The sequence below is a fragment of the Mchenga conophoros genome, linkage group LG8 (assembly GCF_057382185.1).
Source record: "Mchenga conophoros isolate Kocher_MC1m ecotype Shallow Benthic linkage group LG8, M_conophoros_male_GT1.1, whole genome shotgun sequence".
Lineage (NCBI taxonomy): Eukaryota > Metazoa > Chordata > Actinopteri > Cichliformes > Cichlidae > Mchenga > Mchenga conophoros.
The window spans coordinates 8,778,760-8,849,907 of record NC_140533.1 but is presented as its reverse complement, the minus strand read 5'-3'; the positions used below and the strand labels follow the sequence as shown (position 1 = coordinate 8,849,907).

Genomic DNA, 71,148 nt, shown 5'->3' with positions numbered 1-71,148 from the left:
TTGGTGGCCGGGACTCTCCACCGAGATAAAGGATGTAGTGCTGCAGTGCCATGCCTGTCTGGTAAGAGGCCAACACAGACAAGGGAGCTGCTTATCTCCACACCTTTGCCGGATCTTCCATTGAAAAGAATAGCTCTTGACCTCTGTGAACATAACTGGCATAACTACCTTGTTATATGGGATTACTACTCATGTTTCTTGGAAATGACCAGTGCTTAGCTTATTCAGAAACTGAAGTGATCCTTTGTCACTCACCACCTCATCAGAGATCCCAAACCTAGCAAAGTCCCTCAGTTCTCGTGGGCTGAGTTTCAGAACTTTGCGAGAGAGACAGATTTCGCACTTATAACAGGGATGCTTTTCAGAAGGCCAAACACGCATTCTACGACAATGGCTGCCATGGAACCAAGCCCCTTCCTCCACTCCGACCAGGGGATGCAGTCCAAGCTGGACCGGGAGAAGGTTTGGGCGACACCTGCCATTGTCGCATTGTCGACACCTGCCCTGGGTCTCCTGTCAGGAGACCCAGGGCTCATGTGTTGTTTTTCGGGTAACGAATATTATAAATTTTTTGGTCTTTCTGGATTGCTTTGTAGGGCTGTTCATTGGTGTGATCTGCTCTTTGTCCCCCGTGTGTGTGTGCGTGTTTGTGTGAGATGTGGTGTGAGAGTTTTTATGCCACATCAGGCCTGGAGAGTCTCCCGCCTTTGAGCCAGACTTAGCTGAGGATCGTCACTCACCTGTTGCTGATCTGCATAGTCACGAAGTCCTACTTAAGAGAGTAGTGGAGCGGCAGTTGGCGTGCGTTCTTTAGACCAGGACTTCAGTTAGTTCTCTGGCTCAAAAGAGAACTAACACGGCACCGGGATTGGGAACACACACGCTGTGGATTGTTGGCACTGTTTGATACTTTTTAAGTGCAAATAAACGCACTTTCTCCAACCAGAAATTTTATGGGTTCAATCAGTGTAAAAGTGTCCTTTCTTTTGAGTGGGCCAAAAGAAAGGACCCTGGAGAATCTCACAGGGTGTGATTCAGTGGTTCACATCCAAGTGTGTCATGTTTGTCACTGTGGTGTCCTGTTCTTACTTTCATTAATTTTTCAAGATCATCAAGATTTTTAAGCTGTGAGTATCAGGCTTGTTGTGGCTGGCCTCATGTTGAAACTGTTCTGGTGTTTGAAATCTCCAGTGCTGTTTGCCGCAGTATTCTTTTATAAATAGTACTTGGTAGCCATGCCACAATCTGAGACATAATCTGGTGTTTCGCCCTGAGTGTATAGCAAGAAAAAAGCTTTTAAACGTTTTAGACTCAGGATTTTGCTTTTTAAAATTTCAATAGAGACATTTTTACTTTAGTTAAAGTCTTTAAATTTAAAGGTTATTAAATCAGACTTTTTAATGCTAACTCTATTTAGATCAAAGGGCCAACATTACCCTGATTAAAAATTATACAAAAACTGCTAACTAAACAGTTAACTAAAGAAACAACTAAACAGTCTAGAGTGAAGATACTATTACGAAGATCTCTAGTAATCACAATTCAGTATGTAACATATTTCAGCTCGTGGCTTTTCTTTGTGTTTCTGATACCTGTGATCATGATCCTGCATAAAGTACCACCCAGAACGATGTTCATGTTCAAATATCATTACATAGAATGACATAAATCAGTTAATTATATAGACATGATTGGACCTCTGGTAAGAACTACAGACGTGTCTATGCACCACGTATATTAAACATAAAATAACAGGACCACAACAATTCCTCATTTGATGCCATAGTATACACTGCAGATCCAGTAGATGAAAAAGTGCAAGTTTAAACAACTGAATATCTCTTGTGAGGGGGATGATTAAATGTAAGACGTCCATTTCTATCCATTACTTTGACTATTGAAAGTCTTCTGGTTGTAGTGTAAGCATCAGCTTGTTTCTCAAACTCCTCCTCAGATATAAACTTATTCTGACCCAGCGGGGTGCCAAACCACTCAAATGACTCTAAATCTAAATGACTGGTTAAAGGACATTTAGTATTACAGAACTCTGTACTCATCTAAAGTAATCTTTAGATTACTTTAAATTTAATCTTAATGCAGGATCATAACTTAAAGCCTGTATGACTCAACTGATTCCCTACCTCAGCACAGTATAATCTTTAGTTGCTAAAAATTAAATTTTCTGATTACCCGAGTAGTCAGGAGCTTTAAAGGCAGACCGTATGGTTACATTTAACCTTAGTTCTGTGAGTGAAGCCACTGTGTTACATATTCCGTATGTACGGGCTATCATATCGAGGCTATCTCTCCACTCCATTACGTATTACATATGTAAGGGTTAAGTCTTTAAGACACACCGTGAGACAGTGCAACCAAAACCTTGGATGAGTCCCGGAAGACGCAAGGACTGCAACTAAGCAGCCGCTCACGGTTAACCTGCTAGCCCGATGCCAGGAAGCGTAGCTCAATGAGGTACCAACTGGGGCCCCACTGGCCAAGTAAACCCAGGACATGCGGGCAATACACCCCGGAAACACAGCCTGCAGCAGCAGCTTGGCGGCTGAAAGTGGAGGGCCGAGCTAGGGATGCCAACCGAAGGTCTGTCCACAGAGCCTAGCAGCCACTCCACGCTGTTTGCAGACAGGGCAGCAACAAGAGTGAACTCGAATGAGACACTGGTGCAGCTAGGAAGCTCAGCTCACTAAGCAGACCCCTGCTGGCTGCGTAAACACGCGACACACTGGCAATATGCTAGACAGGGCTCTGTTGCTGGTTGGAGAACTTTCACTTGACGTATCAGACACAGCAAGGTTTGATTGGCGTGTAAACCAGTGAGCCGCGTCCCACACACCAGGGGAACACAGCCTGCAGCAGCTTGGCCACTGAACCTGACTCAAAAGGAAGTCAGGAGGGAGGAGGGAGATGTGCGGCTGGACGATGGCTGAGTCTTGGCTCCACACACAGAAGTTCTGGGTCTCCCCACTCAGTTGTTCAGTTGCCGAAAGCCTGAGCAGGCCCAGTGACATCTCCTGAGCAATACATCGATTGTCTCCAGCTCACTGCAGGAGCCAGGCTGCCTTCAGGCCGACAGGGCTGCAGGGTCCACCGGCAGCCTCATCAGGTACGCCTGGTCATCTTGCCGGAGCTGGGACTAGGACAGCCAGAGGTGGTGGTGCGACATCCAGATTGAGGCTTAGCTATGGCATGCTCCTCCATGCTGGCGGAGGCAGCCAGCACCCCTTCAGCACCGTCCGGTTCCATGGAACATGCCTGCAACTGGCGGGCCAGGTACCGCAAATGAAGCAACAAATGGCTGTCGAGTTAGACAGACAGGCCTGGGAAGCCATGGACCTGTGCAGCCCAACAGGTGGTCCAACACCCTAGCGTCCCTGCCAGGGCCCATGGCTCTCCTCAGAAGGGAACCCAAGGAGCGTACAGCTGGGCCAGGTTTGGCTCCATCGCGAGGAAGTGGGCCATAGGCAATTTGCTCCCAGCCATGCATGGCAGCAAACCATCTCCAGGCGGGGAACCATCAATGCAGGTGTAACACTTCTGGAGTCGTTACAGTATACTAGGACCAGTTAGGTTCGACTACTAGAGCAGTAATGAGCGTAGCATGTAATAAAGACCACAGACCAGTAAATATGTTTAAATTGCCGGCTTATTATTTTGTGAAGACAGAGAATAGACAGTTATAGACACATTACATAAAACATTCAACATCACACATTTAAGGAAAACAAGATGTTTTCTTTCCCCTTCTTAGTTCAGTATGTTCTGTTAGTTCATCCTATTTATCTCAAAACCTTTTATTTGGCTTTAGAAGGATGTTATTCTCAACCTAGGTTATTGTTTTATTTATTTCAAGTTCTAAGTTCAAGTTTATCCTTTGATCTATTTGCATTAACACTGTGTTATTTTAAATCAAGTTCAGTTCTTTAGGCCCAAGATTTAATTTAATCTTGGTCTAGGTTCACCTTTAAATTCTCAACCAGTTCTTATTTTGTTTTAACCCAACAAAATTATTTACACTTCCATTAACACCATTACAGCATTAAAATGTAAGGTTGACCAAAATAAATTACGAAAATAAATAAATAAATGTAAAACTGAAAACAATTCAGCAAAAGGCTGAATAAATCCCTTAAACAAACAAATAAACAAAAGAAAGTTGTCTTTGTGTCCTTTAACTATTAGTCCTGGAATTACTCCGAATGATTATCCAGTGCTTTGAAAAGTCCGCTGTTCTTTTGCAGAGGTGTATGGATTAATCCTACCAGTTTTATCAGCGAAAGAGCTCAACGTCCAGCAGGGGGCGTTTTCCTTTTTCCTGCTCGGTACAGTTCAATGGGTCCGTGGGTGGCTCGCCATCTTGTTTCTCGCTCAGCGGATCAAACTCCGATTCTAGCTCAGCATTTCCCGATCCAAACCTTAATGGCCTACCATAACAACAAAATAAAGTGCATAAACATTCGAAAATAACACACGGGTAGCCCTTAAATAACAGTAAAAGTCCGTTTTTTCCAGCTTATTTAGCCGTAAATGAGGTGACGCCAATATGGCGCGCTGAAACACCTTCAAAGGCCTTTGAACTGCAGCCTGTGTGTCGTTTAAGCACGAATCCACCGTTTTTAACATAAAACAACATAAATCTGCTACCTTGGCTCTCCATTTGCATGAAATGAGCAATATAATACAACAAAAATTTCTTGCATGAAATAAAAGACAATTTCTGAACTCACCAAGTCCCGTTCGGTTATGTTCACAACGTCACCAAGGCAAGGACAGGTCGGAAAAAACAAAAATACATTCTCCAGAGTACAAAAATGGCTTTAAGTAGATTTTTGGCTTATTTTTACTATTTTTTCACTCATTTAAGCAGCAGCTCTGCAAGGACTGTCTGCATTTCTCCCTCTCGAGCATCAAAAAGAAGGAACAACCCGATTGGGTGTGGCTAATCACAGGAGTCACGCTGCAGCGTGCCCTTTCACAATAAGAGTCTCAACACATATTTTAGCCATTTTACCTGAATTAACATAAAACACCATGAATTAGCAAGTTCTGTACCCTTTTAACATGTTTTTAAACACAAATGAAATCCTATACCATGAATTATATCATTGCTGATGTTTTTAATGAATTTTCTAACCATTATGATCTATTTATTGACTATTTATCACCTGTAATATATTTCTTATGACTGTTTTTACTAACAGGCTTTTATTTGTTGTTAGCTATGTTAACCAGGGTTACACAGGGAAAACCCTCTACTGTCAGATAAGCAGGCTACCAGCTGCCACCTTTTCCCCTTGTCACTGTTTATTTACACATTTGGGGGTTTTTTTCTCTTTCTCTCTGGTGTGTGGAGCGCTTAGAACAGTAGGCAAAAAGAGCAATACAGGAGTGAGGCGCTTAACTCCCAAGTGATCGAGTGGGGGGTTGCTGGCCGCATAAATCAGCGAAAGGTGGACAATACACCAGACAGGAACCTGGTTATGTAGGCTGGAGAACTCTCACTCGCCGCAGCGAGGTCCAACTGACACGTAAGCCGGGGAAACGTGGGCAATACGCCAGGGGAACACAGCCCACAACAGCCACTCGAGCACAGCAGCTTCTTATTGCCTTTTGCTTTTTAAGTGACATAGGGGCTAGGGGATAGGCAGTGTGCAGGGAGGCTGCCGAGACAGTGGAGAGCAAACAATTACCAGTTTCATGTCTGCACAGCTGTTTTATACGTAAGCTGTGGGGTGTGGCCGGGCTAGCCGGAGTGTCTTAAACTGATATCAGCTGGTTAAAACTGCGCAGTAATAACAATTTGTGCCAAAGAACATTTGGCACTTTTGTTTAACAGGGCAAGTCATTAAGCATACTTGTACGTGTGTCCCCCCTGTGTCCATCCCCCTTTAATGATACTCTCCGTAAACCAGTGAAGGTTTAGGAAGCGTGATGATGCCCAGTTGGAGATGGGAAATTAGAAGTTCCCATAATCCTCTCCTGTTTGATGAATGCCTGTGATGTTTATATAACCATGGCAAAGATTGCTAAGGCTTTACAGTGACATAGGCTGTATCCCAATTCAGGGTCTGCAGCCTTAAAGTACGCAGCCTCAACGATCCTCAAGGGCCGCGTACTCAAAGACCACTAAGGCCGGAAGTGCGAGGCTTGTGAAATGGGACGGTCTAGTCTCCGTTGCGCTGCCCAGGTTGCCTAGCAACCATGATACTAGCTGGAAACGTGTCATACAGCTTTGTTTGACAGAAATGAAGGAGAACATCTTTTGTTCATTTGTTTCTTTCTTTCTACATGAGCTTTGATCATTCTCTGTAGGATTAAGCTCAGCTATTGAACGGAGTATATTTTAAAGTAAAGGCTTTAAAACCAAGTTAGTACAAACGTCACTAATGTCACATAACTTTGCCGACATGTGGCCAACAGTAATGTTTTAATGGTCTTCGTTATTAAATATTTGCACATAAATAGGTGACATTATATTCAGTACTTACTTAAAGTTTACCAGAGGTGTGGACTCGAGTCACATGACTTGGACTCGAGTCAGACTCGAGTCATTAATTTTATGACTTTAGACTTGACTTGAAAAAATGTTCTAAGACTTGTGACTTGACTTGGACTTTTACACCAATGACTTGGGACTTGAATTGGACTTGAACCGGTTTACTTGAAAAGACTTGATATTTTACCCCAAATATAAAATTTAACATGCATATTATATAGAGATTGAAAATGTGACGTCATTCAGGGGTAAAACCGCAAAGGATTCTGGGAACTCGTGGCAAGCGGTACTAGCGCACACAGCCTTTCAATTGAAATCAGTCACACAGCGATAAAAAGAAACACAAAAATGTCAAGAAGCTGTTGTATTATTAACTGCAATAGCCGGTCGCATGACAGCCACGGGAAGCCGACGGGTAAAGAGATCGGTTGTTATCGGATTACGTCGTTGAAGAGAAATTGTTCGAGCCATGTTTCCGAAGTAACAAAGATGCGACGGATGGCCTGGATTGCAGCCATTCAAAGACCAAATATAACGTCCCAGAACCCTCCAGCTCACAGGTTAGTCTGCTCCAAGCATTTACACGAAGGCAAGTCTTCTGTTGTAGTTAATGCGTCATTTTCATAACATAATTGGTGATATAGGTTACAAGCAAGTCTGGTGCTGAACAGAAATTGTCGCGCTATGCTCCTTTGTTTATTGTGCATAAATAGTGAATTGTCCTGACACAATATTGCGTTTCACTTCTGTTATTATGGTACACTGACAAAAACATATACTTTTATTCACAGGGTAAAACAGTTGTTTTGTATCACTAATTGCCCAGTGCGATTACAGCATACAATATTGTTGTCACTGCTGCATTTCTGTGATGCTACCAGAAATTATTTCCACTGCTAATTAATTACCGTTGAGCTCAAAGGTTATATTAATAAACGGTTAACGAATGTGTATTTATGACGACGATTTGTGAGACTGGTAAACTTATGATACGTACGATGGTCTTTCGTTCTACACGGTGCATTTCAAGGTCCTGCACCCATCCGTCGGTAAACTGTACCTGGGCTTGTTGCAGTGACCTGAAGTTACTAAACTTCACGAGTGTATGCACTCACTCCAAGAAGCGTATAATTATAAATATGCATATAAATATGCTACGATGAGATAGCTGACTTCATCTAACTAGCAAATGTTGTCCAGGCTACGTTGGTGATGCAGTTTTTTAAAATATGTATGATATTTTTGTCATGCGATTTTAAAGCCGGTCCTACAACCGCATCCAAGAATAACATGCAGCTTATCTCAGAACTGTCGGTGAAAATTATTCTTGGAGCTAGGTTTAATTGAGCTGCATTTTAAAGAGGTGCAATTTCACAATTTGTGTATATTTTCTAAGTTCACTATTTTGTCATGTGTTGAGAAAAACACAGATTTAAAAATTACATGGTCTAATATTTACATTTAGCATAACTGCAACATGCTTTTTTCGTTTGTTTTTTTTTAAAGACTCGAAAGGACTTGAAATTCAAAGTTTCAGACTTGTGACTTGACTCGGACTTTTACACCAGTGACTTGAGACTCGACTCTGACTTGCCTGACATTACTTGAGACTTGACTTGAGACTTGAGGATAAAGACTTGAGACTTACTTGAGACTTGCAAAACAATGACTTGGTCCCACCTCTGAAGTTTACTCTTCGGCCACCCCTCATCCGCCGTTTTTTTCGGCAAAATTATCCACACCCACCGCCGCGCTATGCATTCTGGGATATGTTGGGCCACGAAGTCTACACTTTTTTTTAAAAATTTATTTATTTATTTTTTAACTTTATTTAACAAACAATGAGTATACAACATATGAACAGATGAAGTATACAAAACAACAGAGCATTAACACAAAAAGCCAAGGGTAAAAGAAAAAGGTAACAATTATAAGAATACACACAAAAATTCACATACATATATTGTTTTGAGAGCCTTTTTGTTGGTGGAGTCTGATATTGATTGTATGTACATTTCCACATCCTTAAAATAATGACAGAAATATGGTGTTTTGTTAGTAAACTTACATTTATGGATAAAAATTTTAGCTAAAAGTATTAACAAATTTATCATAACAAAACATTTATCATACTTCTTGGGGAACTTAAAGAAACAGAATAAAACATTTTCCCATCGTAAAGAAAACTCCCTTAAAATATGGACAATAACAAACCTGCTAAATTCCTTCCAGAACCTCTGTGTAAAAGAACAGTACCAAAAAAGATGTGTCACAGTTTCTGGATGATCCCCACAGAAAGTACAATTAGTATTAATGTCCCTTTTAAATTTTACCATGTAGTGACTGGCTGCATAACATTTATGTAGAATTTTAAATGAGACTTCTTTCACCTTATTTACAATCAAATATTTATGGGGGACCATCCAGACTGTCTTCCACTTGATATCTGGAACATATCGGTTCCAATAAGATATTATATATGGGAGAGAGACGATATCTTCTTGGAATAAACTGCGTATTCTCTTATTGCTGTTACCAAGTTCCTGTGAAAAGCAGATTTTTCCTATTGGTGACTCAGCTGGATCAGGGAGAGTGACTGAGGTAGATATTGAGCTGTCAGTGTTTTTATATAACATTAAAGTCGCTGAGGGTATGGCACCAAGCACCATTGAGAATTCCTGAACACTGATTGGAAAATTATATAGTGCAATAAAGTCGTAGTAAGCAGAGGTGGGACCAAGTCATTGTTTTGCAAGTCTCAAGTAAGTCTCAAGTCTTTATCCTCAAGTCTCAAGTCAAGTCTCAAGTAATGTCAGGCAAGTCAGAGTCGAGTCTCAAGTCACTGGTGTAAAAGTCCGAGTCAAGTCACAAGTCTGAAACTTTGAATTTCAAGTCCTTTCGAGTCTTTAAAAAAAAAAAACGAAAAAAAGCATGTTGCAGTTATATGCTAAATGTAAATATTAGACCATGTAATTTTTAAATCTGTGTTTTTCTCAACACATGACAAAATAGTGAACTTAGAAAATATACACAAATTGTGAAATTGCACCTCTTTAAAATGCAGCTCAATTAAACCTAGCTCCAAGAATAATTTTCACCGACAGTTCTGAGATAAGCTGCATGTTATTCTTGGATGCGGTTGTAGGACCGGTGTTGTGCCAAAAAGTGATTGTCTGCCAAAAACTGATTTCCGGTATTTGCCAAAAAGCGATTGCTCATATTTAAAGTGCTATAAGTAACTTGTTGGGCTATAATATGTTAAACATATGTCAAATGCATCCCTTATGGATGACATAAAGTCATCTTGAGCCACAAACAACATTCGTGTAGCAAGATACAAGCCGCAATCAGTTTTTGGCAGCGACTTTTATATAACCTTTATTTATGCAGTAAAAAAAATCTCATTAACATTAAAAATGTATTTTGTAAGAGTAAGTTGCCCAACAGGACAGCAGAAATGGCAGCAAATATTACAATAGTTCTGTAAAAATATTTTAAGTGGGGATAAAGGACCGGATTGGTTATAATGTAAAGATACTTAAAAAACAGATAATTTTTTAATTCTTTATGTAACCCCTTTGTATCCCCTGTTCACCGAAGTCTATTTACGAACATACGTAAAGATATTACACATAAAAAATACACAGAAACACTGGAAATCAGTTTTTGGCAGACAATCACTTTTTGGCACAACACCGGCTTTAAAATCGCATGACAAAAATATCATATACATTAAAAAAAACTGCATCACCAACGTAGCCTGGACAACATTTGCTAGTTAGATGAAGTCAGCTATCTCATCGTAGCATATTTATATGCATATTTATAATTATACGGTTCTTGGAGTGAGTGCATACACTCGTGAAGTTTAGTAACTTCCGGTCACTGCAACAAGCCCAGGTACAGTTTACCGACGGATGGGTACAGGACCTTGAAATGCACCGTGTAGAAAGTAAAGACCATCGTACGTATCATAAGTTTACCAGTCTCACAAATAGTCTTCATAAATACACATTCGTTATCCGTTTATTAATATAACCTTTGAGCTCAACGGTAATTAATTAGTAGTGGAAATAATTTCTGGTACGCCTTACAGAAATGTAGCAGTGACAATAATATTGTATGCTGTAATCGCACTGGACAATTAGTGATACAAAACAACTGTTTTATTCTGTGAATAAAAGTATATGTTTTTGTCAGTGTACCATAATAACAGAAGCGAAACGCAATATTGTGTCAGGACAATTCACTATTTATGCACAATAAATAAAGGAGCATAGCGCGACAATTTCTGTTCAGCGCCAGACTTGCTTGTAACCTATATCACCAATTATGTTATGAAAATGACGTATTAACTACAACAGCAGACTGACCTTTGTGTAAATGCTTGGAGCAGACTAACCTGTGAGCTGGAGGGTTCTGGGACGTTATATTTGATCTTTGAATGGCTGCAATCCAGTCGCGTCTTTGTTACTTCGGAAACATGGCTCGAACAATTTCTCTTCAACGACATAATCCGATAACAACCGATCTCTTTACCCGTCGGCTTCCCGTGGCTGTCATGCGACCGGCTATTGCAGTTAATAATACAACAGCTTCTTGACATTTTTGTGTTTCTTTTTATCGCTGTGTGACTGATTTCAATTGAAAGTCTGTGTGCGCTAGTACCGCTTGCCACGAGTTCCCAGAATCCTTTGCGGTTCTACCCGTGAATGACGTCACATTTTCAATCTCTATATAATATGCATGTTAAATTTTATATTTGGGGTAAAATATCAAGTCTTTTCAAGTAAACCGGTTCAAGTCCAATTCAAGTCCCAAGTCATTGGTGTAAAAGTCCAAGTCAAGTCACAAGTCTTAGAACATTTTTTCAAGTCAAGTCTAAAGTCATAAAATTAATGACTCGAGTCTGACTCGAGTCCAAGTCATGTGACTCGAGTCCACACCTCTGGTAGTAAGTAAGTAGTTGTCCCTCTTTGTTAACCAGCTGAGCCGCCACGAAGTCTACACTGCCACAGCCTTAAAATTCAGGGAAATGAAGGACGCATTTCAGGGCAGCCTTTGAATTGGGACAGCCTTCGGCGCGCCGCTGTGACGTAATCGGCCTTGAAATGCGTACTTTAAGGCTGCAGACCCTGAATTGGGATACAACCATAGTGACATGGACATATATCTTTACACACTAGCCAGGTTGCACTGTGGGTAATACAAATTCTAGATGTGAAATATAAAGATACGAGAGAGTCATAGCAGACTTTCAGGTTTTAATCCAGATGCAAGAAAATTTAATTCAGATTCCACAAAAAGCCAGAGAAGGTGGAGCGAAAAGGTCGGCAGTAAAATTTACTTACATCGTCATATTTACATGGCTTGATCTTTATAAAGACACCAAGAAGTTTCAAAAATATATTTAAAAAATGTTTGTGTGATAATTCAGAAGAAAGCAGTGTGACGCACAGCACATATACACCCACATCCACCTGTACACTGGCTAACACAACATTCACAATGTTAAATGATCTTAGTCTTCCCTCTGTCTGGGTCGTGGTGTTTCTCAGCATCTGTAAGTTATATACACAAAAACCAAAATGGCGACAACAATAGCTGATGCAAAAAGTGAGACAAACAGTTTCTTGGCGGTCGTGTCTTCAGACTTCTTGTCCTGCGCAGTTCTAGCTGATGCTACAAAGTAAATTAGAGTCATTTCAACAGGCGCACTGAATACAGTGTTAACTGTATGTCTGAATAAAACACGCACTCATTCACACACACATGCTTTCTGTTGATGAAAGATACTTACCAGGGAGTAACTGTACCGGATGGGATTTAGCCATACCACAGTCTGACCTGATTTCAACTGTGACATTTTCCTCTTTCTGGACATTTTGGATGGTCAGAGATACATATTTCAGAGGATCCCATTCACGGATGTATTTAATCAAGTTGCTGCTACATGTTATGGCTCCATTTGTGTTCTCCCAGGTATAATTTAGAATTCTACAGTTTGAGCCATCTTTCCAGTTTATTGTACAATATAGTCACACTTTGTCTAACTCCTGCAGTCTTGTTGCAGTTCAGTGACACAGCTGAAAGACAAAACATCAACATATGATATTATTCAATTTGTTACTCTCCCTAATGTTTTTGCAGTGGCCAGTTTAACAGTAATTATTACAAGCAGTATAGACATACCTTGACCTGATGAGACACTGCTTTGTAGTGCATAGAACAGACACAGACATACCCACAGATGGAACATGCTGGAAGCTTCACTGTGTTTGGAAACTAGAGGAAAGAAGAAAAGATATGAGGATCATTCTGAGAGCATCTTTAAAAAAAATGAAGAAACATACTGGTTGGTTTATTGAAACCTAGCGTTTAATTTCAGCAGGGGAAAGTGCAGTGATTTGTGCCAGCGGGTAAGTTGTGCCGCCCCTTGTTTCTAGTGAACCATAGAAGAAATTGGTCATGAGACCGGACATTTTTGATTTTTGAAGATGTAAATCTGAAAGTAGTTGTGATTGTCATTGTGAAGTTTGCATCAAAACCAAATCCTACACCTACATTGGATTGGTTGATGGTGCTGACACTGGTTTTTAAGTTTTTAAGGTGAAGTCGTAATAGGTCTGTAAATTTAAAGCCCATCTTCACTTTCAAGGAAAATGATGACGGAGTCATCCCTAGAGTAGATGTGCATAAAAACAGCCATCCACACCACACAAACTTGGTGATACTGCCAGAAGAGAGCAGTGGGTAGCATCAATGAGTTCAAGTGTTGTTAGGCTGTGTTTAAGAAAACTGACTTTTGATGTGCTCATGTGGCAGAATTGGCTTATGTAAAATTGGCCTTTGAGGTTTTAAAATAAGTTTAAATAAACCTTAGATTATTAATTTTGTGTTAAATTTGTCTAGCTGTTATATAGCATTACAGTTTCTGAGATCAAAGTCTACTGTTTTACTTTCATAATCAATGGCACCCAAGGTATTCTCTCCAAAGGCACAACTTACCCTGCACCAGGGGCAAGTTGTGCCACAAGACCACTTTTTTTTCAGAAAGCTATATTTCTTAAATACTATATGTGTGATTGTTCCCAGGGACGCACGACATCCTGAAATATATTTACATATTTTATTTGGAAGCATTACAGTCATGGTTTTAAGTAAAACATGGCACAACCCACCCCATCGTCCCCTCCTACTGTTTTGTTCATAAATTATAGTCACATCAAGGTTTGAGAAGAAGCTGTTATTAAAACCTGCATTTCAACAAAGAGCTGTCAAAGGACATCAAGGACGAGACTGTAGAGAAAGTGCTGCTCAGATAAAACCTAAATCGAGGAGTATGACCCAAAGAACACCATCGCCACAGTTAAGCATGGTGGAAACATTATGCTATGGGGCTGTTTTTCTGCCAAGGGTAGGGGACGACCTCCAGCATGACAATGACCTAAAACATACCACCAAGGCAACAAAGGAGCGACTAAAGAAGAAGCACATTAAGGTCATGGAGTTGACTAACCAGACCTGAATGCTTGAGGATTTCTCTGGATTTCATTGAACTATTTCATCTTTATGTTTTCTGAGTTTAAAGCTGCTGTGTGTATTGTTTCTACACCTTAACTGTAGTTGTCACAATTGGTGACAAATACTTGTGATATCGTGTGATGTCACGGCAAGATTATACAGAACCATGCCACTACATGCCACGCTGTATTGTACTGTTACTCTTACCAAGCATACGTTTTCTGAGGTAATACAAGCAGTTATAAGGGTGACAAATCTGTCAAGCGGTGAGTGTTGATATGGTGAATAGTTAAAAAAGGGAGGTACAGATACATATCAGCAGATCTCTGAGTTTATTGCTTAACAGAAACTAAATGAAAAACCCACAAGACAGATTACAGATGCTATTTCTGTGTCTCTGCTTATCTTCATCTCCAAGTCCTTACTGTACTAAAGACAGTGTTAACTTTGTGAGAATACTTCATGTAGATCATGAACTGTTGTCATGTGTCCATTCACTTACATTTACACACACATTAAAATATAAGTAGGTGTATGAGTTGATGAGGCATGTGCTCAAAGTGATCACATCTGTAATGTTGAACTGGTAAATTGTACAGTGTGTGATAACTGCTGTGTTAACATGCTCATAACAGCAGCAAATGAAAAATGCTATGGGCGGTTCAGATGTATAACAACCTTTCTTGTTCAGCATTGCCCTTTAAGGATGTGGACTGTGATACATGCACAACAAACTAATAGATTAAGATGTCCCATAAATACACAAACACACTCACTGGTTTTATAATTTTGAGTCACTGGGAGTTATGGTTTTCTGTGGCTGACACAGCAAGCCAAAAGAAAAAAAAGAAAAAGAAAATGGAAAAATGATCAAATCCTGAGAAAGTTATGGAATAACTTAAGTCCATATTAAAATCCAACAGGAGTCAATAATGTTCTAAACAGTCAGATCAAAGTAATTCAAATAGGATTTAAATAGGCTGGCTGAAAGGAAAAAGCTTGACGTAATAACCAATTTCACTTTTTAGACTCAACGTTTTGCTTTTGTAAATTTGGATCAGCAGCTCTCAGTTACCCTCACGCATGTCTATCATTTGTTAAAATATGAAGAAGCAGCAGCACGCACCTGTTAGAGAGCTTGTTGCTTTAAGAGCATCTGGGGACAACTCAGAGTAACACCACCGATTATAAATGCCGCTTTTTTTTTTTTTTAACCACACACCAGCGCTGCCGGAGAAACATGGTGCTGATGTTAAACTCTTACAAACTTTTTGAAGATTAAAAACACCCCACAAGTGTTTTTTAGATTATTTTAAGAAATAGTATTCATCTGAATTATGCTACTGATGCTGACTGAAAACAAGGGGGATTTAAAATCAAAGGCACGTTTGGCTTTTTGTTGTGATAATTAACTATGTTAATATCTTTCCTTCTTTGAAGCTTGCAATATTGACTTTTTGACTGAGTGAAAACAGATTTGTTTCCTTGTATAAATCAAAAACATGTCCACCAAATGTGTTTTTCTCCATCCAAGAAAACAATAAATCTCATATTTTGCTTTAATTTGATGCGACTACAGACTGAACAACTTGGCAGGTGTTGGTGAGAAAACGTCAGATGAGCCATTTCCCTTTGACTCAGAGACAACCTGGATCTAAATAATAAGCAATAATAAGTGTGAATATGCATGTTATTTCAACAGTGTCATAACCTTTTTCTTTAAATTGCCAGTTTTAATATTTATTTTGAAGAAATTCAAAGATTAATCCATTTGTTCGCTTAATGACAGCACAGAAAATCTAAATATTTTCAGCCATCAATCATCAGTGATGCATCTGAGGTGCTCCTAAGGTTCAAATTTTGGTCCCTTCTTGTTCTCTAGTTCTTCTATGTTTCCACTAAGACTATACACATTTCTCCTGTGACCTGTAGTACTCTTTTTCTATCTAGATTATTTGGTGATCAGCCTGGTTTGGAGAGATCAGCATCTTTTGGTTCTCAAAGGACCCAAAAAAAAAATTTTTTTTTTTTTTAAAGTTTCCGGAGTGACGTCTCTTTATGTTATGACCAGGTCCCCCGACCAAAACAAAAAACCATCAGCATCAGAATGAGACAAGTCACTTATTTGTGAGAAGCATTTTTCTTTTTGTGCTTTACATAGGACACGAATGTTTGATCTTGTAAAACAATATGCATAACTTAATAAAAATACTAGTTTGTGAAACTGGAGCAGTGATACAAATGAAACCCTCTTGCAGCCTTAAACAGAAGGACTGTCCTTCCTCTGGGACGGATAATCTGAATAATGCATCAGACTTACTGTGACTGATTCAATAAGACACTGTTGCATAGTTATCACTGTGTTAGAGAACATGCAGTCTTTCAGCTAGGAACAGTGGAGATGACTTTAGCATGGAAAACTGCATGATTCATACTGGACAGCTAAGATTCAAACTCATCAAATATACATTCAGCATCCACAGGTTCGGTTCATGAGTTCCAGTTGTGATAAAAGCTTCTGTTTTCTCAAGGGGTTATTGCTCTGTGACTCGACAGGTTCACACTTGCTACAGATGTCACTTATTAGAACAGCTGGCACAGCAGGTGATCTTGTTTTTTGCCAGTTTAAGAACACCTCACTGCATTCACTGGGTATCATTTCTAAGTGTTTGTTTTTCTGCCCCTCACATATCATCAGGCTCGGCACAAAAGAGGCAGCCCCCCCCCCCGTGGTTAAATGGAAGAATGATCTTTTGAGACGTCAGTCACTGGTCCGTCATTCTGCGTCATCCACAGTTTTTTAGAATATGTGATGGTCCAGGCAGAAGCACAATCGAATAGCTGTCCATTCATGTCTTTAAAGGAAGACGTTCCCTTTCTTCTCACCACTGCATGTGTGGGGGCTGTGCGTGGCCGTGACTCTTATCTCTGTACTCTGTGTGCAGCAACTTTCTGGTCTGTGACGAGTCCTGACCCTCCAGCCAGTCCTGATAGAGGGTGTGCAGGGTAGGGTTGAATTCTGGGAGCCGGACTGGAAGGCTGCTGTAGATCTCCTCCATCTGGTTGACCAAGGCTTTGTCCAGCCGGCCTGCACCTCCCTCACTCTCAGCCTGACCGCGGCCGCTCAAGCACCCTGAAGGGAAACATAGGAGGAATGTTAAGGGTCATAAATCTTAAAGAGCTGGCAGCAGCATGTCTGAGCTCATGGGCCGTGATGGGCGTTACCTCCGGGGCAGGACAGCACCTCCACCAGCTGATAAGGCACACGTCCCTTTCTCATACGGTGAACCAGAGTCTGGATGTTCCTGAAACCATAGACAGCAGCAAACTGCAGAAGTGTTTCACCATCCCGCTCTAGTGTCACTTCCTGGAAGTCCCGATTCCTGTAAAGTCACCAGCAAAGGGATTATACACAGATAATCAAAGAAAAGTGATCTTTAACTGATCCATCCACTGCCGTGTTTTAAACACCCACATCACACTGCTAAGCTGATTAAACTGGTTTTTCACCTTTACACAGACAAAGTAGCAGCTCTTAAGTACAGGCTGACACAGCAATGTGGGGAGTGTAGGATCACAGGGTCAGTCTTAGTTCAAAGTTAGCTCACAGTGAAGTTGGTGTGACAACAAATTTTGTATTGCTCATTGTTAATAATTGAATTGAAAGGAAATTAAAAGCAGCAGATGTGCATAAAGTTGACAATGAAGAAGGAAAAAAAACACTTTCCGTGCATCTGTTGATGCGCCAAACGTACAAACAACCACAGTAATGTCATAATTTCACATTAACAGATGGACAAATGGATTAAAACCCTAACACCATCTCCAGAATGACACAACCGTGAGGTATTAGAACACAACTATGCCGACTGGGCCGTCTCTCACCTGAGGGTCTTATATGTGATCTCCTGGACGTCCACACCAAAGAGTTCTTTAGCAGCGTGTTTGAACACGTGTTCCAGGAAACCTTCAGAGCCTCTGCCGTCATGTCTCACCAGCGCCACGTCTCCACCGTCTCCCAGCCTACAGTCACAGTCAAAGCTGCATTGACACAGGCTCAGAGGTTGTATCCAGTCACGTAAACATTACACATCAAAGTACAATTTATTAACACTCCAACTACATAGCACTGACGTCATCGTTTACATTATTAAAAACAATGCTCTCAGCTACTCACACTTGGTCCAGTGGAACTGAGTCCAGCTCCTCCACCGACACCTTCCTCTGCTCCATCAGGTAATAAATCTGCCCTGGAACATGAAACATGACTCTTACTTTGACAGTGCTCTCTTTCATTATCCACTACAACACTCACTGGCCACTTTATTAGCTACACCTGTTTAAAGGCTTATGTACAGATGGACAAGACGACCTGCTGAAGTTCAACGTGAGCATCTGAATGTGGGAGAAAGGTTCTTTAAGTAATTTAACCGCATTTTTTTTGATCTGAGTATTTCAGAAACTGCAGATTAAAGTTTTTCCACCCAACCATCTCTAGGTTTTAAAAGCTGGATAGTGTAGTGGTAAGACTACACACTTCTGGAGTGGTGGTCGCAAGTTCAGTTCCCACCTGGTATCCAGTAAGGGTCCTGTCACGGCACGGCTATGTCTGCAGCCTGTTCGCAGTTCAGGACACAAGCATTTCACTGCATGTTCACTATATGTTGAACTGTGTATGTGACAAATAAAATTTGTATTTGTAAAAAAGAAAACACAATGGCTTGTTCATGTGAGAGGAAAATGAACGGAATATTATGAGCTGACAAGAAGGCAACAGTAACTCGAATATGTCATTTTCTGCTGTGACATTCAGCTGGTTTGGCATAAACAACATGCTGCCCAGTATGAACTATTGCTGTTACTGGTGATATTTTCTTGGCACACTTTGGACTGCAGCTGAGCACTGTTTAAAAACCACAGTACAGTTGCTCATCATATCCATGCCTTTATGACCAGTGTACCCATCATCTGATGGCTGTTTCCAGCAGGATAATGCACACAGTTGCACTGATGTCAAACTGGTTTCTTGAACATAACAATGAGTTCACTGTACTCAAATGACCTCCAACAGTCATCAGATCTTAATCCAGCAGAGCACCTGATGATGTGGTACATCATAGATGTGCAGCAGCTGTGTATCATACTAGTATGAACTGAAACCTCAGAGGAATGCCTCCAGCACTTTGTTGAATCTGTCCATCTATGCCACTAAGGCTTTTCTGAAGGTAAGTGGGGTTCAACCAAGTATTAGCATGGTATACCTAATAAAGTGGCCAGTGAGTGTACATTTTACAATGATACATGCAGTGATACTCTGGTTGAAACAAAGAAAGTGAAGAAGAGGAAACATGGTTGGTTGGTTGGTACATGCAGGTGCATCAAATGAGTGCGAGTGCAGATTTCTTTTTTAGCCACAGCTGCAGCTCTCCCACAGTTGCTCACTCTGACATGCTCTGTCATACTGGGGTCAGCTGCTCTTAATCTTAAATGGATCTAGAGACAAATGGCTGAATCTCAAGAAAACAAAAGAAACCAGATCAGCATCCTGCTGGCATAATTACAGTGATTATATTCGAGTATCCATTATGACCTTTCTGAAGAACATTATAGCTGTTTAAAGCAACTCTTGGAGGAAACCTTTTAAGGATATCAAGTAATTCAGCCTTTCCACTGCACAAACAATCCTCAGGTTTCAGATACACCTCTAGACAGTAAATGTGTTCTGCTGAAACCAGAGAGAGGGGTCTAACAAACTCTAATATGGTTGCAAATATGGTCTTTTTAATAATCTTACCTGAGGTAAGTACGCAGTCTACATCCCTGGTCTCCAGCATACTGTTGTAGAACTCTTCTCTGACAGCTTCTAGCTTTTTATCAAAGCAGGGAGCCACCACCACATGGTAGAGTTTCTCTGGACTCAACTTCTGCTAGTACAGAAAACACAACAAAGACATAATAAGAGAGATTCTCTCTCATAAAATACAGAACTCAGTCTGACATTAGCCTTGGATTGTTCAGGTTTGAGACAGTACAAACACTGACTCAGATGGAACGTGTGGTTTGGGACGACGTGACTACATTAGGTGATCAAATACTGAACATTTAGAACAGCCTTTTGGCTCACAGTGATTTTTACACGTTTGGTAAATTTACCTCTTTAATTTTACATTATTTTAAACTTTGGCTACATTTTTAAACATCATTTTAAAAAAACAACCCACAACAGTTATTTTGAAGGATTTTAAGTATTCTTTTTAGTATAATTTAAAATGACAGTTATCATTAAAAAGAATAAAAAAAAAAAATCGTAATGGCATAGATCCACTCTGTATGTGTTCTCACTGCACCTGAGAGTGGTGTAATCTGATACCCTTGGCACTACTATTGGCTGGATGCCACACACCCACTGCCCAAAGGTTAAAGCCCAGGAACATGTTGAACACAGCAAAATAACAAGAAAATGTAGCAATGGAGACAAGTGCCAGGGTCATCTGCCTGCATTGTTATGGCTTACTTTAGTGGGTCGCAAGTCATTTAAAAGGATGATCTTTGTATGTATAAATGAAGTTATATCTGGTTGTATTTACAAGTGCTACTGGCACTACTGAATATGCCAACAAAACATCCCAGCTAGCAATCATGAATAACTACGCATGTTCTTTTTAACCTTCTGCTTTTTCCTCAATGACAGTTTAATAAAAGAGCTTTAATGCAAGGTGTTACACATTTGTCGGGCTTCATTTCTGTTGCAGGATATTTTGGCTGAGCTGCTGTTAAGATTTTAGGAGCGGTTCATTAACATTAGTTCATTTGATGCATTCTTTTTCTGCATTTTGTGACGGCTTAAATTAGAGGTAATTTAACACAGGGCCTCAGAAGTGGTGAAACTTGTTTTGGTAAAGCACTTCCTGAACTACAACAAGTCCTAGAACCACATGTTGGGTGAGCAAAGTTCCCGGTCTTAACCTATTAGAGACTTTTCTAATAGAAAAAAGATTTAGAGCAGCATGAAGACCTTTTAGCCAATCAATGTTAGCCATCAGTCCCCATCAGGCTGATCACCTCTTACCTCCATTATATTTAACTCTTACGCCTATACAACAGATTAGTTTTCATTTATTTACCCTTCCTTATTTGTCGACAGACACTTAAACAAGTGGTAGAAAGACCTCCAATTACCCTGAGACCTTTGACTGTGAGTTGTCACAGTGGATCAATGCTTACCTGCTGTTTAGAGAAGTAGTCTTTGACCAGACACCCCATGATCTGTTGGGGAGACCTGGCTGTGCAGATATGAGGAGTGACCAGGCTGCCCAGAACACGCTCTGAATAGCGGATCCACCCTGTAAACACACAATGTTAAAATAACCATTAGCCTACTGTGCACGCGTGGCTCAGGGGGTTGGGAATCGCATCTGTAACCGGAAGGTCGCCAGTTCGATCCCTGGGCTCTCTGTCCTGGTCGTTGTGTCCTTGGGCAAGACACTTTACCCTACCACCTACTGGTGTTGGCCAGAGGGGCCGATGGCACGATATGGCAGCCTCACTTCTGTCAGTCTGCCCCAGGGCAGTCTGACAGTCTGTGGCTACAACTGTAGCTGCCTCCACCAGTGTATGAATGAATAGTGGCATTGTAAAGCGCTTTGGGTGCCTTGAAAAGCACTATATAAATCCAATCCATTATTATTATTATTATGAATTGAAGTTTTTTATTTTAGAAACACACACCAAGAGATAGGAGGAAAAAATCCACATAGTCCAATACATTTCTTTCATGATGATAAGCCGGCTTGCTATTTAATTACTGGTCGTTCCTCACCTGGAGGCAAGCAAAGCCCTCCTCCATGGCCAGTGTTAGACCCCACAGGATGAATACCTGGGTGTCTGCATGCACGTGTATAGCTGCAATTAAAGACCAAAAAAGTTCTAGCGTCCTATCTCTGATAAAGGGAGTGGTGCAGGAAGAGCTTCCTATCTTTCCCCAGCAGCTCTCTGCTATCTGCACCTCTAAAACCCCATGTTCAGCACACGCACAAAAATTCACTCAAGAAAGAGCCCGGGGACTTGCAGAACAAAGAAATCTTAAAACTGAGGCAAACACCAGCACAGATGATAATCACACTGACAAACCAGTACAACGGGGTGGGGGTTTGAAAAAAAGAGGAGAAGAAGAAGCAGCAGTAAAGAGTGGGGGGAGTATGAGGAAGGCAAAGAAGAGAGGACGGTTTACCTGGACAGGAGGAGGTGAACATGGGCAGGGCGTGGGAATCATGGTGCCTCCTGCGATATCGCTGAATAAACTCCTTTTGACTCTCTAGGATGCTGAAGCCAGCTGCCAGAGTGGTGTCAAACACATATTGCACTCCTGCAGGGAAAACCCAGAGTGACGAAGCAGAATGCACACAACAAACAGGGAAATGTTGAACATGTATGATAAATACCAGGGCGTACGGGTAATCCGTGCACACCTGCTTGCAGAAAGGTAAACTTAAGTCTGTTTAGCAGAAAAGTGGGAAGTACGGCCAAAAAAAAAAAAAAAAAAAAAGTAGCTTGTTTTAAAATAACAAAACAAGCTAACAACAGAAAGAAACAAAAAGGAGAGAGTAGGAAACTTATGGTAAAGTCTACTTCGTATTTCATAAAAGAAAAAAACTCAAATCACCGATGTGCTTGAGGAAGCCGCAGAGCTTGTGGGCTGCTTCAGCGATGTCCACACCGAACTTGACAGCAAAGAAAGGCAGAGACTGCGGACACACCGACGCCACCAGCACCTTGTGCTTCGACGCATCACACTTCTGACAGGGACAGAGGAAGGTGTTGTTTAGCAAGCGCAACAAGGCAGCGCAGAAACACTCCCTGGTTTCAGAGGAAGTGTACCTTATTCAGCGCCAGAACTCGCTCCACTTCCTCCAGACCCTGCTGAGAAATCTTCAAGGTGTCCTCGTCTGACAGACAGCCGTCACAGGACAGGCATGCGCTCAACAAAAGCTGGGAGCCTTCATTCCCCTGAAAAAATTAGATTTTTTTCACCCCGACAACCTTTGAAGTGGGCTACGTTTCATCTTCCTGTACTGGTTATTACCTGCCTTAAGCCTACTATCTGCTAAAAGCATCTTAATCTGAATCATGCTGAAATAAAGAACTGTAACTTTTTAGACTTTATCCTCCCTGTGAACTTCAAACAGTCTGAAAGGATGCATGAAATGCACATGCATGAAAACTGCTTAACATGGGAACATGATGAGGACTGATTCATGTAGAGCAATTAATGACTAGAGTGCACTGGGTAAGCAGATACTACCTGCCCATTGACTTCTTCGCTTTCCTGGTTTGAGTTGGCCCCATCTTCGCTTTGCTTCTTATTGCACTGTGTGTAGAAAGATCGATAAACTCAGCTCAGAACTGAGAGCAAGAAAGAGGCAGTCAACCAACCCATTTATGAGACAGCGTAGTGCTACAGAGCCATCATCATACCTGTTTGGTGCAGTTCTCGCACTTCTCCTTGCGCTTGGCTATGTTGACCTCTGACATTTTCTTCAGCAGTTATATCTTTAAATTAAGAGAGACACACAGAGATTAACATCCCAGCTCCACACAGCCTAAAGTTTCCTGTAATGAAGGCAGAGGCGACTACTCTTTGCTGTTTAATTAACTCCACCTTCCACTGACTGCTTCCAGCGTCCTATCACAGGCGGGCGTTTTTATCATAAACAAAACAGCTTTATAATGGTGGGAAACTGAGTGCAAGCACAAGCTAGTCTTCTGTCATTACATCCCAAATTGCTCGGGTTAATTATATAAACAGAGTCAACAGAAACCGCCACGAAGTCCATTACGTCAGATTGCGTGCGCGTGAGGGGAAGCGCGAGAAGTATGGGCTGGAAGCTACCGTGCTATTAAAACCTATAGAGTTAGCTTGTTGTATAGAAACAGTCTTACTTTCATATGATACAAAAACACCTTTTAAAAAAATCTAGTTTGGGGTGAATATATTTATATCTTTAAATAAGAATAGCCAAATCCTTAAGCATGCCTCACGTTAACAAGCTACCTGGTATGTTAGTTTTGCTGCCCTTAAATATACCACTTGAAAACACGCTATTTCGGTCCAGGCCTTTTTTGGGGTTTCTACATTAATTCCTGTGTGGGACCGAAGCGTGTATGCTGGTTTAACGGCACGGCAGACGCAGTGTTAACGCTGCAAGGTCGAATTTTAAGGTAACTCACCGGACGGTTTATTTCACTGCTCTTTCGGACAAAGACATGGGGAAAAAATGTAGAAGAGCAGCCAGTGCTAAAGAAGACTACATACAGGTGAACTCGACAGTTACTCAGCACCCTTCGTTTTCCGGTCAACTCGTCTGTGGACGGCGTCACCGCCACTGTTGGCCGCCAGGCTTGAACCTCTGCGGTTATTTCATAATACTCTAACTGCCGCTTACAAAAGCGACGAGACTCCTCTAGTGTCCAAGCCAGTCGTCCGACTCCATTGTGTACCCCGGCGACCTCTGAGCGCATGCGCAAACTGTGTACGAGTTGCTCCGGAAGCTCGTGTGTAGAAAGACGTCTTCTTACCTCACGTCACACTAAATTCAAATGTGATAGAAACAGCTTTGATAAAAACTCAGTTTAGGTATTTCTGAAAAGAAAACCTGTGTGGTTGTTATCGAGTTATGAACGCCTTTTCAAATTGTTACTATGTTTGAAACATTTAAGTACACAATCATATAAACTACTTGCTTGCTTATGGTAGGCGTATGCAGGCAAATGTAATGTTTAAATGTAAAATTTAAAGTAAAAAAACCTTCCTTTCTTTCTTACTTACTTTTTTCTTTCTTAAGCTTTTATTTTGAAGGCGTGATGAAGTAAAGCTCGCCCTGTTCCTGGAAGGAAGTGTTTCCCCTATGGGACTGTTTTGTTGCAATAATATGAATAGAACTTCCTTATATTTTCAGCGGTTGCGTTCCCTTGTACGCATTCTTCTTTCCTAAATCTACAAGGCAAAATTTTATAAGAAAAAAAGGCGATTTTAAGGTAAGCAATACAGATTTCATATTACTGTCTTTACCTGTTCTGCAGAGATTGTTGTCACGCTGAGTGATCGTGGTCAGCAGCAGCAGCAACAGCAGCGGCATCTTTCTTGTCTCGTGTTTTCAGATCCAGTTAAAAAAAAAAACCGTATGTCTGATCAGAAACATATATGGAACAAAAATGTAGATCAAGCCACGAGAACAGTTTGAGTTTTATTTTGCCATCACCCCTGTACAGCAGTACAGCAGCAGGTAGGTCTATGCCACTCAGAGGACTGAAACATGTTAAAACATCAATGTGTGACCATGAAACACATTTCATCTTTGATATTTCTTCAGTTAGAAAACAAACAAACAAACAAACAAACAAACAAAAGATCCACTGCTTACAGCAACTTGTCTGGATTATTTTTGAGAAACCATCTTGGTTTATTTTGAGGTAATCCAAGCTTGTCTGATTTGCAAGGGAGGCTCTGGGGTAAAAAAGTGAAGACTTGGTCCCTATTGAACAGCTGTTACTTTGCTGTCTGGGCATTGTATTGAAGCAGAGCACAGGTCTGGTATAGCTCCTTTTGGGGTTTTGATTTGATTAATTTTAACTTAAAGATACGAAATATAAAAGCTGAAACTGAAAAAAAGTGCAGAAAATACATAGGGTGATTCACTAGTTGTTTACATTTCACTGAGCTCTGGCCCTATCAGATTTATTATAATGGCAATTTGAAAATGAACACAGACGTGAATGTTTTACAGTGGCTCTTTAAATTGAGTTCACTTAAAACAGTCCCTTCCTTTAAAGGAAAGGTCTGTGAAATTATGGAGTAAAGCAGGTTTTGCAAGTTTTTGCACTTTTCCCACTGTAAGAAATCAAAGGTTTTAGTGTTTCTAAACTGCTGGGTTCTTGTCTTTGTTTAGATGGGATACATGACAGTAGAAGACCAGAGCTCCACCCTGCTCCACCTAAAGAGATCCCCGGGGATCCGTTCATGGTCTCTTCTTGTTGGTAAGTTTGTTTTTTGTGCAAATGTTGTTCCCATACTCAAATATGACATGCGCTCTCACACTTCAGTGATGGAATATTCCCTTGAACTGCTCCAAAACCATAAGCCTCTTATTTTCACTGCAGGTATAGCATCTGTTGGCTTAACAGCTGCATATTACAGCTCAGGTATGCAAGCTAAAATTTATATGATATGTCATCTTAACTTCCAACACTTGAGTACAGCTTTCTTTTCTTTCCTTGTGTTGCGTCGATCCCGCAGACAGCATCCCGTGGAAGCTCTTCTACGTGGCCGGCTGTCTGTTTGTGGCCATGCAGAACATGGAGGAATGGGAGGAGGCTGTGTTTGATAAAACCAAGAACCTGATTGAGCTTAAGACCTTCAGTTTATACACTTTAGTCCTGACTCTGTGGAGGAAGGGCCAAGAAAAAGGTGAGTAAAACCACAGAGGGGGCTGGTCACTACAGCTCCATTAGTGAGCTGAGAGGCCACAGTAATGGATCTTACCATTGTGTTTTTTCTCTCCATCTCCCAGTTGTGCTGGATCTGGACCAGCTGTGCGATATCTGCGTACAGGAGGAAAGGGTGCGTTATTTGGGAAAAGGTTATCTGCTGATGCTGAAGCTGGCTGCAGGCTTCTCCTACCCCCTCACTCAGAGTGCCACGCTCGGGGGACGCAGGTAGGTCACCGGCAGTTGACAGTTCAGCACAGGATCTGATTTAGTATGAAGTTGTTGCTAGATGAAAGATAAAATAGAGGTTTGATGTTCAGATTTTCAGTATATTAACCCCATAAAATTAAAACTTGCAGTTAATACATGTTTAGCTACCAGTTTATTAGAGGGCTCGCAGCTAAAACACAACAACTGTATAAGAGATCCTTCCTGCATTGATTTATTTTGTGGCCAATCTAGAGGCTAGAATTTATGTTGCTGTTAAACTGTGCTGACTTCTACAGATAGATGTTTGTTATTCAGCCTGCCCTCATCAATAAATAAATCAATAGCTCTCTTACACAGTTCAAACAAAAACCAAAGAACACAGAATTGACTCCAAAACAGTTCTGTTAGATTTTAATTATTTTAGCTAAGAAACCACCAAGTAGATGTGTGTGCCAAGTGTTATATAAACATTAAATGAGTCGCCTGTCTTCACCGTTTAAATCAGTTCAAATCAATTCAAATCAATTATATCTCTACAGCGCCAAATCACAACAATGGTCGCCTCAAGGCGCTTTATATTTTAAAGTAAAGACCCTATAATGACACTGAGAAAACCCCAACAATCACATGACCCCCTATGAGCAGGCACTTGACGACAGTGGGAAGGAAAAACTCCTTTATAACAGAAAGAAACCTGCAGCAGAACCAGGCTCAGCCATCTGCCACGTCCGGTTGATGGTGAGGTGTGGGAGACAGGACAGAAAAGACACACTGTTTGCTTTCTGGTGTTCACTTTAAGATTGCTAACAGGAATTATTGTTGCATGCTAATTAGCTATCGAGATGTGATGGCTAATAATACCCTGCAGAAAAAGTACCACAGCACTTTGATTACTACGATTTGAGATGAACATTTATTCATGAATACACTGTATTAATATTTGGATTTATTTGGATCTGTTTTCTGCACTCCGGTTACTCCTCAGTGATGTGGAGGCAGTGGCTGCTCTGCTCAAGCGCTTCCTGGCACTGGAGGAACTGCAGAAACGTCGGCAGCAGGAGTATGAGGCTGAGTACGGGGACGCAGAGGATGAAGATTCTCTAGACAATAGCACCGACTCAGATGAAGCAGACAAGCTGTGATCTGTCTGAAGTGTAGTGTTACTCTAATGTAAGGGAGATTTAATTAGGGGCAGTGCAGCAATGCAGAGCCATTACAGAGGGTGAGGTTTGTGCAAGGCCCTTAATATATAGCAAACTCTAAGCATGTGCATGCATGTGGAACAGCAGGGAAAATAACCCTTAGTTTCTACTTAGTCTTCCTTGTTTGTATTTTTACTGGTAATAATTCAGTTATATGTTGTCCTGCAAATGTTCACAATTTAGGAAATCTTGGAATAGACCTTTTTATTTCCCTTTTGTTACATTCTAAGTGGAGTCTTCTTTAAGCGAGTATTATTTCATCATCTTTGAGCTAATTACTGTTTGAGAGCACACTTCAGATTACAGATTTCCCGTGCCTTCCTACTGAATTTGAGTGTTTGTGTATGCGAGCCTCAGGAAAGTGCTTTTCCCACAGTTTTCTGGACCACCCCGCTCATAATTGTCTTTTTGCGTGTTTATTTGAACCCAGTAGACAATCCAGATGAATGCATGTGTAAACTGTAATTGAGCATGAAGGATCTTCTGAGCTTAGTCAAGAGTGAATTATGTGTCAAATGCTTTGACGTCATGCTTGTCTATCTTGTAACCTTTACCTGTTGTTGTTTTTTTTTAAAGTGAACCAAAGACTGTATCTCAGGAAAAGACTTTTGTGCTTTTGTCAAACTTTGTCTCATTCCAAGTTCAAATGTGTGCTGCTTTAAGGGAATAAACACTTTGTTTTTTTTAAACTAGGGTTTGATTTTTATTGTCATTGTTACATGTAGCTCCATTTACATATAGCAGTTTACTCTCACATAAGCGTAGAACCCTATATAAAATCACTCCTTTGAACTTTAGTGCCAGTGTGTGGCAGAAATTAGGAAGGCTTTATGTGAATTAATCAGCAATGTCAAAGACGGAAAAGTGATTCTATGGCACCATCTCCTTCAAACAGGCTGCAACATCCTCTGTTATCCTCTGAAGAGGAGCTGTTACAGGGCTGACGTGTTCCTCTATCCACTCCTGGACTGTTGAATCTGGGTAGAGACTGGCCATCTCCTCTCTCACTGCCTCCACCTTCTGCTGTAATGTAGCCAAATACCTGCAATGTGACCGGAAGAGAGTTTAAAGCCATACAGACTAAGGTTAAGACTTATCACGATGCTAGCTCACAGGCTGAGCTAAGTGCTAAAATGATTTAAATAACTGTTCTATTCTGCACATGCTTAGCACATATAAATGGAACCACAAAATATGAGTTTCATGGCAGCACTTACTTACAGGGGCCCTTTTTAACTATAGCCCGAAAACAAGTAACTTGTAGAGGTAAAACAAATTTTCTGTCTGTTTCCTTTGTGATTTCTGAAGAAGATATCAGTAAAGCAGATGTAGTTTCATCTCTAGGTTTTTCTCACAGAGCTGTAACTGCTGTAAAACATATTCGTTCTTGCATTAAGGACTTCAAGCCTATCTGGCACCACAGCAAGCTCCTTTTTGTACATGTTTTTCCCAACATCTGTTGCATTTATTATCAGGAAACTGGTGCCATTAAGCCAGTCCTGTTAGATTTTATGGGTAAAAAAGCATCATATGGACATTAGAATTGCGTCACTTCATATCTTCTGAGCATCCCTTTGAGAATTTCAGGAAATAAAGACATTCTCTGTAGACTTGCTCTGGTAACTAGTTACCTAGAAAGGTGTGTTGCTACCACTGTCACACAAAATCATGTCAGACATGATCCCTCTATGGTTTATTGACAGCATAAAAGATGCTCCAAACTTCTGGGTCTGAAAAGTGAAGCTATTGTGAAGTGCCCTAAACCTGAATTCTTCTCATTGGTCACCATGGAGCGATCCCATTAGCTGCACAGAGTCTACGAAAAATCGCTCTTGGCTCTGACCTCAGCATACATGTAGGATTACAAAGTGCTTGTTGGCCAAACAGGGTCACACCACTTCTTCATTTTGGCTTAGCTTTTGTTAAATATCATGACACATATATCATATAGTTTAATTGAGGTTCTAGTTGCCTAATTTTAAGGATTTTTAAATATATCCTGTACATGCTGTACTTTCTTTTTACTATGACTGCATATTCTGTGTATTTTTAATTTTCCACATTTTGGTAAAACATAAGGAAGGTATGCTCACAGGGATGCTTGGTTGTGAATCTGCATGGTGATTAGCGGGGTAACAGTTTTCCTCTGCCGCTGGTATGGGCTAAACCATCCTCTCACAAACCTGCAGAAACACAAGCATACAGTTAAATCTCTACACTGGAAAAAAATAACTCTCGACAAATCTCTAATAAAAATTTATTTGGCACCTGTTAGCTTCACATTTCTAAGTTATACATAGCACTAATGTTAGCTTGTTAGCTAAAAGCGGGCTCTAACTAAAGTTAAATTAAAAAAAGATCAAACGAAGAATGAAAAAATTGTAGTATAACCTTTAAAGCTAATTGTCCAAAACCTAAAATGTAAAAATGAAATTTGTTTTACGATGGCTTCATATTTAGACTTCATTTTATAAACTTAGCAGCATAGCTTACCTCACTGCTAACAGGTAGCCCGTGCACTATACCAAACACTATACCTAACATATCTGGCTGTCTTGTAGTAATTGCCAAAATAGCAACACATATAAATATTTTTAATAACATTTTTAGAATGTTTTAAAATCTGTCTAAAGACTTAATCCATTCCCACATCTCACTGAAACTGTTGTTCAATAACGACATGACTGACTAAATTTTAGTTCATGTTCGCAGCACACAAATATCCTTAATAAAGTGGTACACTGTGCACAAATCATAGATGCTAGCCTACAGACATGAGGCTGAATTGGCATTCAATTCCATTTAAATGAAATGTTATGATCATTTCCCATAACTTACATGCTGTTTTCAAAAAATCTTATATCTTCTGAATTGAGGAGTGCATTGAGCTCCACGATTAACTCAGCCAGCCTCCTTCCTGGGAACACTGTGTCAGCTACACATGTCCTGAGGACCGTGGGGAATAAAATCCTGTTAGCTTGGAGATGCATACATAGATACAGTGATGGTGTTGTTTATTACAACGGTGTTAAATCTCACATTCCCATGGTCTCCACCTCCACTGATGAGATCCCCAGCTTCCCGGTTACTTTGCTCTGGGCCTCAGCACTGAACTGTCCGTGAAGGAGAGTCTGGAGACAGACTGCTAGTGATGGAATAGCCACTGGGATCAGCTCACACAGCACTGACAGATGGTCATACCTGATGAAGGGTAAATGATGGCCCACATAAACATCTTATTTTCCTTTTACTCCGTGGAGAACGTCCTCTGCTTCTTACCTTTGCCAGCCTGTGATGGCAATACCCTTTATATTTACAGCAGGAGACAAAGAAGCAGCCACCTTCAGCCACTGCAGGTGATTATCCAGGTGTCTCTGCGTGCTGGTCACACAGGTGTAAACACTGGTGGAGCCTTTAAAGGAGCTGGCTGCCCAAAGATCTGCCATACCGGCACTACAGTACTTCTCCAGCAGAGACACTGAAAAACATAGTTTGAGAATATTCAGTGTTTATTCTACTTACAAATGTAACTTAATGAATAAAGCGGATATATAGGTTGAATTTTTCCCAAGTCTTTAAAATGTAAAAATGGCCATTCAGAATTTCAACTTAAATTAGTAAAACAAGCTCAGTCAATTTAAGATAACATGTTGAATCATCATTAGGTCACATATTTTTGGTTGTATTTACTCTGTTCATTTTTACCCCTCATTGATATCAAGTTCTTAAAGCTTCTGCATTTGAAAACATTCTGTACTAGCAAAAAGAAAACTTACAGAAGGTGAATTATTAGCCTGAAGTCAATAGTTTTGCAGTGCACTGTTTGATAATGTACATCTGTGTACTTTACCTACCAGTTTGGGACACATCCAGGTTTGGGGTGTAGTCCCACAACATAGGCTGGACGAGTCCCACTAAACCACTGGCTTCCATATGGATTAAAAAAAACAGTAATTAAGAATATTTTATCATAAATAAATACAAATCATTTATACTGTACAGTTTTAGCACAAGAGTCTGAAATGTTTTTTTGTACTAACTTTATTGCAAAGTGGTTTTAGACAGTATTTAGACCCGTACACGTACAAGAACTTCAAACTACCCTGAATATCACCTCACCTTTCAGTGTGTCCAGGCTCATGCCTCTCATCATATCATCCCACATTATGATGGTCATATGAGGCCACGCCTCCTTGACAGCCCTGGCCACCTTGGTCACATGACTTAAGAACAGTTGCTCCACTGTACGCCCAGGTGAAGCCAGCCACAACTTGGACTCCTCGCCCTCACCCAGCATGTACACCTTGAGGACGCGAAGACGAATGTAAGAGATTCAGTTATACATAAACAACTGGTTCCCCCCTGAAGACTGACCCCTCACCTCATCTGCTCCAATGTGGAGCGTGCTGAGTCCCGGATGCAATTCCACTACCTGCCTCAGCATCTCCATCACCACCTTCACCCCCTCCTCTCTGTGGGGGTTCAGGGTTCCCACGCAGTGTGCCACCTCTCTTAGGTGCCACATGGATCGGTGCTTTAACACAAACTATGACAGAGATGAGATGAGCGCAGGGGCGACACAGAACTCCCATCTTAAAATTGAGCCACATGCGACACACCTCACCTCCATGTGACCAAATGTCTGCACGAGTGGGATCACCTCCATCCCCTTGGATCTGGCGAATTCCTGCATAGACAGCACCTCATCTCGGCTGAAAGTACAGCACGCAAAAATCAGACAGTCTGATAAACCAAAGCATTTCTACAGCAAGTCTGCACTTAAAATATCTCTATCAAACACAGGGAGGGTTATGATTTTATTAGAGGATCTTTTATTGTGAAAAGAGATTAAAAATCCACACACAGTGAAAACTATTTAAGAAGCACTAGATCCCCAAACTGCACCTGTAAGCAGGTTGTGCTGTTGCCTGGAGCAGCTTCAGCTCCCCATCATAAGGAAACACATCCTCATACTCCACCAGCAGGCCATCCACTCCCAGTTCAGAGAAGAGCTCGATCAGCTGAGGATGTTAGCACACATGGGGAACTAAAAAGTGACAGAGCAGTAAATACTGTTCATGTTGCAGCAAGACCCGAGTGGAAGCTTACCCTGTGCAGGTATTCAACTCGTGGAGGAGCACCTTTTAAGTCCAGGTGCACCACTTTCTTCCCTTTAGGCCAAGGTGGACAGCTCATTCTGCATGCATACACAGAGCCCCACTCACTTGTACACTTTAATCACAGATGAAATGTTAATATTGTGGCGTAAGCCCGTTCTCTTACTGTTTACTATCAAAATGATGATAACAGCCGAGCTACCTACACTGTAGCCTAGCTATGTTGTTTTCGCAGCTATGCTCTGTAAGTGCAACTCAAAGAGACCCGAACGTGGTCCAATAGAAAAAAGGCTTTCCCTTCCCCGGAGCCAATAGGATTGGATTATACGGGGCAAGCAGGAAGTAGAGAGTTTCGGGAGCTTGTACAAGCTGTTGGCGGGGTGAGCGGTATGGTTTAGTGGAAGAAGGCAAGAGACTGCGGCCGTGTGTGACTGTATGCGTTTCTAAATGCTACGTAGTAGATGTTTTAAGGTGGAATGGCTCCAGTACGGCAAAGAAACGCGAAGGGTGCGAATGCAGCCGAGATAGAGAAGAAAATTAAAAGGTGAGCTTAAAACAAACAAACAAAAAAACGTGCTAATGTGCTCACCTGTGCACGGCTGTACGGTGTGAAAGGGGAGTGTGTGCCAGTCAGGTGCTGTCACCGTGTTTGACCGCGATGAAACGTCAGCTGGCTAAATGCTAAGCTAATGTTAAAATAACACAGGTATAGAGTGTTCAGGTGAACCAAATACTTTTAAGTTGTGCTTTCCTGTACACAGTTTTCTCATAAGTGAATCAATAATATGCACATAATATTTGCATTTCACATAATTATGCAGTGACATATATTGACTGAGTATTAATGCCCGGTTCAACAATGATCCAGCCCCAACTAAAAACTTCGTCATTAAGCATGTATTATATGTATATGTACACTGCATATATACTGCTTAAAAATAAATTAAGGAACACTTTGAAAACACATTACAACTCACTGGGGGGGAAAAAATCATGTCATAACACTGATATGGACTGGGTAATGTGTTAGGAGTGAAAGGATGCCAGCTGTTTGATAGAAATGAAAATGATCAACCTACAGAGATCAAAGAAACCCCAAAAAATCTAAGTGGGGAAAAAACGCAGCAGGCTAGTTCACTTTGACAAAATTTCATTGCAGGAACACAAAATAGTACTCAGTAGTTTGTGTGGCCCCCCGTGCGCTTGTATGCATGCCTGACATGGTCCTAATGACATGATGAATTGTAACCTGGGATATCTCGTTCCACATCTGGACCAGGGCATCGCTGAGCTCCTGCACAATCTGAGGTGTGAACTGGCAGCAAGGTTTGGACCAAAGATAACGTCCCAGAGGTGTTCTACTGGATTTAGATCAATAGACCTAAATCCCTCCATGGATTTTCCTCCTCAGACTGTCACTGACCCACCGGTCATTCTGAAAAACGTTACAGGCAGCGTAATGTTTTCCACGGCTTCACCAGAGTCTTTAGGCATGTCACATGGGCTCTGGGGGAACCTGCTCTCATCTGTGGGTTAAGGACCTTCTATGGCTCTGTCTAGAGTTCCTACCTGTCTCCATGCAATTTCCTTCATGCTCTTGAAGCTGTGGAATGCAAAACTAGTAAAAAAAAGAAAAAAACAGCCAGAAATAGATGGGATAAGACAGATAAGATGGGGGAAAATGTCAGTGGCCTCTACCTGTAAAACCTGTGGTTCCTCTAATGAACCAGTTGTAACTAATTAACTGTTCAATATCCCAGAATTTTGATGTTATTAGTGTTATTTAGTTTCCACTGATAGATTTCACTACTTCAACTATTTGTTCATCAATTTAAGGCGGTTTTTCATTTATAGCCACATAATTATGTATTTCACTGTTATTTCAAGCTAATATTTCTTTAGCCATGACGTTTAATGAAGAATGTCATTTGTTTTGAATTTGCTATGCAGTTTCTGTGCATTAGAAATGGAAACAAGTATGAAACAATACAATCTTGGATTTTCCTATCATACACACAAATGTGGGAATCTTTTTAGAAGTCAAATAATTACTCAGTACATCCCTCTAACTGTTACCTGAGAGAGAAATGGCTTTAGTTCATCTAAACATGTTATGGAAGTTCTCTCAGAATTCAACTTCAGCTAATTATCTGGAGCTTTTCTCTGTCTTGGTCAGAGGTAATGCACTGAGGCAGGGATCGTCATGGCGGGGGTCCCGTTTGCTTGTGGCCTTGCTGCTGGTCGCTTTGTCTGCATGTGGGGCGGCAACGTGGCTGTACATGACCTCTTTGGACAGTGACGTCACAGAAACTCTGGTCAGCCAAGGGGAGCTGGTCGCACCTCAGCCCAGAGTCTACAGCGTCCAGTGCTCTGAAGACTATGACAACTACAAACGCTACCCAGGTAAGGCTCCTGTTCTTACTGCATAATGTCAGCTAATCAGCTGACACTCCTGTGCTGAGTAAACATGGCAGGGTTGAGGCTCTGTCTAGTTAATGAATAACATTTTAATCCAGCAGCACATTTTTGGCTTTAAAATCAAACTGGAACTGTTATTAGTTTTTCACAATTGCTTTTTTTAAGTTTGTCAAATGGTTTGATTTTAAAGTTTCCTCCACTAGATGGCAGCATAGTACAGTATCTCTTGCACATCTCTTTACAAGGCTCTACAAAGCTACAGTGCTTAAGGTGAAGCCCCAAATTTATGTACTTGTACCCAAATATGCTAATTGCGTCCATCGGTGTGTTTGTGGTTTGTATCGCTGCATCTGTGCTCAGGCCTTTATCACGGTAAAAAGAATACAGCTAAGAGTCAACATCCCCCTGTTTTGGAATGAGTGGCAGACTTTTTGGAAATCTGCTGCTGCTTGGATTGTGAGTAATGTGGCAATAAGTGATTTCTTTTATTACTTATAGCACTGATCACTCTATTAAAAAAGAATCTATTATGCTTTTTCTTTATTTTCTGGCATATATCTACTGTTATATGATGAAGTTAAAAACTTTTGTCAACATGTAAGTAATCCCTGTAAGCGAAAACTCGAAATGCTCAGTTTTAGAAAGTTTTTTTTGTTTTCTTTTACGTTTTTCTTTGTATGATGTCAGTGGAAATCTGACCTATTCTAGTTTTTATTTTGACTTTCTTTTAAATTCAGTTTAGCTTCTAGAGTGGATTTTCTAGTTTCACTTCAGTATTTATTGTTGTAACCCTGCTGCTTGGGCAGGCAGAGGACACCTAAGTTTGTGAAGAGGATAGCTGGAGAACGAGGTGACGGAAGAGCTTCAAATCGATACCAAGTTCGAATCTCAGCGACCTCAAGGTCAGAGGTCAAGTTTTGAGGGGTAGTACTGGCAGTTGCTAGTATTTTTATGGTGTTAAGTCCTAGTTTTGTGTTAAGTTTTAGTTTAGGTTTTATTATTAGTTTCAGTATTGTTTTAAAAAAAAATTATTATTCTTCGTAGGGATGAGGAGGAGGAGCCTGATAATGTTTAATCTATTCTAGATACAGAGCCTGCTGTCCTGTCCAGTTGTGTACTAAAGTGGTACTGTACTGGTGTGTTGTAGAACAGAAGTTGAGCATATCATGTGGCACTTTTGAAGAACTGTTAATAATCTGCATTCCCAGAAGTCATGGATAATTGATCGAGGCTTGCATCTGTATTTGTTCTCTCTAAAACATGAGGGCTGCCCACAGCTCAAACTGTGCCTCTCCAGTGCCTAAAGATAATGAAGTGAGAAGCTTTAAGCAAGAAATTATACCAGTCAAGAATCTGGAAGTAAGACTGGACATGTTTTGGCAGTACTGCTTTTATTATTACCCACTTTCCCTGTCTACTGACAATTATTTTTATGCTCCTGTTGTTTTTGAAAACCTCTCCTGGCCGTCCTCTCCTCAGGATGCACCCCTCAGAAGTGTGGCCGTGCTGTCACAGACGGCGTGGTGACGAGGGAGGAGGCTCAGACACTCAGGAGGTAAACAATGTCATTCTGAGAGCGCTGGGTCTCATTTCCCTCCCTTCCCTGCTACCTTTGTGCTTTTCTCCTTCATCATCTTCTGTGTTTTGTGGTGCAGCTGAATTATTCTCTGTGCTTTTGTCTCTGGCACACAGGTTGGCTGAGAGGGGGCTGGCTCTGGCTGGGTCAGAGGGAGGAGTGAGTATATCCCCAAATAATGCTGTTGGAATAACATGACAGTAGGGCTGCCACAAATGATTATTTTGATAGTCGACTAGTCACCGATTATTTATGCGATTAGTCGACTAATCAGATCATCATCCATTGGACGTAAAACGTACAGCTTGATGCACCAGCAGCATCTGCTCTTATATAACTATCATTAGCTTACAGCTTTAAGTGTTTAAGGTCTGTGCTAACTAAAAATAAAGACAAGATGATAGTTTATTAAATTTTAATGAAATTTGCAGATTGTTCGGTGAAGTTTAATAAACTCCTTGCTATCTAAAATATAACGGGACACTGGAGTATATTCTCGAGCATCTCACACTTCTGATAATCAGCTGTCTGCTTGACGTTTATTCAGCTGTGTAAAAACTATAACTTTAATCTCAGACAAACTGATTTACTCAGGAACAAATAAAATACAAAAAAAAAAGCCAAACAATAACATTTTAAGTTATCTAAGTGACTTATGTATGTTTAACCTGAGTAGCGAAAGACAGCGGTGGGTTTGAAAACGATTTGCGGGGAGTCCGGTGTTCTAACGGCTCCAGTTAGCCTTGCCCCCGGCTAGCTATCGAGCTAGTGGGTAACAGACGTCTCCGAAAACGTCGGAGCGCTTTTGAAAATATGTGGTGTCTTGATAAACTGAGCAGATATTTGAGGTTTACACAGCTACATTCTCGCCTGAAAATATGTTAAACGTTTATTTTGTGACCCAGAAAGAATAATAAGAGTAACATTAAAACTAACTAGCTGCCGCCATTGTTGGAAACTAAGCTGGGCCGCGCTATGAATTCTGGGACAGAGCTTCTTCTTCTTCGGGGTTTAACGGCAGCTGGCATCCTTGTACATGCAGTGCTGCCATTTTCTGTTTCAGTCCGTTATTACACTCTTAAATCCTACTACTTATTCCTGCGTCTTTTGGGATCTTACAAAGCTTCAAACGACGCATCGACTATTAAATCAGTCGTTGACGATTTTGATAGTCGACGTAATCGTGACTAGTCGACTAATCGTGGCAGCCCTACATGACAGTGAAGCAGGGATAACCCGGCTATCTCTGAGACAGCAAGCTTTCAACAAGTGCATTTATACAGGATTAAATGGGTGGTTCGTGTTTTTAATACTAATAAAGCATGAAATATATTAACAAACAGCCTTTGAAATTAAAACTAACATGAGAAATATGGACGTCACTCCAAAACATCCACTCCCACCTTGTTTACTCAGCTTGAGTGTTGATTGTACGTTGCATTAGAGTTTTTGTATCATGGCTGGTATATTTTTATAGCCAGTTTGATATTTACACATGTGTCCTATAACTTGTAATGAGAGTGCATTCATGTGCAGTGTTGTGAAATTCATCCTATCGTGGTAAAGTTTCATTTTATAGACATTTCAGTCTCTTTATAGATACAGAAGTATTAGAGGAAGATGACAGAATCATTTTTTTATTAGTAGTGAAAGAAACTTTACCCAGTTAGTAAGATGGGATCCTCTCATACTGTCATGTTGAAACTGATCTTATCTTATCTTATCTTATCTTATCTTATCTTATCTTATCTTATCTTATCTTATCTATCTTATTTAGAAAGAGGGACAATGCATATTAATGAACATTTTAACAAATGCAAATGATTATAGCCTATACCCTTAATTTCCATCTGCAGACCCTCTGGCAGGTTGGTGTTACACACAAGTTAGTAAAAACATACAGATACACTATTTACAGACAAAAAGGACAAAAACAGTGATGACATCATATTAGAACAAACAATGACAAGAAGAGTGGACAGCAGAGGACAATATAGAGAACAATAACGGAAACAGGAAAAATGTAAACATTTGTTTTAAGAGACACATTTTTCTTTCTTTTGCCAGGAAAATGAGAACTGGGCACATGTGCAAATATAGATGGAAATGCAGTTTATAAGGCAAAAACAATTCTTTAAAGCTTAAAAGTCAGTATTTGTTTGACTGCTTTATTGTGGGTTTTGTTGCAAAGCAGCAATCTGCAGAGGGTAAGCTTTAATACAACAAGGTAAATGAGCACTGAGGGTGACTATGAGCAATCTCCCTTCAACTTTGTATTCTACGTCAAAATGATCCCACACTGTTCAGATGATTAATGTATGCATTTGTCTACATCCATCTGGGAGTGTGAGCAGAGCTTTTGAATAACCCATCCGTCTTTAAAAAAAAAGAAAAAGCTGACAGGGGAACAGAAGGAAATCCAGCTGTTTTTTTTGTTTTTTCTTTAAATAAAAAAATAATTGAATCTGTCATGGGCTGTGTGATATGTAAATGACTCGGTATGTAATGGCTTCTTTTGAGAAAGTCTAAACAGTTTTCTTAAACACCCGGGCACTGTAGTTTTTAGAAAACTAATTGGTATGTGGCACATTTATTAGGAATTAGTGTCTGATGAAGTTTTATCAGCAGTTCTAGGAAGCCTGTTCAACAACAGGAATGTGTATGTGCTGTAGTTATTACATCTGTGTTTTTGTTGGATGTGAATGAAATAATACTCCAGTATGAACCTAGAAAGCACCACTGCTGTAATGGGCCCTCTCAGCACTTGAGGGCAGGCTTGAGCAATAACTAGAGCTTTGGCTCTTTTGCTGTGGAAGATGAAACTGGGACTGCCTGGATGTTCCGGGCACTCTCCAGTAATGCTTTCCGCTCCCCCCAGGCCTGGTCCACAGCCAATAAAGGAGCTGTTTATGGAGTGTTAAGACACTCACATGAACCGAGGGGAAGCCACAGAGAGACTTCTTTGAAAATGACTTATTTTCAGATCAGTGTCCCCGAGGAGTTGATAAGCAATAACAAGTAAAGGGCAGAGGGAGAACGCCACAAAAAGGCCACTGAGGGATCAGTGTTGACCCTTGAAACGGTCACTGTGTCATGCTTGTACCAGTGCACATCAACACTTTGGAATTATTTGTTCAGCTGACTTGTTTTTTGTTGTTATTTGCACACATTCCAGTTTTTTTGTTTGTACCCTGCAGGCCTCCATACTGGACCTGCACTCTGGAGCCTTGTCGATGGGAAAACAGTTTGTTAACATATACAGGTGGGAAAGTACATCAGTTTTTTTATTTGTTCTTCTATAGCTCGACACAGAAACTGTGTAAAAAAAAAAAAACATAGACTGTTCGTTTTTATGAATGGGGAAACTATCCATAGAGGCCAAACTGTGTTACATACCAGGCTGAAAACATTTTAACATGCTGATTTATGGGGACTGACTCCTTTTTGGAACTGCAGATTTTGGCGCTTCTGCATTGGCTTCATTTTACAGCCCTAGACACTCGGTACTTATGTCTACAAGGTTTTTCCAGTTTGTTCCCCAGCAGGAACCACCTACAGCATCATGTGCAGAAATCTAGTCGTAGTATCGAGTTGACAATCAATCTTAATGATGACGGACTCTGTGAGCTGAACTCTCCAGGTTCAGCGACCCGCACGAATCTCATTCATCAGCGCTGGTACAATCAGTTTTCTGCCTCAGTTTCCTTCCGTCGCTCTCTAGTCACATAGCGCAGGTGGCTGACATGAGATCCTCAGGGACCATCTGGCTGACTTTAATCAGGAAACAGTGACGGTGGTACTCCCAGCTCACTTCCCACCCGGTTAGCTTCCCCTCCGCTGGGGACTTCCTCATGCGAAACAGTCAGATGTTCAGAATCTGTTGCGTTTGGACGGTTGGGTGGGAATACCTGTCTGGATAATAGTGCACTGTGCTGTGAAATATTAATTTCTCCTAACAGATCCCATCTCCTCTGCTCTGTTTCCCCCCCTGTCCTCCTCTCTGTGTTTGTGTCTCTGATTGGCTGTGTCTGGACCTGCCTGTGGTTGTGCGGTGGGGATGTGACTGCAGGTATTTTGGGGAACGGCTCAAGGATGTATTCACACAAGAGGATTTCCAGCTTTACAGGTGATGAAGGAACCGTTATTAAAAATCTTTCTGTATATTTTTAGAGTTTAAACCAAAAAGAAACACCTGAATTTTTAAAATGGTTACATACGCAATGTTAGTTGTTAATACATGTCCTGTTTTATTTGCATCGATAAAATACAACTATTACATCATTTAGATGTACACATATTTAGGTTTCGTTGTTCCCAATGTGCACATACAACCTTTCTATTATTAAAAAGTAACATAGAACTAAAATGACTGAACATTGTCACAAACCTTTTGCTAATAGCAGTTTTAGTGCTCGAGCGTTTGTGTAAATATCAGTGCTTGTTGAGCCCTGCAGAGCTTTATTTGGGATATTTTTTAAAAGCTCGAGCAGCGCTGCCTGACGGCGTACCCCGGTCATAAATCATTCTGTTTGAAGAAATAAAGTCAGAGCTTTCAACCTGTCATATTGTGTCTGTTTATCCCCGGTAGAGATGTGCGTGGGCGAATCCAGGAAGTTATCGCTCAGACGTTTGGTTTGGACCCAGCTTTGATGTACCTCACCAAGCCCACCTTCTTCTCCAGGATCAACAGCACGGCAGCCAAGACCCAACACGACGAGTACTGGCACCCGCACATTGATAAGGTAAGGCACAAAAACCGGATCCTCGTCTGTTTTTCAGAACAAGCAAGAAAAACTAAAAGAACCAGTCCGACATTATGTGTTGTTGTCAGCGACGTTACCTTGTTAAGTTTAAAGCCCTCCACAAGGTAGGTTTCATATGGTAGGCTAATTCATTAATCATTAAATTAACAGAATAAGGAAATAAAAATGAATTTTTACTAATGTTAGTGAGTTATCTCTGTCCGTGTCAGTAGTCTGTGCAATAGAGGCAATTAATAAATTTTATATTGTGGTAAACACTCACTGGAAACCTCATTAGGTGCATCTGTTCAGCTGCTTATTAATGCAGATATCTAATAAGTCAATCACAAGGCAGTAGCCTAATATATTCAGGCATGTAGACATGGTGACAGCAACATGCTAAAGTTCACATTGAGCATCGAGATGAGGACGAACGGTGACGTGAGTGACTTGGAACGCGGCATGATTGTGAACTTGTTTGGGTATTTCAGAAACTATTTATGAACTGTGGATTTTTTTCCCAATCAATCGTCTCCAGGGATTAAAAATAATTTTTCAAATAAAATAAAATATCCAGTGAGGGAATCCAGTTTGTGACAATGTCTGATGCCAGAGATCAGAGGGGAATGGGCAGACTGATAGGAAGGTAACAGTAACTCAAATAACCACTTGACCTGTGACTTTGACATGTACTGTCAGAATTTGGTAGAAATGACATGAAAGCATGGATCCTTCCTGCTTTCTATCAGTGGTTCAGACTGGTGGTGGTGTAGTGGTGTGGTTGATATTTTCTTGGCACAGCTTTGGTTTGTAATAAGATGATAATGGCTGCAATTACAGCCTCAGGGCCTGAATTATCAAGACTGTTTATAGACGCAAAACTCCGAGCGAATATTAACAGGACAATTTCAGTGCCGGATTGCTGAATTATCGAGATAGCAGCTGAGCGCAAAAAAGCAAATGGCTTCTTATTGAAGGCTAAAGTCAATTATCTGGCAGAGAGACCCCCATAGAGGATGAAGATCAAGTGAGATTAGAAAACAGTGGCCCCATGGATATTGTGTCTCCAGTGATTCCATTCAGGTTAGTAAAAGGGTGTATCTCATTATCTTGTTGAACTGAGTGGGAACCTTTTTGCAACATCAAAGCAACAGTGAAAATGATCTCAAGGCCTCTCCACCCACATCTTGTTCTCACTTAAAATGTATTGTAGACTTTTCTGAAATGAACAAAGATCTGAATTTCTGTTAAGCTCAGTTTGTTTGCTACTAGGTCACTTTCAATGAAGAGAAAGTTGTCAGTACTGGAAGACTTTTCCTTTTACCTTTAAGCGAGGTTGCAAACATGTAGTGCCAAGCCCACTCCGGTCTTTATCTGCCATATATGTGATAGTGATGGGAATTCCAGCTCTTTTTAGAGAACCAGCTCTTTTGGTTCGGCGCACTAAAAAGAGTCGGCTCTTTCGGCTCCCAACCGGCTCTTCAGGTTGTTTTGTTGCTTTAATTAATTTTTTATTATTAACAACAATATAAAATTATGCACAAAAGGAATTACTAATGTAAAAAAAAGTGGTTTTATTTATATATGTTTATATATAAATATATACGGTGGCCCCTAGAGTACAAACACGTACAAACTCCAAAAAGCACGTACAAATTCCAAAGCACGTACCCCTAAATAGGGATGGGTATCGAAAACCGGTTCTTGTTGAGAACCGGTTCCCACTGTTTCAATTCCTTGGAATTGTTTGCCATTTTTGCAAACGATTCCCTTATCGATTCCAGTCGCCCCGAATGACGTCACCACGTTGCGGAGCGTCATTTACCTGGCAGGAAACACGGCGCCTAAGCGGCTCAAACGCTCAAAAGTTTGATTACACTTTACGAGAACGGATGACAACAGGGCAACTTGCAATACTTGCAAAGTAGATATTTCATTTAAGGGAGGAAACACTACGAATATGCAAAAGCATTTGCTCACAAAACACGCGATGACCTTAAATGAATGTCGTGTTTTTAATTCTGCTCTGGACTCGTGAATCTCAACCCAGCAGCAGCGGTAACGTTTGCACGTCCTCTCCCGTTAATGCGGCGGATAAATAATCAACTAACAGTGCATATTATGTTAGCGCGATGTGTCTTATTACAAAACCTGCCATTGCTGTGCATTTAGGTGACCATGATGAGAGAGACAGAGTCTGGCTCAGATGCTGGCAGTTCTTGCTGCAGTTTACCATTAGCGTCTCCTTTCAAGCCAGGATAGACGAATGTCACCGAGCAGTGACTAAGTTTTTGGTGTGCGTGCCACACCAGAAACTCCCATTTACCACAGCAGATGCTCCGATTTTCGGTAAGTGAATGTGTTTAATTGTAGGCAGGGACATTACTGGATATTCTTGTGTAATTTCTACAGAATAATTTATGTTGTATTTTGTTATTGCTACAGACGAATATTTATTTTATTATTTTACATTTACGATTTTCTTTCCTGGGGACCCTGTGACACCCCATTGAAGAGCCGTAGGCTGGATCTCTTAAGATCTCACTGTTGGGTTTGTAAGGCCATGTTACTCCTAAATTTCTATCTTGTTCAAAGAGAAGATATAAAACAAAGTTCTAAGCTATTCGACCTTAGTGTTCTCCTTTTTTAAAAAGAATTGATAAGAGAATCGATAAAGAATCGAATCGTTAAAAAGAATCGAAAATGGAATCGGAATCGTGAAAATCTTATCAATACCCATCCCTACCCCCAAACCCAGGTTGATTTTCAGAAAAATCAAAGGATTGATTTTAAGTGTGCCGTATGTTCCCAAAAAACACGGTATTAACGACGGCCCGCTAGCATGCGCTACCAAAAAATGCTTTGTTGCGTATCTGACGGACGAAAGCTAAACCAGTTCCACACCACTGAAGTTGCAGCACTTTTGCAAACCGATTCTGGTTCATCCATTTCATTCAACGATTCGCTTTCACCCTTCTCATTCTCCGTCGGCGCCATGCTTTTTCCGCCATGTGCGTATGAAAACAAAGGCACTGCACATGCGCGCTTTACCCATATTCTATCACGATATTTCATTTTCTTATCGTTGCCCAACATTATACCGGTATTACCATGAACGGTATGATATGGCCCAGCCGTAACACCTACTAATATTTTTTGATCATCCCTTATACCATCAGTTCAGCAGTTCTAAAACAGCTGCTGTTTCACATTTAGACATGGTTTTACATAGATCATGGCTTCAAATAGGTGACATTGCCATGCAAGGCAGGTTGTTAATTTCCTGTACCCCATGTCTCTGTTATGTAAACTCTTCACATCCTACATCATTCAGTCATAATTTCTATTCATGAGGTGCAGCTTTAAAGCTCGCTGCTTTAATCTCGCGCTTTCATTTTACACTTTGGTCATTGTCATGACACATTCTCTGCTCTGCGTTTGAAAGAAGACCTTGAGGCAATTTGAGTTAGATGTGTTTTGATAGGAAAAGACCAACAAACTTTTAATGGCTTACAAATTATGTTATTAAGAGTGAAAAATGTGTTAGTAAGTAAATTCTGAAATGAGTTTTCTTATTGGAAGAATTTCTTATTGTATTTTTTTTAATGTGTTACTGAAGAGCTGGTGAAAGAAAAACACTTTAAAATGTAAGAGATGTCCCTGAATGCTGCTTTTGCAATCGTGTTTAAACTGCACGTCAGTCTGAATATTATTCTGTGGTTCTCCTGCTACACGAGGCAGAAACAACATGTTTCTGTTACGTGTTCACTTTGCTTGTGACGATCGTGCTATCTTTCTAAGATTATTCTTGTTTGCTTTCGCTTCATCCTTGGTGTATACTTAACACCTAATGTGAGCCCTGTGGCCATATTAATATTTGCCACCTAATCGTCTCCTGCTGGCCTTTGACAGCTGGTAAAACTTAATCAGAAAGAGCCACTTTTTCCCCTCCATCTGTCTCTGCTGCTATTTTGGGGCTAATTGTCCAACCCAACTCTCATTTAAATGTAAATGGCCCTTGGCTGTCTTGGGTGGTCGATTTTTCTTCCCATCGATCATAGCACTGATACGGTGTCATAGCAGCAGTTGGGGTGTGACAGCACAGAGAGTGTGTTTTATCTCATATCTGGAGTTGTAATGAAATGGAATTGAAGGTGAAGACACGAGTGTCAAGTAGTCTGTTCATTCCTGACCCTTCCTTGACTTTTGCTGGAGTAAAGCTGCACATCAACTTACTAACATGGTAATCACCCTGGATTTACCCTGAAATACAACCGCTCTGATGCACCCACCAAGGATAATTGCACTCTCTTCAGACAATGTTTGCAACTCCACCAAACAAACGTATTGTCACCAAACACTCAGATCTTTTCACAGCCTCAAATAGCACCTGGTCCATTTTTTTTACAAAGGCTGTGTCACACTGTATCACACAAAGATGGCATCTTGCATACACTCATTATTTTACACTGACAATGGGTCAGATGAATGCGTGTCGTGACAAACATATAAAATGGTGCAGTTCTGATCAGCCCCACATCAGTTGAAGGGACATTGTTGTGTGTTTGACTCATCCATGACCCACCAGTGTTCTTAGTTAAGAAGTTTATCTGTTAAGATTGTTTGGTACGTGTAATGCAGTCATTCTGTACCCTTAGTAGGAAAAACAGGCTTAAAGCAGAACGTTTCCACCTCTGTGCTTGACTGTGGACATGGCGTACTTTGGATCCCAACTAGGGAGGATCACAAAGACGAATGTAACAACATTGTCATCCCCTATGTAGCCGTTGTATCGGAAAAAAACTCAGGAGAGTCTTCTCCAAGCATGACATCCCGGTGTACTTCAGGCCAAGCAACGAACTCGGACAAAAACTGGTTCATCCCAAAGACAAAAATCCTAAACACAAACTTAACAATGTAGTGTATGCTGTACAGCATAGCGAGTAATGCCCAGACCTCTACATTGGAGAGACCAAACAGCCGCTTCACAAGCGCATGGCACAACACAGAAGAGCCACCTCCACAGGACAAGACTCAGCTGTCCACCTGCATCTAAAGGACAAAGGTCACTCTTTCGAGGATGCCAATGTTCACATTTTGGACAGAGAGGACAGATGGTTTGAAAGAGGAGTGAAAGAAGCCATCTATGTCCACTGTGAGCGACCATCTTTGAACAGAGGCGGTGGTTTACGACACCAACTGTCTGCCATCTATAATCCAGTGTTGAGATCCCTTCCCAGACGCCTTAACGCCCACTCACATCCTGAGTCATGTGACCTCTGGAAATCACATAATAGGCTGGGGCTAGGTTTCACAATGAGCTCACCCAAAACCTTGGCTGATTGTGACCTACACCCGTTTTCACACCTTGGCTCGTGTGATTAGGTAGAGGATCATTAGGGGGTCTATGTCTCTCTTGGGGGGACACTTCCACAGGGTTTAAATCTGGGACTCTCCACCATTTGACCTAAGAACCAAAGAAGGTTCTTGGATGAGAGGTGAAACGTCTTCAAGCAACTTAAAGAAGTCCAGATGCTTTTCTTTCCAAGCTCCTTAGACTACTTTGGATCATGGAACATTTCTCTTTCTCCAAACGTGGCGGGTCAAGTTGCTGCCAAACAGCTCGATTTTGGTGCATTAGTGCATGAATTCTAACTGCAGCACTTTCTCCATAGCTCCTGTAAATTATTTAGAAGTCAGCAAACTTGTGCCTTCTTGAGCAGGAGACCCTGCAGGTGTGTTACCAGTTGTGGACCACCTGCCTTCAGATTGTTAACAAGCTCCCATCGTGTAGTTTTAAGCTAATTTACCTCCTTTCTCATGATCATCCTCACCCCATCAAAGAAGATCGATGGTCATTTTGTTTCTTAAAGTTTTTGAATAATCGCAACAGCAGCTCTCACCTTGTTTTTTTTCTTTCAAAAATGACCTGGCTGTGTCTCTAATAAAACACTACTCTGCTTCACTTCAGCAGTATCAGGTAATGTTCATATGTTGATTCATGGTTTTTCTTCAGTTTTTGATTTATTGCAGAATATTTAATTTAATTTAAATTTTAATCATCAAGTAAACATTTGCACTTCTTTGAATCGGTGTCTGGAAATAATTGTCAATAAATGTGTCAGAATGTCAAATTCGTAACTCAGTGTTTCGAGATAGGTGGAACCTGTCCTATTTAAAACTGGTGTTTAAGCCGTGCTGTTCTCTTTGCTTTCTGTGCAGTCATTGTAAGATGCACGCTAAACCATTTTCTTTTTTTCAAAGTTGTGGATTCCTTCAAGTCTAGAAAGCCAGTTAGATATTCTAACTAGCGTCTACGTTTAACTACATTCAATGGAGTGTAAATTATTTTTCACATGACTTTAAATACTAGGGGATTTTAAGCATCTTCAAACTCACTACTTTGGTTTTCAGACCTGCAAAATCCTTTTGAAACTTCAGCAGCGTTTGCTGTGAGCTTCTGTTACAGTAACAGTGTATAAGCAACAATTGGCTTTTACTATTAACAGATGTGTGCTAGGTGTGTTGCCTGGCATTGTAAATCTCAGTAATATGTTAACTTTTCAGATTTACAGTGTATGTTAGTAAAATGTGTTTAAACGTTAGCCAAAAATAACATCTTACATAAGATGATTCTAACTTCAGGCAGCTTCTCAGTCCCCATGGTTATACTATATTTCCATTTCACACTCTTCTCTAATTGGAGAACACAGGCGTTCGGGCACACGCACATTAAGAGACAAATGTTCATGAATTGTTAAAGTTTCCTATTGTAGAACTCGATTGGAAACACTTACGAGCGCTTTGTGAACGATGCCGGTTTGACGTCGTTTCAGGGATTCATAAAACTCTTAGCAGCTTACTTTTGTTCTCTCTTTGAAGTGAGAGGACTTATTTCACAGCAAGAAATAAGAGAGGCAGCCGTTTCTTGTTCCCTCTCAGCTTACCTTCAGATGATATATTAAGGTTTTGAGATCAGGCGCTTTCACGTTAGCACTGCTATTAGTTGTTCTGCAGAAACGGGCAACAGTTCACTTCCCATGAATAACGCTTGCTGCTGCTCAAAGCGGCATCGTTTTGACTTGTATTTGAGTGATTACAGATACGATGGGGGGAGTGGGAGGGAGGACCTGGCAGCAGGTAATCTTTGAGAGACGTAAAGACAAAGCTCTTCTTTTTCCACATGAGCTGCTGACACATTGGGCACAAACAGGTGGCTGCCATCCTGCTGTGGGAGAAGCTGTGTGGTGTATACACAAAGGAACTTCACAATGAGTTTATGCAGAAAGTAACAAATCCGCCTGCCTGTAAAGAACATGCAGGTGGGATATTTTACCTAATGCTTTATGTGTGAAACTGCTGTGAGTAGATCCAAACTGTGCCTCAGAGCCTGGGGACCTCACGTGGAGCCAAAATGTACAGAAAGAGAGCTGCTGCTGCTTCTTTTACAGTGTGATGGATAAAACCTTCAGGGATATGATTCATGAAGTGATATGCATTGAATGCATGCGTGAACGGTTCCACAGCTGTAAATGCTTTTTGGAGCTTTTAAAATCAGTGTTGAGTAAGAATCCATACAATAACTTTGGGAATCCACGGAGTGACGCTCCATAGGCAGACCGGAGCCTTAGGTTAGTGCTTTTCAAACGTTTTGTCGCGGAGGTACAACAAAGAAAAAGCCAAAGGCATGCTGTCTGTTCTTTTTGTTGTATTGTGAAAGTATTTTGGGAACACATTTGTGACATGTGAAACCAGCAGCATTAGCTAGGCTTGTATGATAGGGTTCTCCCCCTCCCTCATATTGATAAATTAATTTTTTCACACAGGCTGCTGGTCAGTTTGTAGTCCTCTGTTGGGGCGAGGATCAGAATCAGAATATAATTGATTAATCTTAGATAGACTGATAGATCTACAGCGCTGTTTCTCAAGGACAAACAAAGGAGAAAAAATGTTTTACTAAGCGCAGTGTCACTCCTCCTCTCTTCTTTTTCTTTCTAGCTGCTCCATTTAGGAGTCGCCATAGTGAACACTGCACTAGCTCTAATTCAAAAATCAAGCCAGCAGTCAGAAATATTCTGCTTGTGTTTTTTACCCGTCAGCTCATGATGATGGAGCGGTGCTGCTGCTCCACGTGAACACATTAAATTTTAAAGCGTGCAGAAGTTTGGGAATGAACTTGTGACACGTGTGTGTTGTGAGTGTTGGTTGAATATGGAGATGAGACATGAAATTATATTATTCAGCTCTCAACTCGTGCTTTCCTCCTCTCTCCCTGTCTGCCAGGTGACCTATGGCTCTTTCGACTACACCTCCCTCCTGTACCTGTCTGACTACGGCTCTGACTTCACTGGAGGTAGATTTGTCTTCATGGACCAGAATGGCAACCGGACTGTGGAACCACGGACAGGTATTAGAAGCTGAATCTACCTAACTCTTTTTTAGCTTTAAGCCTTTTTTTAATGCTTGACCTGCTTAAAGACAGGATGGTGTAAACGCAGGCCGTCGACGTTAACACCTGATAGCTGATTCGTTCTCATAAGCCTAAAAGTTAAAGTAAATGATGTGAGACAGATAAATGATTTCATTATAACAGCAGAGGTTAAAATTATAATTGCTGAGCTGCATTAGGGAGCCTGGAGGTGGTTTTAGCACACTAATGTGTGCAGCAAAGTGGGCGTAATCCTCTGTAAGTGGGTAATCAGCAGCACAGACTGTAGCACAGTGCGCATGCAGGGGATTTGTTTTTTTATTGAGCTTTTAGGACCTAAAAAGTTAGAAGTAACTACATGTGGTCTTTTTTTAGTAAGTAACGTGATCTGTCTGTGTCAACACTTCACATTAAGGAAAAAAAATGGGCAACACTATAAGCAAATGAACACCTTGAAGACTGAAGCAGAAAAGCCTAGAGGGGCATCTGCTTTTCAGACATTTTAAAGCGGAGGAGGAGTCCTCAGGGGGAGCATGCAGGAAATCTGGAAAGTTTCCAAGCTGGTCACTTTAAAGGAATGTGACACAGCATGTACACCGGTTTTATTTATATACTGAATTGGATGATATTGAAAGTGAGCAATAAATTGTTCTTCCTGTTTAACATATGGCACGCCATGCTTTATAAAGAGTGATTGGATTCTTTTTCTAGTTATAGATCTAACATGGCTTTTTAAAAAATCACATTTATTTAATTATTTCTGTCGTCCATTAAGTCTAAATGTAATGTCTGCGCTTTCTGGGGTGAAATACTGGTTACCTCACATTTTACTCTGTCAATACTTAATAGAGGCTCTCCAATATACAGACACACTTAAGATACTTGCTTTTAAGTAGAGAGTAAAGATGTAAGACAGAAGTAATTATCAAATATCAATAAGGTATTATTATTAAATAGATAATAACTGAGTCGTTGGTAATGTGCACCTTTTTTTACTTTTCCTTATTTTTGTCATATTAAAATTGTGGATGCTTCCAGGCAGACTGAACAACATCCACCTGCCACACTGACAGCTTTAAGATGTAGCACAGTTTACAGGGGGCACATATATTAAAACAAATAGCAAATATCTCCTGTCTTCTGTAATATATGCACTGTTGCACAGCCAGCAGACATGGAGCGCTGTTAAATGATCCTTTTTTGGTTTCTTTATCAGAAAGAGTTTGGCTTAAAGGGAGAGGAGCTGAAACGGCTCATTTCAGGGGATGGATCAACTGAGGGGCCATCTATCATAAATAAAATGATTATGATTAAGTTATGTGGAGTCCAGGGATAAAAATATGAAGCTTTAGGAAGAATATTAGGACCACTTCAATCATTTATTATCCACAAATCTGTCCACATGATTCGTAACGAAGCGTAACTAAGCGTAACTAAGCGTAACTAAGCGTAACTAAGCGTAACTAAGCGCTCCATCAGGACTAAAACGTGTGTAAATAAGAAAAACTGTTGACTGAACAGATGACAGCAGCAGTTTGTTTTCTTAAACTGAACTAAGAAGAGGAAAAAATATGAGAACACTTTGCTGACGTTTGTTTTTTGGAAACTGGTTTTTGGTAATAAAAGGCAGCAAGTCAAAATATTAGGGATATCCACTCTCACTGGGGAGCTCTTATGGTGACTTCATGTTTTAAACTTTGTAGGTTGAGCATTCATCACTGTAACAGTAGATATATCACAGAAAATAAAGAAAACTATACAGGGAGTGCAGAATTATTAGGCAAGTTGTATTTTTGAGGAATAATGTTATTATTGAACAACAACCATGTTCTCAATGAACCCAAAAAACTCGTTAATATCAAAGCTGAATGTTTTTGGAAGTAGTTTTTAGTTTGTTTTTAGTTGCAGCTATTTTAGGGGGATATCTGTGTGTGCAGGTGACTATTACTGTGCATAATTATTAGGCAACTTAACAAAAAACAAATATATACCCATTTCAATTATTGATTTTTACCAGTGACACCAATATAACATCTCCACATTCACAAATATACATTTCTGACATTCAAAAACAAAACAAAAACAAATCAGCGACCAATATAGCCACCTTTCTTTGCAAGGACACTCAAAAGCCTGCCATCCATGGATTCTGTCAGTGTTTTGATCTGTTCACCATCAACATTGCGTGCAGCAGCAACCACAGCCTCCCAGACACTGTTCAGAGAGGTGTACTGTTTTCCCTCCTTGTAAATCTCACATTTGACGATGGACCACAGGTTCTCAATGGGGTTCAGATCAGGTGAACAAGGAGGCCATGTCATTAGTTTTACTTCTTTTATACCCTTTCTTGCCAGCCACGCTGTGGAGTACTTGGACGCGTGTGATGGAGCATTGTTCTGCATGAAAATCATGTTTTTCTTGAAGGATGCAGACTTCTTCCTGTACCACTGCTTGAAGAAGGTGTCTTCCAGAAACTGGCAGTAGGACTGGGAGTTGAGCTTGACTCCATCCTCAACCCGAAAAGGCCCCACAAGCTCATCTTTGATGATACCAGCCCAAACCAGTACTCCACCTCCACCTTGCTGGCGTCTGAGTCGGCCTGGAGCTCTCTGCCCTTTACCAATCCAGCCACGGGCCCATCCATCTGGCCCATCAAGACTCACTCTCATTTCATCAGTCCATAAAACCTTAGAAAAATCAGTCTCGAGATATTTCTTGGCCCAGTCTTGACGTTTCAGCTTGTGTGTCTTGTTCAGTGGTGGTCGTCTTTCAGCCTTTCTTACCTTGGCCATGTCTCTGAGTATTGCACACCTTGTGCTTTTGGGCACTCCAGTGATGTTGCAGCTCTGAAATATGGCCAAACTGGTGGCAAGTGGCATCTTGGCAGCTGCACGCTTGACTTTTCTCAGTTCATGGGCAGTTATTTTGCGCCTTGGTTTTTCCACACGCTTCTTGCGACCCTGTTGACTATTTTGAATGAAACGCTTGATTGTTCGATGATCACGCTTCAGAAGCTTTGCAATTTTGAGACTGCTGCATCCCTCTGCAAGATATCTCACTATTTTTGAATTTTCTGTGCCTGTCAAGTCCTTCTTTTGACCCATTTTGCCAAAGGAAAGGACGTTGCCTAATAATTATGCACACCTGATATAGGGTGTTGATGTCATTAGACCACACCCCTTCTCATTACAGAGATGCACATCACCTAATATGCTTAATTGGTAGTGGGCTTTCGAGCCTATACAGCTTGGAGTAAGACAACATGCATGAAGAGGATGATGTGGACAAAATACTCATTTGCCTAATAATTCTGCACTCCCTGTAATAGCTCCCCTTCAGTGTAAAAAGGTCGTCACTGAAGAAAATTTGAAAGATAAACTCAAAAGCTTTGTGTGTCGTATAGTCTGCTGATCGTGGAGGCCTCACTGTGGGGGAAGAGAAGAGGTGACGCTCCAAAGTGTCATGGTTTGTAATATTTGTGTGACCTAGTTTTTGTGCAAAAAACTTGGGGCAGCTTCCTTCTCGGCTCATATTCCCCCACGTACGCGTTACTCCTGAACGATTCTGTATGGGAAACATCGCCTGAGGCGTTTTCCTTCTGACAGCAAATCATCCCAGACTGCCTCCGCTCACCTTGTCCCTTCTTGAACTTCTTTCTTCACTGCTTTTCGCTCTCTCCCTTTATCTCCCCCACTGTCCATCATCTCGTGCCATTTACATCAAGTCTTTTGCCACTTTTAATCAAAAGCAATTCAGAAAAATGATATTTTACTACTTCTCTTACCTTAAATGCTTTTTTTTTTGTGCCTTTTTTCACCTCCATTTAATCTCTGCTACCACTCTCGCTCATGTGTCATACTCGGTGAGCTGCAGTGAAGGATCCTGGGCTGCTGACACTGTCTTGAACATCGACTGAAGGACGTATGATAATAAAGAGTGACTGCAGCGTGTCTGCCTCCTAGTCTCCTGTGACGGGTTTTGGTGAATAGCTCAGCCGTCTTGTATCGGCGAGGTGAGAATAACCTCCAGACAGCAAAGAGGGCGACATGAGCAGGATTTTTAAACCCAGTGAACATTGCAGGAGGAAGAGGAAGGTGGGGAAGAGGGTCATGGAAAAGTGAACTAGGAAAAGTACAGTCTGTCCCTTGGATAGATTTTTAAATGCTTGGCAATCTGTAAAGCTGGTAAATCCTAACCTGCTATGTGTGTGCGTCGAGTAGTAGACATGATACAGGCTCATTCATAATGCATCAACATCCCATCATTTTATTTTCTCTACTAAAATCCACCATCACCTCATCAAGAAACTGTTTGGGATGGATCCCACTGACATGTTTTGACTTGATAAGAGTCTGATCCTCATATCTGGATGGATGATTAGTTTGCCGAGATAATCATGTCTCTTCGAGGCGACTGCAATGAACAAGGTGTAATTATAACACCAGGAAGACAATCAGGACTTTGCTGTCAGAGAGCGCAACAGTCAAGGATGTAATGACAACGAGCAGTAGGGGGACAGAGGTGGAGGTGTTCAGACTGCAGAGGAAAAAGTGGAGGATTAGATGAGATGATGGATAGATTTGTGGAATGTGAAAAGCGCCACCGATAGGGCAAGAAGGTAGGTCAGACACAGAAAATGGCTGGGAGACAGATAAAGAGTAAATACTGTGTGTGATAGCGTGAGAGATATGGTGTTTGGCTGGGAATGGCAGATACAAACAGGGTAATAAAAGGACAGAGCGAAAAAGACACGTCTACCAGTTAGAGGAGCCAGCAGCAGTTAACCTGACTGCTTGGATAACCACGGGGGAATTAGATAACCTCAGCTGGGCAGACACCTTAAAACGGCCGGTCTGACCTTGCCCGCTGTGCTTGTACAGACACACACAGTGTATGGAGTGAAAATATGTGCATTAATCTCTCACTCTGAGAAGGTGTGTTGTTTTAAAGACGCTGCTAGTGTGTGTGGGCGAAATCATACGATCGAAACAATGCCTTCAATGTTAGTCAGAAATGACCGTATATGGAAGATCAGCTTGCAGTGTTACAGGAAGTTGTAGGATTCTGCAGGTAGTTTAATTAAAGGCACAGGAAGCACAGAGTGACGCCGACTGGCTACTTAAATGTACCTACTACACAACTGCCATAAAGGGAAAGGACACTAAAACCATTTTTTTTGCCAGGGTTTAAACATATATGCCCATAGCTGGGCACTTGGGGATCAACTTCCTTTTGTATGCAGCCTCAAGTGGCCACTGGAACTTAATTTAAAATCCTTCTCCTAACATTCAAGGTCTTTAATATACAAACCTCATCTTATTTTAATGACCTCACAGTACCGTGTCATCCCAGTAGAGCAGTTCGCTCTCATACTGTTGGCTTACTTGTGGTTCCGAGGATATTTAAAGCCTTCAGCTTTCAGGCCCCTCTTCTGTGCTGCCAGTTTGGATTCGGGAGACAGACACCCTCTGTACGTTTAAGATTAGGCTTCAAACTTTCCTTGTCGATAAAGCTTATAGTTAGGGCGACACTAAATCCTCCCTTTGTTATGCTGCAATAGGCGTAGGCTGCTGGGAGCTTCACTAAGCGTTTCTTCTTCACCCACATTTTACTTTCTCCATCCACTGTGCGTTTACGCACCACTCTGCATTTAATCATTAGTTATTATCAATCTCTGGCTCTATACCAGAGTGTGTCTTTTGTCCAGTCTTCCTCCCCTCACTCCCAGCAGCAGATGACTGCCCTTCCCTGAGCCTGGGTTCATCGGAAGTTTCTTCCTGTTCAAAGGGAGTTTTTCCTTTTCACTGTCGCCAAGTGCTTGTTCATAGCGAGTCTTTGATTGTTGTATTATTGTAAGGTTTTTATCTTACAATATAAAGCGACTGTTGTTGTGAATTGGTGATATATAACTATTACTGAATTGAACTGAACTGAACTGAAGAAACTGTAGACTTTTAGCATGTCTGCACTCGGTTGATTTTTCATCCCTGGAGGCTGCCACTTGTTTAAAGTGAGAATTGTTTATAGAATTAAGAAGTAAAAGAGTCCTTGAATTTTGTATAAAATTTGGTTCCTCATGTTTCATCACAGACAGAATGATTAACATTAACGTGACAGTGGCTGGATCCCACACTTCTCATTTCTGTAGCTGTTTGTTAGACTCCTGTCTAATGCTCATTTCTTTTCAATGACAAACAGATTTTGTGTTAAGATGCTTTCATCCCTGCCGCACTGCCCTACAGTTTTCTACAGGTGGATGTGAGAAAGCAAGTTAGCTTTTAGCCTCCCAGCTCTGGAATCCAAAGTCTGTGTGGATTAAGACTGCAGAGATGTGAGAATAGCACAACTAACTGACCAGAGAATTCACAGTAATTGTTTGTGCATTGTGCGTCACGCGTCCTGCTGCATACCCTCCAGTTGTCTAGTCAGAGCTCGCCTGAAGAGGATTTTCTCCTTCTTGTTCTACAAATGACGGGAAACGTCTTTGGATGACATCTGTACTTGATTCTTGTGAAATCATTTATGACTTTAGTATCGAGTGTAAGCCTGTATAAATGTATTGAGAGCTCGACAGAGTTCCGTGCATTTTCTTCCCATTTAGTTTGCGGTGCGTTGAAGCCTATCCTGGCTGTCACTGGATGGGAGCTGAAGTGAAGCCTGGACAGGTTGTCAGTCTATCACACAGCTAACACACCCCGACAGACAGCCAGTGGTGAGACGCCCAAATGCTACTGAAAATGTCCAGAATAATTTCACACTGAATAAAACAAGAACATTTTGCAGCTCTGTTCTTGTCTGAAGCTCACGGTGCTAACACTCTCAGAGTCATAATGCTAATAAGATGATGTTTAGCAGATATACATTTTCCAGCACTCGCCATCTTAAGCTGTATCCAGTTATCGTTAAAAGAAAAGAGTGAAACGGATCCACTTAAGCTGCTCTTTAGACTGACGCATGGTGACAAATGGAAAGCGACCACACTCCTCTCAGCCTTCTCAAGGGTTTTAAATTGAAGTCAGTCACAATGTAATCCAGGTAATTGCATCTGGGAGCACATTTTTCTGTCCTGTCTGCTCAAGCTTAGCGTGATCTATCTTTATCTTACTTTTATCCCTTTCATCTCTGGTTACACCAAACACCCTCTTTAATTCTTCCCCAGCTGATTAATTATAAGGCTGTGGGAGTAATAAATTGACTGGACATTGTGTCAGTGTGCCGCGCACCTTGTGACTGTGCCGGCAGTGTAAAGAGGCGTTTCGCTCCAGCAGGCGATTTTGTTATCGGCACTGGATGAGTCATGCGTCGTTTAGCATCTTGTTAGAATTGTGCACTCATCCCGGTTGGGTCTGTGAAGTTCAAGAGCTCATTAAGTGCTAATCAGCAGCATGTGGCTGTTTTCTATTATTAAAAACAAAAACAGTCTGGTGGCGTTGCTTGAAGTATTTCGTGCTGATCACTATTACGCATCGTAGTACCTCTGTGATGGTATTAATTGGATCTTCTTTTTTTTTTTTTTTTTTAAAGCCTCTTATTAGCAGGTCCAAGAGAGACGGCAGTGTTTCTGCAGGTTTTTTCTCCTACTGTCTCAAGTGTTATGACATACTTTTTTTTTTTTCTGTTCACTTCCCGTTGATGGCGTTTACATTTATCTAGAAGACATTTTTGTACGTGGTCGTTGTTTCTCTGAATGTTTAACCGTGTTTGGTTCTCAAGGCAAATTCGTTCATTTGAATAATACACAACAAAAGAAAAAAATTCATCATGGTGCACATAGTCACTTTATGAGACTCCAAAATGCAGATTCACCGTGATGTTAAAAAATAAACGTGTATTCAGGGAAAATGTTTGACTTTCCACGCCCTTATATGGCATCAAACTTTTGATCCTAATGATTGGATACCCACAGATAATGGAGAATTTCCTAAATACAGTCAAAGTAAGAATCACCTAAAAAATAACATTTTACAAACTATTAGTAGAATTAAATCTTATGTGGAAATTTTAACAGTTTATTACTGTATTTTTAGGGTGGGTTTCAATAATCGATTTATCGATTAAAATCGGTTTTAGTTTGAATAAAGCGATATCGATTCATTAAAATCCTGAATCGATTTTTAAATATAAATGTATTTTGCCAGAAACCCAAAATCTCAGGTTAAACCTCACAAAACTATTTCACCAACCACCAAACAACTAAAACAGCAAACGAGAGCAGGTGAACGGATTCTGCAAAAAGAAATAAACGCAAAGCGCGAACTCAACACATCAGAATCAGTGAGCTGTCGGCTTTTTCACCCGACGGCATGTACACGGACACACCACCGGGGCTGATTCTGAAGCGGCGGATCAGCGCTTTGTGTTTATGTCTTTTTTTGCACTAGATTCTGAAGCTGCAGGTTTAATCACTCTCCAACCAAAATTGACTGAACCAGCAGCAAAAGAAGATCAAATCTAAGCTTCACATTTCACTTCACATACACATCGTCATGAATTCCCTTTTACTTTTGCTGTTTTGCTTCCACCACGATAAGAAGCTCTCACACAGCTCTCACAAGTGTCAGTACTGATAAATGATCAGAATTATAATATTTTTGACAAAATTTCCCCAATTCGAATCGAATCGAATTTAAATCGTGGATCGAATCAAATCAATTCTAGAAATCAGGGACGATACCCAGCCCCGTGTCTTTTAGAAGTAATGTGTACATTTTTTGCACAAGTTGTAGCGCTTATACTGCCTGTTTAAAATCAACCAAACGCACTTCAGTGGGATTCAGATGTTTAAGATATAATAAGGATCTGATTATTTCAAGTGTTCTGATACATAAAAGCTTGGAATTTAAAGGTCTGCCTTTTTTTTAAATTTAACTAACCAATGGTAGATGCCAAACCTTGAACTTACCACTACTACATTATGTCGGCTATCTGCCAAACACAGAGCCCACGCACTGCTTCATCTACATATTGAAAATAACTCACTTTAGCTTTACTACTTAAGTCTTTTTCTTTCTTGTCCTAAAAAGATGAGCATGTCTTGTTTCACACATTCCTGCTTCAAAAAGCACACGTCACCAGGGAAAAGTGCGCTAACATTAGTTTGAAGGCTAGATGCCTAGTTTGCTGCTTGGTTGCAGCGCATTAAACTCCATGTAAACAAAGCTGCAGCTCTCACTGAGGTCTAGTTGGAGGCGTGTGGTCCTTACTTTCTCACTCCATCCATCAAAAATTAATCCCAGTTTCTCTCGCTCTGCTACCGGACCGCAGCCTGCTGTCAGTCAAACACTGACATGATGCTCAGTTGTTGACGTACAAGAGAAGCAAACTAGTTCCCAAACCACTTTTCTTCCTTTCTGTGAAAAAAGAAAATTCCATGAAATAATAAAAAAAACTATTTTTTTCACTTGACTTTAAAATTATATACATTGGATTTTTCTATTATATAAAATTAAAGAATTAAAAAAAATCATACAGTGTACTACAAAATATCAATGCTATACATTATTAAGTACATATTATATTCAGCAATGGGGGTGTCTGGCCCATTGCTACGGGCCATTCAGTCCTTATACGGTTGCAAGAGCTTGGTCCGCACAGCCGGCAATAAGTCGGACTCGTTCCTGGTGGGTGATGGGCTCCGCCGGGGCTGCCCTTTGTCACCGATTCTGTTCATAATTTTTATGGACAGAATTTCTAGGCGTAGCCAAGTGGCGGAAGGCTTTCACTTCGGTGATCTCAGGATCTCATCTCTGCTTTTTGCAGATGATGTGGTTCTGTTGGCTTCATCAGGTGATGGCCTCCAGCTCGCCTTGGAGCGGTTCGCAGCCGAGTGTGAAGCGGTGGGAATGAGAATCAGCACCTCCATATCTGAGGCCATGGTCCTCAGCTGGAAAAGGGTGGAGTTCCCACTCCGGGTCAGGGACAAGACCCTGCCCCAAGTGGAGGAGTTTAAGTATCTCGGGGTCTTGTTTACTGTTAGACCTGTACTCTTGCTCATCCCGTTGGTGATTATGGGCAAATATTCATGGGTTAATGGCATGACACATGAGTAGCATGAGGCAAAACTTCCCCTATACATTTAGTGAAGACAATGTTAAGTGCTGAGGTGGCACTTAACAGCACTGCTAAACAGAGGTTAGCTTGGGAGGATACATTTCCTCCATAGAAGTGATTGTTGACCCAGGTGCTTCAAGAATAAGCTCAGGACGTGGAATTGTTTCTCTAAAGTTTTCTGTTTCATGGGAAAATTTCTATTGTGGAAACCCAAATCCTTAAATGACAGAAATGTACTGATGCTTTACTCCTTTTCATGACACCGCAAAGTGCTAAAATACTATTGGGAAAGACTGCAGGTAAAGCAATAATTACAACATATAGTTTTTCTGTTTTTAAGAAGTAGCAGTTTTGCCTTTTTTCTGCTAATAAGCATGTTGCATTTATTATGAAGACCTTTCTAGTTGTGCTTTTAATGAAGAAAGTACTATTTAGACTCTAGCAGACAGGATGATGTGGCTGATATTGTAAGGTAGTTATTAGGTAATGGAAGTGGATGTTTGATGTTACATTTAAAAAAATGCATTACTCGTTGGTCATCAGTATTTTATAGGCTAGAGCAGGAGTGGGCAACCCCAGGCCTTAAGGGCCGGTGTCCCTGCAGGTTTTAGATGTGTCCTTGATCCAACACAGCTGATTTAAATGGCTAAATTACCTCCTCAACATGTCTTGAAGTTCTCCAGAGGCCTGGTAATGAACTTATCATTTGATTCATGTGTGTTGACCAAGAGTAATATCTAAAACCTGCAGGACACCGGCCCTTGAGGGCCGGTGTCCTGTTGCCCACTCCTGCCCTAGAGTAAATACAAAATTTAGTTTTTAAATGATAATTTTAGTGTCGAAAAAAGCATGAAGTGAAGTAGGCTAAAAGAAAAAGAAAACAAAAAGAAACAAAGTCAGTAATATCTATCACTGTGGAAAGAGTTACAAAACCATTTCTAAGGCTTTGGGACTCCACTGAACCACAAAGAGCCATTATCCACACAACGACATCTGAAGAACTCCACGGCTAACTTGTCAAAGTTCGTGATTCAACAGTAAGAAAGAGGCTGGGCGAAAATGGCCTCCATGTGAGAGATCCAAGGAGAAACCCACTGTTGACCAAACGGAAAACAGTCTCACATTTGCCACAAAACATCATTGGAAGGTTTGAGTCCCGTTCCATCTGGTGTAAAACTAACTAAAAGGATCATACCAACAGTCAAACATGGTGGTGGAAGTTATGTGGCTGCTTTGCTTCTTCAGGACCTGGATGACTTGCTGTAATTGACTGAACCTGACTTCTACCAGAAAACCCTGAAAGATAATGTCCAGCTATCAGCTTGTACCCTTCAACTGAAGCAAAATTGGGTTGTGCAGCGGGACAATGATCTGACACACAGCAGCAAGGCCATCTCTGAATGGCTCTAAATGACAAACTGTTGGTTTTGAAGTGGCCCAGTCACAGTCCGGTCTCCAATCTGATTGAGATTCTTTGACATGACCTTCAACAAGCCGTACATGCTCAAACAACCACCTCCAGGGTGGCTGAATTCAAACAAAGAAGAGTGGGCTTGAGTTTTTCACCTCTTCCACAGTGAGGTGAAAAACTCATTGCCAGTTATCTTAAGTGCTCAATTTCAGTTCATGCTGCCAAGGATGGCGCTACCAGTTATTAGGGGTAGGGGGCAATTATTTTTTTCTCAAAATGCTTTTTTTCCCTAATTATCAAATTTCAAAACTGCATTTTGAATTACTATTATTATCTATTATTATTATCCTTCTCCTTTTTCCCTTATTCTCAGAGTTTGCAGCATAAATTCTGTTGTTATCCAGCGAGCACCTCTGATGTCGTCAGCTAATGCTATCCAGGGAGATTCAAACTCTCTTACACAGACACACAAAGACACACAAATGTATAAAGCGCCTGTAAGGGAAATTATAGCAGCAAAATGGGGGCTCAGTGATTCCAGCTGTTTATTCATGGCATAAGATAATGAGATATTCTCTTCAAAAGGTTTGAGACACTGTAAGTTTATTAGCAAACCAAGAGTCTGAAAGAATTCTGAATAAAAATCTACAACTGTGGGCTTGCTGCTTAAACTTTCCAAACTGAATGGAAATGTCTTATCTAACACAGAGCACAGGTAAAACAACACTGGCTAGTAACTGGTAGTAGTTCATGAGATGACCTGGTGACGCAGAGCTTCTGATAAGTGAAGAAAAATTTATCCTGAGGAAACCTCACCAGACTCAGACTGTTTGTTTATTTAATGAAAAAAAACCTTTTCAGTCAAAGGAAATGCATTTCAGTCCAAAAAATGAAACCCTAGAATAAGTAAATTGCTCCCAACTGCTTGTCTTTGTGTTCGCTTCCCTTATCAATGGTTTTTGACTCCACCATCATTGCAAATACTTTAAAAAAAAAAAAAAAAAAAAATAATAGCTTCACCTTATTTACTTTCTTTTTGCAAATGAAAGGAAAATATTACAACCAGACAGAGGGAGGACATGGTTTACCTTGCTTTGCATAATAACTACAAAACAGCAAGTTTAGCTCGAAATAAACATCCAGCTTTTGTGATTGTAGTGAGAGTTTTAGGGGGAGTGTTTGAACTGTTTTAAGGCTTATAAGCTATATTAGGCTAAACCTGGAAACATGGTTAATAAGCAAGGTATAATCTGTCGAAAGGTTAAAATAATAACAATAATTTTTAAAAAGTGCATACCAACACTTTCAAATTGGATGTTATAGCAGTTTCTCTATGAACAGCATAGCTGTTTAGTAAGCTATCATCAAGTCAATTAAACTTCTGCTTCTATGGTGTTGGTATGGTGTTAGAGTTGGAGTTGTCTCGAGACCCTTACCATTTTACCAGCGAGTTGATATTATTGGCTGATATTAACATTTTGCCGAAATATCAATATTGGAATTTATTAAAACGATCAGCGTTTATTTCAGAATGCCAGATTTTAAAATCACCAAATATCAGTGTTAAAAATCTCTGGTCGGGCTCTGCCAGGGACGACTGTGTTCTCAGTGAACAGGTTAAACCAATCGTTTGCAAACTACTTCCACTATGTCCCACTTTAGAAGTCAATAATAGTTCACACGCCTCATATTTTAAACATTTTTTATAAATCAACAATATAAAAGAAAATTTCAGTATGCACGAAAGTATCAGCAATTTAATTTTTTATCATATTCATTCAATACAGACTCGGGGTTTTTAGCCTGGTCACCCAAGCCCAAACTGACGTTTTTCTGTCCCACCCCCACAGTTTGAGAACAACTTTGTTAAACTAATGAGTGTTTAACCAGAATAACTGCATATGCTGCCTCTGGTGTGTATACCAAGCTTCGCTAGCTGCGTCCTCGCTCTGTTTTCAACCTTTCTTGACGTCTTGACGACTTGATACTCCCTTTAGGCATTTATTTTGGGTTAAGACCAGATACATATCTGAAGGAAGGTTACGGAGGCCATAACTTTATATAAATGATCAGTAATTCATAAAAACTGAATGTTTGCAGCCAGTTAAATCTCATAAGAATCATTTAAAAAGTTTGCTGACTTTTCACCAGAAAGAGGTTTTAAAAATCTTTTTTCCCCACAGATTTATTTCTAGTACACATGCCCCAAGTTTCATCTACACCTCTACCCAGATTTCTGATACAATCACTTCTCTTACCCTGCATTGCTCTGTAATGAATGTTAATATGCTAATCATGTGAATGATCAGCCATTAGAAACAAGCAGACGTACCATCATCATCTTTACTATGACGGTTTAAACCAGTCAACTCATTTATATGTTTCCTAGGTTGACTGTTGAGATGAGATGTGATCATAATTAAAAAATGTAACATTTTTTGTTATATATTAGTTTGACTTTAAAGTCATCTTCTCATACACCTTTGAACAGCTGCCAGTGCTGCTGATTTAAATCCCTGGAAACGACATTGTGCGTTCTGTGATTTCACCATGATCCAAGTTCAGCGACTCAAGTGTGCACAGAGAGCAAACCTCAGCTTGTGTCAAACTGAAAACACTTTCTTGAAGAGGATCATTGTTGTATTGAATTATGATACAGGGACTACATGTTCTTTTCCCCTCTCGTTCTCTTGTTGAAATGTCCAGTTTCCAGCACAGCACATCACCTAAGTTTTATAAACAGGAGCATACCTGCTGGGGGGTTTTGGGGGTGGGCGGGGCTTGAGCTGTCAGCGCAGAGTTCTCCTTTATAGCTGTGAAGTATCTGTGAGAGAATATTGAGCTGGAATGACCTGCACTGCCGTGTGTGTCTGTGAGCCCCCACGGCTCATGAAAAATGCTACAGGTTTGTGGCCACGACAGCATAATCGTTTCTCACCACCTGCCTCACCGCCAGATTTATCTTCCTGCAACTTCCCCCACTTTCATACAATTTAATTCAGGGGTGTCAAACTCAAATACACAGTGGGCCAAAATTCAAAACTGGAACAATGTCGCGGGCTAACGTTAATATTTATTGAAATATATTTATTCCTCCAGATATAAGAATGAATCTTTTCTTATGGACTCAAAACACGTTTTGCTGAAAAACTGAATATGGAACAAGCAAAGCTTAATACTAAACAATATATATATTAGCTGTATAATACCAGTAGGCCAGCTCTAATAGTAATTTGGTATGGCTTCGCGGGCCAAATGTAATTAGGCTGCGGGCCAGAGTTTGACACCTATGATTTAATTCAAGTTGATCGTCATTTTGACACAGCGGAGGATCCAGCGTGCGCACAGAGGCACTTAAATTAGTCCAGAGATATACGAGAAGATGCCCTTGAAGGACAGATCGTCTACATTTAAATCTAATGCTGTTTTTGATTTGTAGAAGTGTAATCCCAGAACTTTGTGATCGCATCTCGTAAAAGAGGTATGGTTGGCAGCTTCTATAGTTGGGTTTACAGCATTCTCCAATAGATTTCGCTTCAAGATTTCTATTCATCAAGTGCCGTATCTCTGCCTTGCCAATACCTCTGATGTAACAACCGACCATGAGATTAATAGAGGTTTTCTCTGACTTTAAAAGCCTTGTTCAACACATGGTAACACCAGCTGTGTGTGTGTTGGATCTGAATCGGTAAATATTGAACAGCTTTTACATTTCCTCTCTCCTAAAGAGTTCCTCTTGTTCCTTTTGTCCCCACCCTTAGGGAGAGTTTCTTTCTTCTCTTCTGGCTCAGAGAACCTCCACCGCGTGGAGAAGGTAATGTGGGGGACACGCTACGCCATCACTGTGTCCTTCACCTGCGACCCTGCACACGCCATCTCTGACCCTGCCCTGCCATGAGGCAACCACGGATGATGGATGACGGCACTGCCCACTGGTTCCGATAGGCCCTGCAACAAAGAGGCAGAATAGGCAGGAATTAAGAACAAGGGGAAGGAAAAAGAGCTTTTACATGGATTTTTACATTGGTATTCTGTAGCTGCTCGGTCAATATCTTCAATTTTCTCCGTTTATTTTTCAAGTATTGACTTGCTGATGGTGCAGCAGGGGGAAAAAAGAGCCACATGTGGTCTCCCTCTGTGCTTTCCTGTTTGTTACGCACCCTTGTGTTTTTATCCTGTTTTCTACAGAAATGTCTTTTTTTCCTGCACCATCTTAATCGCTGGTTTTAAGGGTTTTTCAGTTCCCCTGCAGGCTTTCTGCCAAAGCAGGATTGTTTTCTGCCTTTCTGTTTATTATTTTAAGAGAGCTGCTGATTCCCTGAAGAAGAGATCTGAAACTTATGAACTGCCAACTGAATAATCAACGTTTCATCACCAAGTACCACTCATACCCCGTCCTATGACCTGTTGAGGTATTTTCTTCTAAGAAGAACCGTCTCTCTGTCCTGTTCGTTTGCTTTTTCCTACCTTATGCTTCTGTGCAGTCTTGAGGATGTTTTGAAATAAAATGACATCAAAAGTTTGCCTGGTTTTGTTAGTCATGCTTCTCTGTACTTTTCTATTTTAAAACCAGCAGCCTGGAATATTAAACCTTTATGTATTACTACTTTTTAAATTCAATTAACCAGTGTTATACCCGTCTCTGCTCCTGCTGATTGCTACTAGAGTCTTATCCGCCCTTCCTTTGTGAGCCAGCCACTTGAGGAATCTCTTGATTGATCTGAGACTATCATGTGGTTGGGAATTCATCATCCTCGCCTTTCTTATTTTTCACACAGCTGCACCGAACCACCCACCGTTTCCATTCTCATTTTTTCTTTATCGATTCTGGAGTTTTTTGATTTTAGGATCCATAATTTTGTGTTTATTTTATATGTCAACACCCATTTCAGTTTTTATGCTCTGATGTGATTTTAAATGTTAATGCGTTCATGTGTTTGGGGCTTTTTCTTTTTTTTTTCTTTTAAAGGTAGAATCAGAAACAAAATGTCAGCCAGCCATCAAAGAAAGAAAGAAAGAGAAAGTCAAAATATTATTACGTGGTGTCATTTTCCATTAAAAAAAAAAAAAGCAAAACAAAAAAACGGCTCTTCATGTCATTTAAAATAACAGCAGGTTTTTTTACACTTAATAAATGCAAACAGCTGTTTACTTCTGTTAATGTCAACACACTAGGACAATCTTTTAGCGTATATTTAAAATCAGCTGTGCAATTCTGCACTAAAAGCATTCATTTTTAGGCACTAGGTTCACTTGTATATAGTTGACTCATTAACATAAATATGCTAGTAAACTTCTCTTTGTGTGCAACAGTCTGATGCATGTCCAATATTCGCTTTCTTTTTTAGCTCTTTTTGTTTCTGTTCCAGCTCCTACTGAAAATATCAGGCTGTGTAGATAAATTCTGAAAAACCCCAAACTAATTTTGTTTGGGTGTTGTTGGTTGTGTACGTTGCACATTGGACTATCACAGATTTTTAGTTTTAAATTAAAAATACCTGCACGATAAAGCAGAATAAATGAATAGATGAATGGTAAATGAAGAATGCTCGTAAAGGTCATGAAAAACTGAAGTGAGGTGATGCTTCCCTGTTAGTTTGTTGCTAACAATTGCAACTTTTGTGCTACAGAAAGACGTGCCAGTTGCACACTGGTTCTCAAAAATGTAAGTATACATTTATAATGTATCATTAGTGAGCACACATATTCAAAAGCTGTGACTGAAACATTTTTTCTCACACTTTTCTCACCTTGCTGCACAGCTGTTAGCACATTCACTGGTGATATAAAGAACAGAGGTAAGTCTTTCTAGGCTGTGCAGGGCTGTGTGGGAGTTTATTTGAAATGAGCATGGTGTTGGGTCACTGTGCAGTAGCACATATATATACATTGCATATTTATATATATTTATGCTCTGATGTGACAGGGTCACACAGCTGTAAATGGCAGCGCCTTGTTCAGAGTTTATAACTGATCTGATAAAGATGGCCACGTATGAATTTACTAATAAAGAAGCCATTGATCACCTCTACCCTTATAAATAATGGTTCCAGTCACTGTACTCTTCATCTATTACTGTTGTGGTGACATTTCCACATGGAACTGTTAATAAATATAAACATAAATGAAATGGTCAAATATATATATTGTAGCTGCTTCCGCGTAATCAGCTTTAGCTAGCAAACTAATTCGGCACACTTCACAAACTTCTAAGACAAATTTTTGCAAAAGAATCTTCCAACTCGTACTTTTCTGGCTAATGATGCTGAAAGATGCCAAAGCTTTATTTAAAAACAAAACAAAAAAACAGATAAGAAATTGCGTTGTCCTTGTACTGCAGGTTGGGAGGCTTTGCTGTGGTTGGAATGTAAATTTGATCAGACAATTATGAATTGATTATTCATGATTGATTATGAATAAAACTGAATTGAATTGATGTCAGCTTTTTTCCCTCTAAAGTGACATACTGTGATCACTTGCTAGCTGATTACGTTAAGGTTGTACTAGCCTATATTAAAGCAGACACACACAGTTTTTTCATTTCCTTATATCTTTCCTGTTGGTTTGAACAGACTGGAAAAACAAACACTGCCTTCGGATCTCTTTAAATATCAAGGACACTGCTTCTAAATGTGATTTATTTTAGTTGCTGATACTGTGTGGGAAAGGAATTGAGCCAATAGTTGATTGTAAATGACCCGTCTGGCCTTGCCCGACAATAACACAGTAAATACTTCTACTTAGTAATAACTATTATCATGCATGTCAGGATAAATTTCTGCAGGAGTGGGTGTAATTGATTTGGACTGCAAATAAATGTAGGGTGCAGACTGTGCCAAGTATTATTTTTAAGGCTTTGACAGCTGTAGGCATTGATGCAGGATCAGTTGAGGCCTATTTAAGGTAATTTAAACAAAGAACAGACTCTCTGTAGAACATATTGCCCTCAGCAGTGTTTTATCATGATATGGGTTGTGTAATTAATAGTCTAGATGTGACTGATTATTTCAGGTGTTATCATTGGCTTGTGCCAACTGGCGCCATTAGATAGTCTCTGCAAGGCTTAAACAGGACTCCGACTCTAGTGATCTGTCTAAATTCCACTTTAATGAAATGCAGGGAAACAGCCGCCAATATAAACAGTTCACACAGAGCTGTAAACCGCTGGAAGTTACTGTAATGTTTAATGTAATGTAATATTCTGCAGACACAGACAGCAGTATTATCTGTACCACATTACAGTAAAGAAAGAATTTAGCACTGTGTGCTTTAGGAAGGATTTTCTCCCTTTTTTCCTTCATTCACAAGCTCAAAAACCTGCTGAGCTTTACATGGAGGTTAGACACTGAATTATGGCTTTGTTTATAGGAATTTTGGATACCTTACTGCTGATGATTGTCTGCTAAGATGTAAGATAAAAAAAACAATTACACACTAAAAAAAAAGTGTGCTTGCACCTCTGCTGAAACTAAACAGGATCAAATGGCACAAATTTCTTCAAGACCTTTAACGTCCATTGTTCTAATTTCTCTTTTGGGATTAACGTATTACATTTTTACAGGAAACCCAAAAGTGGCTCTCAAGCTAACGCTTAGAAGAAATCTACAAATCCAAGCTAAACTTCTCAGCTCGAATGTATGCAGATTTAAGCTGCTAAATCCCACACAGACCTGGTCTTATCCAGAATTTTCAAACTTCTGCAAAGTTTTGTCAGTCAATATGTGGAGAAAGGAAGAAAAAGAAAGAAAGGGTGGGGGATTTCCATATCTGTGATTTGACAATTTGACATGCAAACACAAAAAGGTCAGTGTACCAAAGTGCCCAGTCCCACCTGGGACATGATTTGCAAAATGTCACACTTCTAGATATTCAGATATGTTTTAGAATGACAGGAAATCTGTCACTAATGACATTTTTCTTTTACTGCCTAGACGTGCATAAATTTTCCACCACTCTCGGTCTGTAACAGTCTTTTTTTCCATGCTTCTTATGAATCTAAGAAGACAGTGGCTTTACAGCTGAAGGCTGCGTGAGCTGGAAACAACATGCCAGATTAGAGTGAAGAGCTGTCTTAATTAAAGACCGTGAACTCTTCATAAAACACAGGCACTTTATGCATCTGTTGTTAGCATGCTTGCCACTGAGGCCTTCCAACCTCAAAACTTTTGCAGTAATTGTTAATGGGTGCAGGTGCTATGCTATTAACTGTGTTATTACCACACAAACACTACAGCATGAAAGGAAGTCCTGTCTGTCCATTCAGGTAAGTGGGCCACAGTTCAGCCTAGTAAACAGAGCGCACAAAGCCTGGATGCGAGCACGCTGAGGAGTAGGTGTTTTGGCTCAGGTTTTACCACAGCAGCAAAAGTGTGTTTGCCTCCGCAGGTGGATGCATGCAAATTCAATGGCAGTGACATGCCATGTGTGTGCTTCTTTTTCTCTTCTTTTTCCATTTCCTGCCAAAATTCAGGATTCCAATTAAATATTCAGAAAATTATCTCTGTTGCTAATCGTTTTTCCTTGATGGTGATGGGGAACGTCTTAAAGTAAGACGTAAGGGAGAATTTATAAGGACTTAGGAAAAGATAATTATAGTGCTCAGAGGGTTTAGCTCATACTTGTTTGCTTAATAATGTGATGGCTCTGCAGTTAAAATCAGTAAACTGTATATAAAAGATGAACCAAGGTTCCTGGCATTTGAAATTCATTGAACCTGCATTCTTTCTAATGACCAGCAGGAGGTGCATTTCTGATTGGGATAAGAAGAAGTCAGAAAATGTAAGATTTTTGATGTTGATATTTGGTGATTTAAAAAAATGACATACTGCACAATATTTTGTTTCTTTCAGACACAAAACAAATGCATCTTCCTAACATTTGTTACGTGTAGTTATTCATGACTCCCTACTAGGAAAATAAGACTATGTATCTTAAACATAAACTGGTTTTATTGGAACAACAAATTGTACCTTGCTTATATACTCTGAATAATTCTGCTCACATTAACCGATTATCATGTTTGAGGCATTTTAAACGGGTGTGCTGGTCCTGGTGAACAAACTATACAACATCAACACTCATTACATAATCACTGAAGGGTGTTTCTTCCATCTGTTCTTTTTAAATTTTCTTTAAAAAAATTTTTAAAGTTACACTCAACTGTGTTGATGAGTGACTTCAGTAAAGTCTTTGCCTATTAGCTTATATTATCTGTAGTTTTAAGTCCTCTTGCAACATGATCATGCAACAATTTTCTAATTTTCAGTTCTACTTTGGACCAGATTTACTAAAACGGGACAAAGTAGCGTGTGAGGGCATGATTAGCTCTATGGATGATTGTCACTCTTTGTAAATACCAACAGTACTTTTTACAATTTACACCAAAACCCAGTTTATGCTGGGGCAGTGCGTTAATAAATCTTGCCCTTAGAGTCAAAAAGGATGATGAAAATGCTTAGCTCAATTGAGTGACGTCA

The 71,148-nt window shown here is 40.5% G+C and overlaps 4 protein-coding genes and 1 long non-coding RNA gene across 8 annotated transcripts; 2 read left to right on the top strand and 3 right to left on the bottom strand.

The window, feature by feature from the left end:
* Window positions 1-3,867: 3,867 nt before the first annotated feature.
* On the bottom strand, window positions 3,868-5,249 carry LOC146568064 (uncharacterized). The gene is made up of 2 exons (XR_014893507.1): window positions 4,743-5,249; window positions 3,868-4,439 (listed from the first exon to the last, which is right to left on the bottom strand). It is a non-coding gene; the product is annotated as an uncharacterized LOC146568064 (long non-coding RNA).
* A 9,099-nt stretch (window positions 5,250-14,348) lies between these two features.
* narf (nuclear prelamin A recognition factor) lies at window positions 14,349-24,563 on the bottom strand. 4 transcript variants are annotated; one of them, XM_085283856.1, is made up of 12 exons: window positions 24,263-24,563; window positions 23,510-23,584; window positions 23,337-23,402; window positions 22,913-23,041; window positions 22,698-22,830; window positions 22,266-22,400; window positions 21,260-21,378; window positions 19,830-19,962; window positions 18,213-18,285; window positions 17,921-18,058; window positions 17,261-17,418; window positions 14,349-17,168 (listed from the first exon to the last, which is right to left on the bottom strand). In XM_085283856.1, the coding sequence occupies exons 2-12, from the start codon at window positions 23,564-23,566 to the stop codon at window positions 16,918-16,920; spliced, it is 1,392 nt and encodes a 463-aa protein (XP_085139982.1). In that variant the 5' UTR covers window positions 23,567-23,584; window positions 24,263-24,563; the 3' UTR covers window positions 14,349-16,917. The 4 variants fall into 4 exon arrangements, with proteins under 4 accessions (XP_085139982.1, XP_085139983.1, XP_085139986.1 ...); XM_085283857.1 differs by having other exon boundaries at window positions 24,348-24,563; XM_085283860.1 differs by having other exon boundaries at window positions 19,830-19,959; window positions 24,263-24,562.
* Window positions 24,564-24,895: 332 nt separating this feature from the next.
* Window positions 24,896-28,617, top strand: cybc1 (cytochrome b-245 chaperone 1). The gene is made up of 6 exons (XM_085283873.1): window positions 24,896-25,069; window positions 25,981-26,068; window positions 26,192-26,233; window positions 26,328-26,498; window positions 26,602-26,746; window positions 27,714-28,617. Exons 2-6 carry the CDS (start codon window positions 25,981-25,983, stop codon window positions 27,868-27,870), a joined length of 603 nt encoding a protein of 200 aa, XP_085139999.1. The 5' UTR covers window positions 24,896-25,069; the 3' UTR covers window positions 27,871-28,617.
* hexd (hexosaminidase d) lies at window positions 28,605-33,408 on the bottom strand. Its single transcript, XM_085283855.1, has 11 exons — window positions 33,040-33,408; window positions 32,836-32,951; window positions 32,555-32,642; window positions 32,312-32,476; window positions 32,050-32,233; window positions 31,785-31,856; window positions 31,210-31,408; window positions 30,970-31,131; window positions 30,769-30,876; window positions 30,024-30,113; window positions 28,605-28,972 (listed from the first exon to the last, which is right to left on the bottom strand). The coding sequence occupies exons 1-11, from the start codon at window positions 33,124-33,126 to the stop codon at window positions 28,801-28,803; spliced, it is 1,443 nt and encodes a 480-aa protein (XP_085139981.1). The 5' UTR covers window positions 33,127-33,408; the 3' UTR covers window positions 28,605-28,800.
* ogfod3 (2-oxoglutarate and iron dependent oxygenase domain containing 3) lies at window positions 33,383-66,194 on the top strand. Its single transcript, XM_085283866.1, has 9 exons — window positions 33,383-33,591; window positions 35,224-35,450; window positions 36,945-37,020; window positions 37,158-37,200; window positions 40,239-40,303; window positions 41,111-41,167; window positions 41,630-41,783; window positions 50,067-50,190; window positions 65,434-66,194. Exons 1-9 carry the CDS (start codon window positions 33,524-33,526, stop codon window positions 65,568-65,570), a joined length of 951 nt encoding a protein of 316 aa, XP_085139992.1. The 5' UTR covers window positions 33,383-33,523; the 3' UTR covers window positions 65,571-66,194.
* Window positions 66,195-71,148: the final 4,954 nt, after the last annotated feature.

Coding starts and splice junctions, on each gene's coding strand:
- narf (XM_085283856.1), bottom strand. CDS start 23,566: ATGTCAGAGGTCAACATAGCCAAGCGCAAGGAGAAGTGCGAGAACTGC. Junction 22,831..22,912: donor GAGTTCTGGCGCTGAATAAG/GTACACTTCCTC, acceptor TGTCCCTGTCAG/AAGTGTGATGCGTCGAAGCA. Junction 19,963..21,259: donor ACTACTTCTCTAAACAGCAG/GTAAGCATTGAT, acceptor TTTCTGTACTAG/CAGAAGTTGAGTCCAGAGAA.
- cybc1 (XM_085283873.1), top strand. CDS start 25,981: ATGGGATACATGACAGTAGAAGACCAGAGCTCCACCCTGCTCCACCTA. Junction 26,234..26,327: donor AGCTGCATATTACAGCTCAG/GTATGCAAGCTA, acceptor TCGATCCCGCAG/ACAGCATCCCGTGGAAGCTC. Junction 26,747..27,713: donor GCCACGCTCGGGGGACGCAG/GTAGGTCACCGG, acceptor GTTACTCCTCAG/TGATGTGGAGGCAGTGGCTG.
- hexd (XM_085283855.1), bottom strand. CDS start 33,126: ATGAGCTGTCCACCTTGGCCTAAAGGGAAGAAAGTGGTGCACCTGGAC. Junction 32,643..32,835: donor ACAGCACAACCTGCTTACAG/GTGCAGTTTGGG, acceptor CTGTACTTTCAG/CCGAGATGAGGTGCTGTCTA. Junction 30,877..30,969: donor GAGGTGGAGACCATGGGAAT/GTGAGATTTAAC, acceptor CACGGTCCTCAG/GACATGTGTAGCTGACACAG.
- ogfod3 (XM_085283866.1), top strand. CDS start 33,524: ATGGCTCCAGTACGGCAAAGAAACGCGAAGGGTGCGAATGCAGCCGAG. Junction 41,784..50,066: donor GGCACCCGCACATTGATAAG/GTAAGGCACAAA, acceptor CCTGTCTGCCAG/GTGACCTATGGCTCTTTCGA. Junction 50,191..65,433: donor GACTGTGGAACCACGGACAG/GTATTAGAAGCT, acceptor CCCCACCCTTAG/GGAGAGTTTCTTTCTTCTCT.